The following is a 72,089-nucleotide window of genomic DNA, read 5'->3' on the forward strand; positions in this document are numbered from 1 at the left end:
GCATCCCTTGTACACCTGCTGAAATCGAGCAATGAAAATCCAAAAATGTGATTAAGAAAAGAACAAAAGCAGGAAATTTGTATTTAGAAATACCAATTTACACCTATTAGGCTTCGTGAAAAGATGGCAGGCGGTTCTAGGTAGTCACCGTCAACAGGATTTCATCTGCTATTCAGAACTCTTAACGTGCATTACATCGATTGTACTTCTTAAGGGTTATCTGGGTAAATGGCCCAGTTGTAGCTGAGAATGAGCATGAGAGTGACAGTGGGATGACGGAGAGAGAAAAACACGTGAAGGTAGAGGGAATGTATGTAGGTGGTAGGAGAAGGTAGAGGGACAGGGGAAAGGAGTTTAGATGAACAGCCAAACTAAGCTTTTAAAATGATATTAATGGCAGAACTCAAGATATGCATATTAACAAAGGGTACTTAGTTCCCCCTCCTTTTTTATCAACTGTGAAGGGTCCTCTATTCTTGTTGGTCTTTTTTTTTTAATATATTGAGAAAAAAATTTTTTTTGAATTTTATTTTATTTTATTATTTTATACAGCAGGTTCTTATTAGTTACCTATTTTATACATATTAGTGTATACATGTCAATCCCAATCTCCCAGTTTATCCCACCACCACCACCCCACCACACCCCTGCTTTCCCCCCTTGGTGTCCATACATTTGTTCTCTCCATCTCTGCCTCTATTTCTGCCTTGCAAACTGGTTCATCTGTACCATTTTTCTAGATTCCACATATATGCGTTAATATATGATATTTATTTTTCTCTTTCTAACTTACTTCACTCTGTATGACAGTCTCTAGGTCCATCCACCTCACTACAAATGACTCAATTTCATTCCTTTTTATGGCTGAGTAATATTCCATTGTGTATACGTACCACATCTTCTTCATCCATTTGTCTGTCAACGGGCATTTAGGTTGCTTCCATGTCCTGGCTATTGTAAATACAGCTGCAGTGAACATTATGGTACATGACTCTTCTTGAATTATGGCTTTCTCAGGGTATATGCCCAATAGTGGGATTGCTGGGTCATATGGTAATTCTATTTTTAGTTTTTTAAGGAACCTCCATACTGTTCTCCATAGTGGCTGTATCAATTTACATTCCCACCAGCAGTGCAAGAGGGTTCCCTTTTCTCCACACCCTCTCCAGCATTTATTGTTTGTAGGTTTTCTGATGATGGTCATTCTGACAGGTGTGAGGTGATACCTCATTGTAGTTTTGACTTGCATTTCTCTAATGATTAGTGATGGTCTATTCTTGCTTCTTTTTGTTGGGTTGCTCTGCTAAGAAGGGGTGAAGCCAGTGGGCAGCCAAGGAGCAAGGTGATCACACACGCTCTAAAACAGCTCTAAACTCTATATTTGTTTTCTATTGCTGTTGTAACAAATTACCACAAACTTAATTGCTTACAGCAATGCATTTATCTTGCAGTTCTGTAGGTCGAAAGTCCAACATGGGTCTCCCTGGGCTACAATCAAGGTGTCAAGCACTGTTGCCCCTTTCTGGAGGCTCCAGGGAGAATCCATGCTCTGTTTACTTAGGTTGTTGGAAGAATTCAGTTCCCTGAAGTTGTAGGACTGAGGTCCCTGTTTTCCTGACAGATATCAAGTGAAGTATGCTCCCTGGTTCTAGGAGCTGCCTACACTCCTTGACTCATGGTCCCCTTCCCCCATTTTGACAGCCAACAGTGGTGGGTCAAGCCCCTGTCACACTTCAGATCTCTCCTGCCTGTTCTTCCCATTGCGTCTGTCTTCCTCTGCCTGCCACATCCGCTGCTAAGGACCCCAGATACACTGGAATAAGCTCCTTATTTAAGATCTATAAACTTAATTCCATCTCAAACTTCCTATGACAAGTGCAACAACATATTAGGGGATGAGATATTAGGGGATGTACATCTTTGGAGACCCTTATTCTGCCAACCACACCTACCTTCACTAGACAGAGGCCACAGTGTATATCCAATAGGCCCCTCTTCTCTGCCTACTGGAAAGATATCAGCTAGGAAACAAAGCTTCAGACAAGACTAGGAGTGAATTTACTGGTATCTGTGTGCACATGCCATTAAAATGTCTCAGGCATTCACTCACACAGTCACTGAACAAAGGTTATTGAAAAACCACTGTGGACCGAAGGTCTCATGGTAAGTACGAAATAAAAGATGGCCAAGTGCTGGTCCCTGAACTGCAGAAGCTGGCAGTAAGGTGACAGACAAGAAAGTCAACCAACCACAATGCCATGTGGTGAGTGTGTAGTGAAGGTAGGTATGAGGGCAGGGAGGAAGAAGAAGCCACATGGAGAAGGGGGTTCTAAGGACGCTTCTAGAAGCGTCCTGAATAATGGGGATGATACACACAAAGGCTGTGAGATGTCAGGTGTGATGAAGTCTAGGGCACATCTGAGGACGTGATGGGAGATGAGCAGAAGAGGAAGGCAGGAGATGGTTCACCAACATCATGTGTGTGCATCGTAATAAAGAGTCTGGATGTGACCTCAAAGGCAAACAGAATCTATTAAAGGATGTTAAGCAGAGCTGGCAACAGATTTTCTTTCTGAAAATATCACTCATGAAGCAGATAGGGAAGAACTAAAACAGTAAACTTGAAAATAATTTCCAAGCCATTCACTCAGGGGTGAAAGAAAGCTCTATGTATAAAATTAAGCCATAGATGCTGGTATGAAGAACTGTTAAATGCTACTTCCTCTTTCAGTCTCAATTTGTGGATTCTTTGTGGTAACTGTATAGGGACAATCTGAAGGCACATTTTTTTCTCCATAGGGTGTTGTGGCAATGCTCCAGGGAGATCTGGAAACTGGCACAGCAGGTCTCAAAATAGTCCAATACCCAAGAGCACAAGATTTTCCCCCACACTATAGTCTTTACTTTATTCAAACCACAATCTCCCCTCCCATAGGCCCAATCAACTTCCTACAGAGCTAGACTCCTGGGAAACCATGTCACACTTTAAATCCAGCAAAACACATTTCTACTTAAAGAAATCCTATACTTCCTATAACATGTCTTCTGTGTACAAAAGTAATATGTTTCACAGTCAAAAATCTGGAAAAATAGAAAGAAGTTTTGATGTAAATTCTTTCATTTTTTTCTATAAGAAAGAGCCCTTCTAAAAATGTGGTTATACTCTAATGCTTTTTTGTTACCTCCTTTTTTAAAACAATACAGTAGGAGAATTATTTCGTCCTTAAATATTATTCTAAAACACTGTGTTTTTTTTGTTTGTTTTTTTTTTTGCGGTACGTGGGCCTCTCACTGTTGTGGCCTCTCCCGTTGCAGAGCATAGGCTCCGGACGCGCAGGCTCAGCGGCCATGGCTCACCGGCCCAGCCGCTCCGCGGCATGTGGGATCCTCCCGGATCGGGGCACGAACCCGTGTCCCCTGCATCGGCAGGCAGACTCTCAACCACTGCGCCACCAGGGAAGCCCTAAAACATTGTTTTAATGACTGCATAGAAGTCCACTGTATGAAAGTACTATAATTTTCTTAACATAGTTTATTAATCTTCTAGTATTGGTTCTTTCATTTTGCTTTTGTTTTTTTTTGATACCATAATTAATACTATAATAAAAAACATTTTAAGCATCTTCGATTTTCTGAGAATAAATGGACTCCTTTTGCATTTTTTTTTCTTTCTTATGTATCCAGAATATTTTTTAAAAGTTAGCCATGATCCTTTTTGGTGAAAGGATAGTCAGGACACAGTCAATGCCTAAAATCTTCAGGGAGAGAATATTTTAGAATTAGGGATTAGCAATACATAGAAAGATACAAATGTTTATTAAATACCTACCATGGAAAGCCATGCTAAGTGCTGGGAGTATAACCACAGCAAGATAGACAGCCTCACACTCCCTGAGTTCACAACCTAACCGGGTAGAAACAGTTAGAGAAATGACACTGGAGAATGATGTTAGTACCAACGCAGAAATTGCACCTATAAATAATTTTTTTTCAGGGCTACAGATTTTTAAGCCTTATTGTCTACTACTAATTCCTCATCTTTCACTAATGTTAATCAAAGTTACCCCCACATCTATACTGTTTCTTTCATTAGATCTTAGACCCTATATGCATCAGAGAACATTGTAATATCTTGTCTTGAATTTTGAAAAATGGCTCCTTCCTCTGATAGAAGGTCACTCAGCCATACCCCATTAGCCCTACCCTAGTGGTATTTTTAGATCCTGATTTGTAGATCAGTGTTTGAGGAACACAGAATTCTTAGTCCCCGAGTCAATATCTTCTAGGCAACCACAATCTTAGATTTGTCTTTTTTAAAGGTTCCCAAATTCATGTTTCTTAATGTAAGACAAACAAGTAATGAATTAGATCATCTGCTTAGCTTTTTAAGACTTAAGAAGACCTCCCTATTTGCACCAAGCTAGGCACTTTTTAACTCAAAGTTTCCAATAGAAAAGAATATCTGCAAAACAAAAGAGAAGGACAAATGGTGGGGGGAGGGGCGTAAACTTTTTCTGAAGACTGTGCTAAACTCTTTCACTATTTAATAGATAAGAATGAATACTGCTGTTTAACTAGATCCAGTCTCTGAAATATCTAATTAAAACTGATGTGCTTATTTAGTTTCCAATTCATCACAGGTGGGCCCACATTAATGTGAAAATGAGAGTAAATTACCAGCATTTGGCAATCTCACTGAATGTCATTCACATTATTTAGCTCAAACCTCAAAATGCATTTTAAAATGTGGTTCATAGGTAGGGCACTGCCTCTCCATGCAAATAAAAATCTTCACTGGTGGGCTGATGGAATGTCATTTTCGTGTAAGGGGGTCCCAGTGGCAAAGTCCACCTACTCCAAACACCTCACCCATGATCCAATGGAAGCTGCCTTTGTGGAGGGTGGTGGGAAGGGATGCTCCTTCTCTTTCCAGTCTTAACGTCTCCTGGGAATGACTCTTTAGTTTGGCCCAACTCTCTTCTACCTTGTTGACCAGAACTTCATATAAAATTCAGCTCATTTCACTTTCTGGAGGAGTTCTTTCCTAGCGGTCCTCAGGAAGGACAGCAGCTCCCATGTCACCCTAGCAGACAGCCACATCCCCGCTGCAAATGGGCCCTGAGCCCCTCAGCCTTTCTCTTTTCACATCTACAAAGTGTAAAGTCATCTTCCATCTAATTCATCGGAGGAAGGCTCCTTACATGGTGTGCTGAAATGCATTCTGGAACATCTCATAGATTACAATCTTCAACGACGGAGGACAACACTCAACTATGTTCCGTCTACACAACTTGGACAGTGACTGATCCCAAAACCACTTTCATTTTCCACTTTTTCTACAGCTTCCAAATCCACGTGGAAGATAATTCCTTTCACCATTAAAGCACCCACTGTTACAGGCTAATTTACAAGCAGGATAAATTATTTCAGGGCCATGGAAAGGAGGTCAAGAAACCTGTCACTTTATTGACTGACTGACTGAATGGCCATGGGATCTTAGTTCCCCGACCAGGGATGGAACCCGGGCCACAGCAGTGAAAGTGCTGGGTCCTAACCACTGGACCACCAGGGAATTCCCCAGAAAGCTGTCACTTTAAACATACACTCACACATTCATACCCCCTTTATCTGCTTTTAATGCCCAAAGTCTTAAATGGAAATGTATTCTTTTAGCTTAAAGTTCTGAACCCTTCAGATTGAAAATTCAGCTTTCTTGTATATGAATGACCAATAAATAGATGATTTGGTGCTTAATCTCACTAGAAGTCTGGGTAATACAAAGTAAAGCAATGAAGAAGTACCCATATTCACCTACCGCCTTGATAAAGTTTACAAAATTATGAACATGCTGTGCTGGTGTAAGAAAGTGGACAGACACCCCTTCTCATACATTGGTGGTGGAAGTGTCAATTGCTACAAATGTTTCATAAAAAATAATCTAGCAAATTTTACCTTATGTGTATTTTATCACAATTAACCATTTTAATAATAATAATAAATAACAATTTAGCAGTAGCTACTACAATTAAATATATCCAAAATCATTGGCTCATCTCCACCTCTCCACCTTTGGGAATCTAATCAATAGAAATCAATACACTGGTATATAAGAATATATGTAAAAAAAAAATTTTGTTTGCAGCATCATTAGTGACATGCAGGTGCAGGCGGAGTAGACAGCTGAACATACTGAGTATATTTATACTATGGCAAGTTATGTATTTTATAATGAATCATTAATTTATTAACCTGAAAAAAATCCATGAAACACATAGGCTAAGTGAGAAAAAAGTTGCAGACTACTATGAATAAAAGGCAATACGGTGCAGTGGTTCTGAGCATGGACTCGAGTTAAATTTTTCTTGGAGCCTATATTTTTAGCACTGTGACTCTAGGTAAGGTTCTTACTCTCTCCAAAGCTCAATTGACTCATCTATAAAATGGGTATGAAAAATTAATAGGGATGGTACCATCCATATCACAGGGTTTGAGTAAATATTAAATAAAAAGTGATACAAATAATATATTGAGGGGCTTCTCTGGTGGTGCAGTCGTTACGAGTTGGGCTGCCAGTGCAGGGGACGTGGGTTTGATCCCTGGTCCAGGAAGATCCCACATACCGTGGAGCAACTAAGCCTGTGTGCCACAGCTACTGAGCCTGCGCTCTACAGCCCACGAGCCACAACTACTGAAGCCCATGCACTTACAGCCCATGCTCCGCAACAAGAGAAGCCACCACAATGAGAAGCCCGCGCACCACAACGAAGAGTAGCCCCCGCTTGCCGCAACTTGAGAAACCCTGCACACAGCCACGAAGACCCAACGCAGCCAAAAATAAATAAAGAGATAAATTTTTTTAAATAGTATATTGAAAGCCACAAAGTATGCATTCAATTAATGTTAATTCCCTTCTCCCTATGCCTCTAAAATGAATCAGTTTTAAAGCACTGCTTGAGCCCCACTCACAAATGCCTTCCAGTGTGAGGCGGAAGCCCAGCTCTGGGTCTGGATTGGAGCTGGAGAGTCCCAAGCACTTGTCTCCTCAGTAGATGCCAATCGGCCCCGCCGCCGCTCTGCACTGCAGGACAGGGGAGACCGGGATTATAGGACCCGGCAAAAGAATCCACCTTGGGCTGAGGGGAGAAGGCCTTCAGCCTCTGCGCAAATCTTCAAGGACCTCCTCCTCCTCTCCACTCCACCTCCTCAGTACAGGCTGTTGCCGCCCACTCACCCAATCAAAGTAGAGGTCCAAGGTCACTGCTTGGACCTAGGACCTGTGGCCATGGAGTAGGCCACCACTCGGCCTTCGGTAAAGAACCACACAGTGACCAGCCATGTGGCTGATAGGGTCCTGGTGTTCCAGCTGGGTGTCAGGCCTCAGCCTCTGAGGTGGGAGAACCGAGCCCAGGACATTGGACCACCAGAGAACTCCAAGCCCCACATAATATCAGTCGGCGAGAGCTCTCCCAGAGATCTCCATCTCAATGCTAAGACCCAGCTCCACTCAACAACCAGCAAGCTACACAGCTGGACACCCTATGCCAAACAACTAGCAAGACAGGAACACAACCCCACCCATTAGTAGCCAGGATGCCTAAAATCATTATAAGTTCACAGACACCCCAAAACACACCATGAGATGCAGTCCTGCCCACCAGAAAGACAACATCCAGCCTCATCCACCAGAACACAGGCACCAGTCCCCTCCACCAGGAAGGCTATACAAGCCACTGAAGCAACCTTAACCACTGGGAGGAGACACCAAAAACAATGGGAACTAAGAACCCACAGCCTGTAAAAGGAGACCCCAAACACAGTAAGTTAAGCAAAATGAGAAGACAGAGAAATACACAGCAGACTAAGGAGCAAAGTGAAAACCCACCAGACCAAACAAATGAAGAGGAAATAGGCAGTCTACCGGAAAAAGAATTCAGAGTAATGATAGTAAAGATGATCCAAAATCTTGGAAATAGAATGGAGAAAATACAAGAAACATTTAACAAGGACCTAGAAGACCTAAAGAGCAAACAAACAATGATGAACAACACAATAAATGAAATAAAAAATCTCTAGAAGGAATCAATAGCAGAATAACTGAGGCAGAAGAATGGATAGGTGACCTGAGATAAAATAGTGGAAATAACTACTGCAGAGCACAATAAAGAAAAAAGAATGAAAGAATTCAGGACTGTCTCAGAGACCCCTAGGACAACATTAAAGGCACCAACATTTGAATTATAGGGGTCCCAGAAGAAGAAGAGAAAAAGAAAGGGACTAAGAAAATACTTGAAGAGATTATAGTTGAAAACTTCCCTAATATGGGAAAGGAAATAGTCAAGTCCACGAAGCAAAGAGAGTCCCATACACGATAAATCCAAGGAGGAACATGCCAAGACATATTAATTAAACTACCAAAAATTAAATACAAAGAGAAAATATTAAAAGCAACAACTAACATATAAGGGAATCCCCATAAGGTTAACGCTGATCTTTCAGCAGAAACTCTGCAAGCCAGAAGGGAGTGGCAAGACATACTTAAAGTGATGAAAGAGAAAAACCTACAACCGAGATTACTCTACCCAGCGAGGATCTCATTCAGATTCGACAGAGAAATTAAAATCTTTACAGACAAGCAAAAGCTAAGAGAATTCACCACCACCAAACCAGCTTTACAACAAATGCTAAAGGAACTTTTCTAGGCAGGAAACACAAGAGAAGGAAAAGACCTACAATAACAAACCCCAAACACTTAAGACAATGGTATTAGGAACATACATATTGATAATTACCTTAAATGTAAATGGATTAAATACTCCAACCAAAACACATAGACTGGCTGAATGGATACAAAAAAGAGACCCATATGTATGCTGTCTACAAGAGACCCACGTCAGACCTAGGGACACATACAGACTGAAAGTGAGGAGATGGAAAAAGATGACCCATACAAATGGAAGTGAAAAGAAAGCTGGAGTAGCAATTCTCATATCAGACAACATAGACTTTAAAATAAAGACTCTTACAAGAGACAGAGAAGGACGCTACATAATGATCAAGGGATCAATCCAAGAAGATATAACAATTATAAATATTTGTGCACCCAACACAGGAGCACCTCAATACATAAGGCAAATGCTAACAGCCATAAAAGGGGAAATCGACGGTAACACAATTATAGTAGGAGACTTTAACATCCCACTTTCACCAATGGACATATTATCCAAAATTAAAATAAATAAGGAAACACAAGCTTTAAATGACACATTAAACAAGATGGACTTAATTGATATTTATAGGAGATCCATCCAAAAACAAGAGAATACATTTTCTTCTCAGGTGCTCATGGAACATTCTCCAAGATAGATCATACCTTGGGTCACAAATCAAGTCTTGGTAAATATAAGAAAATTGAAATCGTATCAAGTATCTTTTCCGACCACAATGTTATAAGACTAGGAATCAATTATAGGAAAAAATCTTAAAAAATACAAACACATGGAGGCTAAACAATACACTAATAAATAACCAAGAGATCACTGAAGAAATCAAAGAGGAAATCAAAAAATACTGAGAAGCAAATGACAATGAAAACAGGACTACTCAAAACCTATGGGATGCAGCAAAAGCAGTTCTAAGAGGGAAGTTTATAGCAATACAATCCTACCTCAAGAAACAAGAAACATCTCAAACAACCTAACCTTATACCTAAAGCAATTAGAGAAAGAAGAACCAAAAAAACCCAAAGTTAGCAGAAGGAAAGAAATCAAAAAAATCAGATCAGAAATAAATGAATAAGGGGCTTCCCTGGTGGCTCAGTGGTTAAGAATCCGCCTGCCAATGCAGGGGACACGGGTTCGAGCCCTGGTCTGAGAGAATACCACATGCCGCAGAGCAACTACGCCCGTGAGCCACAACTACTGAACCCGTGAGCCACAACTACTGAGCCCGCGTGCCACAACTACTGAGGCCCGCGCGCCTGGAGCCCTTGCTCCGCAACAGGAGAAGCCACCGCAATGAGAAGTCTGCGCACCGCAACAAAGAGTAGCCCCCACTCGCTGCAATTAGAGAAGGCCTGTGCTCAACAGCGAAGACCCAATGCAGCCAAAAATAAATAAAATAAATTTTTTAAAAAAGAAATAAATGAATAAAAAATGAAGGAAACAATAGCTTAGATCAATAAAACTAAAAACGGGTTCTTTGAGAAGATAAACCATTAGCCAGACTCATCAAGAAAAAAAGGGAGAAGACTCAAATCAACAGAATTAGGAATGAAAAAGGAGAAGTAACAACTGACATTGCAGAAATACAAACGATCATGAGAGATTACTACAAAAAACTATATGCCAATAAAATGAACAAACTGGAAGAAATAGAAAATATAAACAGACCAATCACAAGCACTGACATTGAGACTGTGATTAAAAATTTTCCAACAAATAAAAGCCAGGACCAGATGGCTTCACAGGCGAATTCTATCAAACATTTAGAGAATAGTTAACACCTACCTTTGTCAAACTCTTCCAAAATATAGCACAGGGAAGAACACTCCCAAACTCATTCTACGAGGCCACCATCACCCTGATACCAAAATCAGACAAAGATGTCACAAAAAAAGAAAACTACAGGCCAATATCACTGATGAACATAGATGCAAAAATCCTCAACAAAATACTAGCAAACAGAATGCAACAGCACATTAAAAGGATCATACACCGTGATCAAGTGGGGTTTATCCCAGGAATTCAAGGATTCTTCAATATACGCAAATCAATCAATGTGATACACCATATTAACAAATTGTAGGAGAAAAACCATGTGATCATCTCAATAGATGCAGAAAAAGCTTTTGACATAATTCAATACCCATTTATGATAAAAACCCTCCAGAAAGTAGGCATAGATGGAACTTACCTCAGCATAATAAAGGCCATATATGACAAACCCAGAGCCAACATCATTCTCAATGGTGAAAAACTGAAACCATTTCCTCTAAAATCAGGAACAAGACAAGATGCCCACTCTCACCACTATTATTCAACATAGTTTTGGAAGTTTTAGCCATAGCAATCAGAGAATAAAAAGAAACAAAAGGAATCCAAATCAGAAAAGAAGAAGTAGCCCGGAGGAAGATGGCGGAAGAGTAAGACGCGGAGATCACCTTCCTCCCCACGGATACATCAGAAATTCATCTACACGTGGAACAACTCCTACAGAACACCTACTGAACGCTGACAGAAGACCTCAGACCCCCCAAAAGGCAAGAAGCTCCCCACATACCTGGGTAGGGCAAAAGAAAAAAAGAATAAACAGAGACAATAGGATAGGGACGGGACCTGCACCAGTGGGAGGGAGCCGTGAAGGGGGGAAGGTTTCTACACACTACAAGCCCCTTCACGGGCGGAGACTGCAGGTGGCGGAGGGGGAAAGCTTCGGAGTAGCGGAGGAGAGCACAGCAACAGGGGTGCGGAGGGCAAAGCGGAGAGATTCTGGCACAGAGGACCGGTGCCCTCAGGCACACACCAGCCCGAGAGGCTTGTCTGCTCGGCCGCCGTGGCGGGCGGGGCTGGGAGCTGAGGCTCGGGTATCGGCTTTCAGTCGGAGCGCAGGGAGAGGACTGGGGCTGGCGGCAGGAAGAGAGCCTGAAGGGGTTAGTGCACCACGGCTAGCCCGGAGGGAGTCCGGGGAAAGGGTCTGGAGCTGCTGAAGAGGCAAGAGACTTTTTTCCCTTTTGTTTCCTGGTGCGCGAGGAGAGGGCATTAAGAGGGCTGCTTGGGGAAGCGCCGGAGACAGGCACGAGCCGCGGGTAAGGCACGGACCTCGGAGACGGGCGTGGGCCGCCGCCGCCGCCGCCCGCCGCCGCGGCCCGCCGCCGCCGCCGCCGCCGCCGCGGCCCGCCGCCGCCGCCGCTGCCACCGCCGCCGCGGGGCCTGTGTGCGAGCGCGGGTCACTGTCCGCCCCGCCTTCCGGGGGGCCTGTGCACCCCGCCACTGCCGGGGTCCCCGAGACCCGGGGACGGCTTTCCCGGGAAAGCGCACGGAGCGCCACGGGCTGCTGCAACGTCACGCCGGCCTCTGCCGCCGCAGGCCCGCCCCACACTGCTCGCCCCTCCCTCCCCTCTGCCTGAGTGAGCCAGAGCCCCCGAATCAGCGGCTCCTTTAAACCCGTCCTGTCTGAGCGAAGAACAGACGCCCTCCGGCGACCTACGCGCAGAGGCGAGGCCAGGTCCAAGGCTGAGACCCGGGAGCTGTGAGAGCAGAGACAGGGAAATCCCTCTGTGCAGCCTCGGAGGCAGCGGATTAAAGCTCCACGGTCCATTTGATGTGCCCTGCGTCTGTGGAGTGCATGAATGGACAGCGAATCATCCCAAACTGAGGAAGTGGACTTTGAGGACAAGATTTAAGACTTTCCCCCCTTTTCCTCTTTTTACAACGAATTATTCCAAATTAAGGAGGTGGACTTAGAGAGCAAGATTTCAGACTTCTCGCCCTTTTCCTCTTTTTACAACGAATTATCCCAAATTGAGGAGGTGGACTTGGAGAGCAAGATTTTTGATTTTTCCCCCTGCTCTCTTTTGTGAAAGTGTATGTGTAATCTTCTGTGTAAGATTCTCTCTGTATAGCTTTGCTTCCACCATATGTCCCAGGGTTCTATCGGTCCGGTTTTTTTTTTTTTTTCAATAATTACTTTCTAATTTTAATAACGCTACTATATTTCATACTTTATTCTATTTTACTTTACCTGCTCTTTCTTTTTTTCCTACTCTCCCTTCCTCCCTCCCTCCGCTCCTCCTTTCCTTCTTTCTTTTTCTTTCCTCCCTCCCACCCTTCTTCTTTCCACTTTCTTTTTCTTTCCTTCCTCCCTCCCTCCTGTCTTTCTTCCTTTCCTTCCTCCCTCCCTCCCTCCTTTCTTTCCTTCTTTCTTTCCATCCTTCCCCCCTCCCTCCCTCCTTTCTTTCTTCCTTCCTTCCTTCCTTCCTTTCTTCCCTTCTTCCTTTCTTTCCCTCTCTCTTTCTTTCTTCTACTAATTCTTTCTTTCTACTTTTTCTCCCTGTTATTCTGAGCCGGGTGGATGAAAGGCTCTTGGTGCTGCAGCCAGGAGCCAGTGCTGTGCCTCTGAAGTGGGAGAGCCAACTTCAGGACACGGGTCCACAAGAGACCTCCCAGCTCCACATAATATCAAGCAGCGAAAATCTCCCAGAGATCTCCATCCCAACACCAGCACCCAGCTTCAGTCAATGACCAGCAAGCTACAGTGCGGGTCACCCTATGCCAAGCAACTAGCAAGGCAGGAACACAACCCCACCCATTAGCAGAGAGGCTACCTAAAAACATAATAAGGCCATAGGCACCCCAAAACACACCACCAGACGTGGACCTGTCCACCAGAAAGACAAGATCGAGCCCCAACCACCAGAGCACAGGAATTAGTCCCCCCCACCAGGAAGCCTACACAACCTACTGAAACAACCTTAGCCACTGGGGTCAGACACCAAAAACAACGGGAACTACGAATCTGCAGCCGGCAAAAAGGAGACCCCAAACACAGTAACATAAGCAAAATGAGAAGGCAGAAAAACACACAGCAGGTGAAGGAGCAAGATAAACACCTACCAGACCTAACAAATGAAGAGGTAATAGGCAGTCTACCTGAAAAAGAATTCAGAATAATGATAGTAAAGCTGATCCAAGATTCTATTTCCAAGATCCATAATCTTGGAAATAGAATAGACAACATGCAAGAAACAGTTAACAAGGACCTAGAAGAACTAAAGATGAATCAAGCATCGATTAAAAACACAATAAATGAAATGAAAAATACTCTAGATGGGATCAATAGCAGAATAACTGAGGCAGAAGAACAGATAAGTGAGGTGGAAGATAAAATAGTGGAAATAACTGATGCAGAGCAAAATAAAGAAAAAAGAATGAAAAGAACAGAGGACAGTCTCAGAGACCTCTGGGACAACATTAAACGCACCAACATTCGAATTATAGGGGTTCCAGAAGAAGAAGAGAAAAAGAAAGGGACTGAGAAAATATTTGAAGAGATTATAGTTGAAAACTTCCCCAATATGGGAAAGGAAATAGTTAATCAAGTCCAGGAGGCACAGAGAGTCCCATACAGAATAAATCCAAGGAGAAATACACCAAGACACATATTAATCAAACTGTCAAAAATTAAACACAAAGAAATCATATTAAAAGCAGCAAGGCAAAAACAACAAATAACACACAAGGGAATCCCCATAAGGTTAACAGCTGATCTCTCAGCAGAAACCCTACAAGCCAGAAGGGAGTGGCAGGACATAATTAAAGTGATGAAGGAGAGAAACCTGCAACCTAGATTACTCTACCCAGCAAGGATCTCATTCAGATTTGATGGAGAAATTAAAACCTTTACAGACAAGCAAAAGCTGAGAGAGTTCAGCACCACCAAACCAGCTTTACAACAAATGCTAAAGGAACTTCTCTAGGCAAGAAACACAACAGAAGGAATATACCTACAATAACGAACCCAAAGCAATTAAGGAAATGGGAATAGGAACATACATATCAATAATTACCTTAAATGTAAATGGACTAAATGCTCCCACCAAAAGACACAGATTGGCTGAATGGATACAAAAACAAGACCCATATATATGCTGTCTACAAGAGACACACTTCAGACCTAGAGACACATACAGATTGAAAGTAAAGGGATGGAAAAAGATATTCCATGCAAATGGAAATCAAAAGAAAGCTGGAGTAGCAATTCTTATATCAGACAAAATAGACTTTAAAATAAAGACTATTAGAAGAGACAAGGAAGGACACTACATAACGATAAAGGGATCGATCCAAGAAGAAGATATAACAATTGTAAATATTTATGCACCCAACATAGGAGCACCTCAATACATAAGGCAAATGCTAACAGCCATAAAAGGGGAAATCGACAGTAACACAATCATAGTAGGGGACTTTAACACCCCACTTTCACCAATGGACAGATCATCCAAAATGAAAATAAATAAGGAAACACAAGCTTTAAATGATACATTAAACGAGATGGACTTAGTTGATATTTATAGGACATTCCATCCAAAAACAACAGAATACACATTTTTCTCAAGTGCTCATGGAACATTCTCCAGGATAGATCATATCTTGGGTCACAAATCAAGCCTCGGTAATTTTAAGAAAATTGAAATTGTATCAAGTATCTTCTCCGACCACAATGCTATGAGACTAGACATCAATTACAGGAAAAGATGTGTAAAAAATACAAACACATGGAGGCTAAACAATACACTACTCAATAACGAAGTGATCACTGAAGAAATCAAAGAGGAAATTAAAAAATACCTAGAAACAAATGACAATGGAGACACGACGACCCAAAACCTATGGGACGCAGCAAAAGCAGTTCTAAGGGGGAAGTTTATAGCAATACAATCCCACCTTAAGAAACAGGAAGCATTTCGAGTAAACAACCTGACCCTGCACCTAAAGCAATTAGAGAAAGAAGAACAAAAATACCCCAAAGCTAGCAGAAGGAAAGAAATCATAAAGATCAGATCAGAAATAAATGAAAAAGAAATGAAGGAAACGATAGCAAAGATCAACCAAACTAAAAGCTGGTTCTTTGAGAAGATAAACAAAATTGACAAACCATTAGCCAGACTCATCAAGAAAAAAAGGGAGAAGACTCAAATCAATAGAATTAGAAATGAAAAAGGAGAAGTAACAACTGACACTGCAGAAATACAAAAGATTATGAGAGATTACTATAAGCAACTCTATTCCAATAAAATGGACAACCTGGAAGAAATGGACACATTCTTAGAAATGCACAACCTGCCAAGACTGACTCAGGAAGAAATAGAAAATATGAATAGACCAATCACAAGCACTGAAATTGAAACTGTGATTAAAAATCTTCCATCAAACAAAAGCCCAGGACCAGATGGCTTCACAGGTGAATTCTATCAAACATTTAGAGAAGAGCTAACACCTATCCTTCTCAAACTCTTCCAAAATATAGCAGAGGGAGGAACACTCCCAAACTCATTCTACGAGGCCGACATCACCTTGATACCAAAACCAGGCAAGGATGTCACAAAGAAAGAAAACTACAGGCCAATATCACTGATGAACATAGATGCAAAAATCCTCAACAAAATACTAGCAAACAGAATCCAACAGCACATTAAAAGGATCATACACCATGATCAAGTGGGGTTTATCCCAGGAATGCAAGGATTCTTCAATATACGCAAATCAATCAATGTAATACACCATATTAACAAGTTGAAGGAGAAAAACCATATGATCATCTCAATAGATGCAGAGAAAGCTTTCGACAAAATTCAACACCCATTTATGATAAAAACCCTGCAGAAAGTAGGTATAGAGGGATCTTTCCTCAACATAATAAAGGCCATATATGACAAACCCACAGCCAACATTGTCCTCAATGGTGAAAAACTGAAACCATTTCCACTAAGATCAGGAACAAGACAAGGCTGCCCACTCTCACCACTCTTATTCAACATAGTTTTGGAAGTTTTAGCCACAGCAATCAGAGAAGAAAAGGAAATAAAAGGAATCCAAATTGGAAAAGAAGAAGTAAAGCTGTCACTGTTTGCAGATGACATGATACTATACATAGAGAATCCTAAAGATGCTACCGAAAAACTACTAGAGCTAATCAATGAATTTGGTAAAGTAGCAGGATATAAAATTAATGTACAGAAATCTCTGGCATTCCTGTACACTAATGATGAAAAATCTGAAAATGAAATCAAGAAAACACTCCCATTTACCATCGCAACAAAAAGAATAAAATATCTAGGAATAAACCTACCTAAGGAGACAAAAGACCTGTATGCAGAAAACTATAAGACACTGATGAAAGAAATTAAAGATGATACAAATAGATGGAGAGATATACCATGCTCCTGGATTGGAAGAATCAATATTGTGAAAATGACTCTACTACCCAAAGCAATCTACAGATTCAATGCAATCCCTATCAAACTACCAATGGCATTTTTCACAGAACTAGAACAAAAAATTTCAAAATTTGTTTGGAAAAACAAAAGGCCCCGAATAGCTAAAGCAATCTTGAGAACGAAAAACGGAGCTGGAGGAATCAGGCTCCCTGACTTCAGACTATACTACAAAGCTACAGTAATTAAGACAGTCTGGTACTGGCATAAAAACAGAAAGATAGATCAGTGGATCAGGATAGAAAGCCCAGAGATAAACCCACGCACATATGGCCAACTTATCTTTGATAAAGGAGCCAGGAATGTACAGTGGAGAAAGGACAGCCTCTTCAATAAGTGGTGCTGGGAAAACTGGACAGGGACATGTAAAAGTTTGAGATTAGATCATTCCCTAGCACCATACACAAAAATAAGCTCAAAATGGATTAAAGACTTAAATGTAAGGCCAGAAACTATCAAACTCTTAGAGGAAAACATAGGTAGAACACTCTATGACATAAATCACAGCAAGATCCTTTTGGACCCACCTCCTAGAGAAATGGAAATAAAAACAAAGATAAACAAATGGGACCTAATGAAACTTCAAAGCTTTTGCACAGCAAAGGAAACCATAAAGAAGACCAAAAGACAACCCTCAGAATGGGAGAAAATATTTGCAAATGAAGCAACTGACAAAGGATTAATCTCCAAAATTTATAAACAGCTCATGCAGCTCAATAGCAAAAAAACAGACAACCCAATCCAAAAATGGGCAGAAGACTTAAATAGGCATTTCTCCAAAGAAGATATACAGACTGCCAACAAACACATGAAAGAATGCTCAACATCATTAATCATTAGAGAAATGCAAATCAAAACTACAATGAGATATCATCTCACACCAGTCAGAATGGCCATCATCAAGAAATCTAGAAACAATAAATGCTGGAGAGGGTGTGGAGAAAAGGGAACACTCTTGCACTGCTGGTGGGAATGTGAATTGGTACAGCCACTATGGAGAACGGTATGGAGGTTCCTTAAAAAACTACAAATAGAACTACCATATGACCCAGCAATCCCACTACTGGGCATATACCCTGAGAAAACCATAATTCAAAAAGAGACATGTACCAAAATGTTCATTGCAGCTCTATTCACAATAGCCCGGAGCTGGAAACAACCTAAGTGTCCATCATCGGATGAATGGATAAAGAAGATGTGGCACATATATACAATGGAATATTACTCAGCCATAAAAAGAAACGAAACTGAGCTATTTGTAATGAGGTGGATAGACCTAGAGTCTGTCATACAGAGTGAAGTTAGTCAGAAAGAGAAAGACAAATACCGTATGCTAACACATATATACGGAATTTAAAAAAAAAAATGTCATGAAGAACCTAGGGGCAAAACGGGAATAAAGACACAGACCTAGTTGAGAATGGACTTGAGGATATGGGGAGGGGGAAGGGTAAGCTGTGACAAAGCGAAAGAGAGGCATGGACATATATACACTACCAAACGTAAGGTAGATAGATAGTGGGAAGCAGCCGCAGAGCACAGGGAGATCAGCTCGGTGCTTTGTGACCGCCTGGAGGGGTGGGATGGGGAGGGTGGGAGGGAGGGAGATGCATGAGGGAAGGGATGTGGGAACAGATGTATATGTATGACTGATTCACTTTGTTATAAAGCAGAAACTAATTAAAAATAAATAAATAAAAAATAAAAATAAAAAATAAAAAAAAAAGAAAAGAAGAAGTAAAGCTGCCACTGTTTGCAGATGACATGATACTATACACAGAGAATCCTAAAGATGCTACCAGAAAACTACTAGAGCTAATCAATGAATCTGGTAAAGTAGCAGGATACAAAATTAATGCACAGAAATCTCTTGCATTCCTACACACTAAGGATGAAAAATCTGAAAGAGAAAATAAGGAAACACTTCCATTTACCATTGCAACAAAAAGAATAAAATACCTAGGAATAAACCTATGTAAGGAGACAAAAGACCTGTATGCAGAGAACTATAAGACACTGATGAAAGAAATTAAGGATGATACAAAGAGATGGAGAGATACACCATGTTCTTGGATTGGAAGCATCAACACTGTAAAAATGACTCTACTACCCAAATGAATCTACAGATTCAGTGCAATCCCTATCAAACTACCAATGACATTTTTCATAGAACTAGATGAAAAAATTTCACAATTTGTATGGAAACACAAAAGACCCCGAATAGCCAAAGCAGTCTTGAGAAAGAAAAACAGAGCTGGAGAAATCAGGCTCCCAGACTTCAGACTATACTACAAAGCTACAGTAATCAAGATAGTATGGTACTGGCACAAAAACAGAAATATAGATCAATGGAACAGGATAGAAAGCCCAGAGATAAACCCACTCACATATGGTCACCTTATCTTTGATAAAGGAGGCAAGAGTATACAATGGAGAAAAGACAGCCTCTTCAATAAGTGGTGCTGGGAAAATTGGACAGCTACATGTAAAAGAATTAAATTAGAACACTCCCTAACACCATACACAAAAATAATCTCAAAATGCATTAAAGACCTATAAGTAAAGCCAGACACTATAAAACTCTTAGAGGAAAACATAGGCCGAACACACTATGACATAAATCACAGCAAGATCCTTTTTGACCCATCTCCTAGAGAAATGGAAATAAAAACAAAAATAAACAAATGGGACCTAATGAGACTTAAAAGCTTTTGCACAGCAAAGGAAACCATAAACAAGACGAAAAGACAACCCTCAGAATGGGAGAAAATATTTGCAAATGAAGCAACTGACAAAGGATTAATCTCCAAAATTTACAATCAGCTCATGCAGCTCAATATCAAAAAAAAAAACAAACAACCCAATCCAAAATGGGCAGAAGACCTAAACAGATATTTCTCCAAAGAAGATATACAGGTTGCCAACAAACACATGAAAGGATGCTCAACATCACTAATCATTAGAGAAATGCAAATCAAAACTACCATGAGGTATCACCTCACACCTGTCAGAATGGCCATCATCCAAAAATCTACAAACAATAAATGCTGGAGGGGGTGTGGAGAAAAGGGAACCCTCTTGCACTGATGGTGGGAATGTAAATTGATACAGCCACTATGGAGAACAGTATGGAGGTTCTTTAAAAAACTAAAAATAGAACTACCATACGACCCAGCAATCCCACTACTGTGCATATACCCTGAGAAAACCATAATTCAAATAGAGTCGTGTACCACCATGTTCATTGCAGCTCTATTTACAATAGCCAGGAGAGGGAAGCAACCTAAGTGTCCATCGAAAGATGAATGGATAAAGAAGATGTGGCACATATATACATGGAATATTACTCAGACATAAAAATAAATGAAATTGAGTTATTTGCAGTGAGGTGAATGGACCCAGACTCTGTCATACAGAGTGAAATAAGTCAGAAAGAGAAAAGTAAATACCGTATGCTAACACATATATATGGAATCTGAAAATAAATAAATAAAAATGGTTCTGAATAACCTAGGGGCAGGATAGGAGTAAAGATGCAGACCTACTAGAGAATGGACTTGAGGACACAGGGAGGGGGAAGGGTAAGCTGGGACAAAGTGAGAGAGTGGCATGGACATATATACACTACCAAATGTAAAACAGATAGCTAGTGGGAAGCAGCCGCATAGCACAGGGAGATCAGCTCAGTGCTTTGTGACCACCTAGAGGGGTGGGATAGGGAGGGAGACACAAGAGGGAGGAGATATGAGGATATATGTATACGTAGCTGATTCACTTTGTTATAAAGCAGAAACTAACACACCATTGTAAAGCAATTATACTCTAATAAAGGTGTTAAAAAAAAAAGACTGCAATTTTCATGCCTCTTAAACTCCCACAATTCCAGGCAAACCAGGACAATTGTGCACCCCAAATAGAGGGCAATAGCCAGCTGGGTCTGTCTCACTGTTTTAAGGATCTTTCCCAAAGGTCCTACCCTAACAACTTCTGCTCAAACCTCATTGGCTAGAACTTAGTCACATGGTACCCATATGCAAGGAAGCCTGGGAAATGCACATGGCCACCTAACAAAACACTGTGTCCTGGTAAAGAAAAGAGGAACAAGCAGTCTCTTTCACACTTAGTGAGCCTGGAATGGCACAGTCCTTGGAACCCCACAGTGTTCCTTAACCCTAAAACTATACTCTGAGCCCAAGAGCATTCGTAGGGTTCAATTCTAAGTACCTGCCACAACAGAGGTGATAATGACTCAAGAATTTAGCAATTCAGAGCACCATTTAGATGAGAAAAGCTGGGGTGGGCTATTATAACTGTAACTGCTTGGAAGCTCCCTGTGGGCTCTGGATCCCAGGGTCCCGTGTAAAATGGGCCCAGCAAGGGGACAAGGACTGGGTTCCATTGACACCCTTCCAATGAGTGTGCATCTCCATCCTGTCTAAGCTCTAGCAAGCAGAAGAAGGAAGAAAGATCCACAGTCCTACCAGCTCTGACAGGGCCCTGGTTAGGGATTACGCTTTCTCCAATCCCGTCTCCACCCAACCACAGAGTGCCGTTTTGAAGAATCATTTGCGGTAAATGAAGAGAGAGGAGCTGTAAGGGCAAGAAATTGGTAGAAAATAATAGGAAAGAAGTGCTATCATTTGATGAGGGTAATAACCTCTGTAAACTAGTGTCCTACTGCATTAGATTTTCCATGAAATTATTTAAAACAGCAGGGAATCAAACATCCCCACATTATTAACCTCTAGTGGGTGCTTACTGAAGAAAATCCAAGGAATATTTATGCGTCTCATGCAGAGGTTGAACCTTAATGTCACAGACTGAAGCAATGAAGCTATGGAATCCTGCCTATATTGTCTTTTGTCAATAATAGGAATCACAGCTGTATTTCCTGCCTGGTGAACATGCAAAATTGTTCTTCAGCCTATCGTGATAAACAGAACATCAGTCATCAGTTTCTAGCTTATGGCAGCTTGTTATATAGAATAGGTCTTACTGCAGCTGGTCCTCACTTTTCAGGGAATCTTGGTTATGAGAAACACTAAAAGTTGATACACAAAGTAGTGTATTCTTTTCAGATTCTTTCCTAGGAGGAAACACAATGGTCTGAAAGCTTTGCCCCCACAGCCCTCTAATTGTTATAATAAACCATTACACTGCCTACACGAAGGAGAACATCCAGCCACCACTGATCACATTATTTGGGAGTAAATCTGTCACAACTGGAGTCACTGTAGAAGTGTTACGGTCAAACATGTTGAATTAGGGCCAGATTTCAGCATTAATTACAATAATTATATTATAACCGCCATTTCATCATAAAAACTAGTTTCATTATGACATTTCATTCTTTGTTCCAGGACTTCCAAAATCCCAAATTGCAAGAGGAGCTTAGAAATAATGTTGGATCAAGTTTACAAAATGTAAGTTTTTACAGATTTATGGTTTTTAAAAACAGCATTCAAATAAATGATAATTAATATACAGGAAAGCTTGCTAAAACTGATGGGATTGCATACTCCCTGTAAGTTAGAAGGATTTAATTTTTGCATTTTTTTGAAGAACTATGCATGTATAAATTATAGGTAGTTGTGAATTCCAAAGCTATAAATATACTGGAGGACCCTGGTGGTATCATACTGAACAGCTGTTTGCAGAGAATAAGCCTCTCCAGTACCCTGAGGAAGGCACGGAATATTGAAATGTTGGCTAAATGTTCAAACTGTTCAAAGAATGAATACCTCTGAAAACAAAAGGAAAATAGGAATGATGTCCTTGGGTTTGTAGCTCGGTCTGAGTAAGCTCTGTCAAAAGCCGTTTCCAGTCTTTTGTCTCCCTCCCTTTCCCTCCCCTGCCTTCCCTTCCTTTCCAGAGCAATTTAGCTTGAAAGCCATTAGCCAGAGCTGAGCAAGGTAGGTATCAGCAGAGGGGAAGAAGGGCCCAGGTCATGGTGGCCCAGAGTAGCATAGTAGAGCCCAAGCCAGGTGAGAATGGTAGCCAGGAGGAGGAAGGTGACCCAGCCCAGGGTGCTGGAGCCTGAGATGTCAGTGATGAGGGTACCGAGGTGGAGCTTGAGAGGCTTGACGAGGTCTCCACGCATGGAAGGGAAGGCAGCCGTGGCCGGCATAAGATGCCAGAGCCCCAGAAGGAAGAGGCAGGTATCCTGAAGAGGGCACCTGAGCCCAGGTGTCTGAGCCCAAGCTGGATGATGAGGATGTTTAGGAGAGGGTTCCATAATGGGGTGTCAGAGCCTCAGCAGGATGAGGAGTGTGCCCAAATTGGGAGGAGGGGGGCAATGAGCAGCCCAGCAGGGGTGTCGGGACTGAGCAGGGCTGAAGCATCCATATGAAAGGATGGCCTTGTACAGCATATCACAGCCCTAACGGGGAGAAGAGGGCATTTAGAGAGAAAGGGGACAGGAGACAGTGGTGGTGGCCATCATGGACTGTCAGAACTCAATGGGGTAAAGAGAGTGTCCAACATGGGGGCTGACCCAGAGCCAACTGTCTGAGTTCAAGCAGGGAGAGGAGATTGGATCCCAGGAGGGCATCCTAATGCCACCTGTCAGAACCTGAGCAGAGTGAAAGGGGGAGGGGGAGGGTTCATGGGGTGGGGGGCGATGATGGCAGCGGTACAGCATGGAATTTTGGAGCCCAAGTGGGATAAGGTGGTGTACTAGAGAAAGGTGACATCACGCTGGTATCCGAGCCGGGTAACATGTTGCCCAAACAGGGCATGAGGGGAAACCCAGCAAAGGGAGTCAGAGACAGAGCCGGGTGTCCACGAGGGATTGGAACGGAGGCGGCAGTGATAGGACTTTGGCTACAGTCAGGGATTGATCAAATAAGCGAATGTGTTAGGGACAAACGGGAGTCAGATTTCTCACTGTCAAAGAAAAGAACTGCAAACACAGAAAAGGAGAAAACAAGCATGAGCTGTGTGGTACTCGATTGGAATTCAAACTGTCAGTATGAATTCATGGTTCTGAACATATTTAGACACGTATAGAAATACACCCAGATACAAATGTGTGTGTGTGTGTGTGTGTGCAGACATACACACATGTTACCTGGGCCAGTCCAATGAGAAGGCCTGAAAGGAGTGTACCCCAACAGCAGTGAGCACACCTAGTGCCCTGATCTTCATTTGTAAATGCAATTTTTCAATTAAAAGAATCAGGACTCTTTGCAGAAATGGCAGATTCCAGAGCTGGGAGAGGGTATTACAGAACGAGCTGAAACTTTTTGGGTGTGCCGGAAAGGAACTGCTCAAAAGATGATACAGACATGTCAAAAGGACACAGCGCCAGCTTGAAGGGGCTCCTGCTGGCCAAACTTGAGACAATCTGAACATCAAGACAGTAGTAATGAATTTTTAACTCATTCAATAGTAACAGGAATCCATGAGTCTATACCCATGTACGTAAATAAACAACAAATAAATGTACAAGTAAAAAACTAAGAAGTTTAATGGGGGGGATAAATATGCCTGTTAACTAAAATGTGTAGAATAAAAATAGAGAGAATTGAACCCTAAAAGAAAAGAAAACATATTGAGATAGGATATAACCACTTTAAGAGTTTAAAGACTTCAAACCTGGTTGGGGTGTACTCCAGAGCACATATGAACTTTCCATGTGCATCAGAGAACCACAATTGGTAATTTTCAAAGAATTATAGAAGATGGGAAAGAGGCCAGAGATTGCACAAGGGAAAATACCCATTATCACCAAACAGGGAAAATGCTATCCCTGGCCCTTCCCATTAAATGTATTAATCCCCAATGGCCACATTCCTAAATGGATTGGTGAATGAGTTATTCTTTAGAAAAGACAAAGGTTTCACTAGGATTTAGCATAGATCCATTATGAACAAGTACATCAAACTATCTTATTTCCTATTTTCTTAGGGAACCAGACAGATTACAAGAGAAGCTGTCTGAAGTTGATAATGTATCTTTTTTTTAAGCAGGATATATTTTACAAACTCTTTACGATATCGTGGTTAAAAAGATAATGATCAACATAATGGACTGCTATTTATTGTGCTCTTATTATGTGACAGATGTGATGTCAAGTGTGTAATGCTCATGACCAGTCTAGGAGGTAAATATTGTTATTCCCTATAGCCATTTTTTCACATGAAGAAAATGGAGCTTTAAAAAATTAAATAACATGCCCTAAATCATGTAACTACTAACTGGAAGAGTGGAAATTCAAACTCAGAACTATCTACAAACCTCATCCTCTCAACTCTTATAATGAACACTACAGCTAAGTATAATCATAGCTAGTTGAATAATCATCCCCAAACAGCCCACATTAATTAATGTCTACTTGACTCTAATTATGGGCCAAATATACCTGGCGAAAATTTGAAAACATTGGTTGAACTTTTAAGTTATTTTTTAATTGCCCATACTGAGTAAGTTTAATAAAGAGTCTAAGTGAGAAACAATGAAGGCCTACACAAGGCTGAGGACTGCAAGGCTATAGTGAGGACAGACTAGGTACAAAGAGAAATAAGACACAGTCCCTGCCCTTCCAGAGCTTACAAACAGCAATTATAAAACCAAAATGCATATGCCAAAAGAAGCAGGGATACAGCAACAGAGGTTCCAAAGAGAGAGACTATCTAGTTAAAGACATCAGGGAAGCATCATTGGATAAGATAATTTTACAGGTGGGCAACCAGGGATGAGTGGTATTTTACAGATGCTCTGGAGAGCAAAATCCAGATGAACAAAAAACCTTGAGCAAAGCCAAAGAAGAGGGATGTGTGAGGCTTCTTTAGGGTAGAACAAGAATTCCAAGTTTATGGACGAACAGAATGCATAGAATAACACTGTAGCAGATAAAGGTAGAAATTAGATCACATTATAAATCACAGATGTAATTTTGTTTAGGAACCACTATCAAAGATGAGTTTTAAGAAGATAAAGCATTCAATAGTCCGCAATGAATGAATAATTGGCAACAATTTTGAGGAGACATTAGAAAGAGGAGAGAGTGGAGTTTGAGGAGGGTCAAGGTGAGGTACAGTATGGTGTCTGTTACTCATATCTCTCATTGATCCATGGCTCAAATTTGAATCATGGGAGAGAGTTTCTATAAAAAACCATTACAAACTACATGGGCTCTTACTGAAATTTCTATAAACTATTTGGAGCCCCAAACAGGTTGCTTTTTAAAATATATAATGATGTATATTAAAGTGGAGGCAAAGGATACCTCCAAAGTGCAGCTGCTATTGGTATGTCAGGAGAAGAGAACAGAGTCAGCAGCTGGAGCAATGGAGCCAACCAGCATATATCTAGGCTAAAGAAGAGTCAAAGAGAACACCACCTCAGATCTTGAAATCTGTTTTACAGATAGCTGGCCAATTGCAGCAATAACACACGAACATAGAAAGAACACTGGAGTAAGCCAGAGCAAGCCAGAGAAAAAGTTAGATGCTCTGCTGAAAACAAAATGAGTAGCTTATGAACCCACATGAGACACACTCTGGGAACCCTTTGAACTGAGAGGAACTTGATTTCACTATAACTGAGGAGTCATCATGATGTTGGTATTCTGTCCATGTATTTGTTCTGATGTTACTTTTATACCCAGCTATTTATAACACTTGCAATTAACTCTTCTAAGATACAACATAGTATAAAGTAACTGTAAGTAGACAGTGCATACACACACAGAAAATCACTCTGCCTGGTATGCATAATTTTCAGTCCTCTGAAGAATTAATCTGTATTAAAGACCTCTTTAACATAATTCATGTGCTGTATCTGTCACAAAATGCTTCCATTTTAAATTTCCATTTTGAAATAATTATAGATTCATAGGAAGCTGCAAAAACAATACCGAATCATCTCATGCATCCTTTACCCAATTTCCTCCAATGATTACCTCTTATATACCTGTGGTACAATATCAAAACCTGAAAATTGACACTGGTAAAATCTGTGTGTATAGTACTATTCCATTTTGTCACAAATAAATAAATGTACCAAAATTTGTTAACTATTTGCCTACTGCAGGACATTTTGGTTGTTTCCAACTTAGACTTTACAAATAAGTTCCCAGGACTTCCCTGGTGGTCTAGTGGTTAAGAATCTGCCTTCCAATGCAGGGGACATAGGGTCGATCCCTGGTCGGGGAACTAAGATCCCACATGCTGTGGGGCAACTGAGCCACAACTAGAGAGCCTGTGTGCTGCAACTACAGAGCTCACGTGCTCTGGAGCCTGCGCACCACAACTACAGAGCCCATGCACTCTGGAGCCCGTGCGCCACAACTAGAGACAAGCCCGCATGCCACAACTAGAGAGAAGCCCACGCGCTGCAGTGAAGAGCCTGCACACCACAGTGAAAAGATCCCTCATGCCACAACTAAGACCCGACGCAGCCAAAAATAATAAATTATTTAAAGAAAAAGAAATATAGTTCCCATAAACATTTGTGTATAGGAGGGGAAAAGGACCTTCCAATGAAGAAAAAAATATTTAATAAAGAACATTACTGGGGAAATTGAAAATTTTTAATATGGACTATAGGTCAGATGTTGGTTTTGTGTCAATGTGAACTCTCAATGTGAAATTTTGATAATTTTACTCTGATTATGTAAGACAGTGTTCTTGTTTTTAGGAAATGCACACTGAAATATTTAGGGACGAAGAACCATTTAATTTCAAATGGTTCTGGAGAGAGAGAAAGCAAATGAGGCAAAATTTAAACAATTTATAAACCTGGCTAAAGGTATACAACAGTTCGTAGTACTATCCTTAAAACTTTTCTGTACGTTTGAAAGTATATTAAAATTAAAGATTACAAAGAAAAGTACTATCAGAAGGACAATCCCCTTTGCATATTTTACTTAAAGATTCTTGAAAAGTTGAAAAGAATATTAGATGTGTGTCCAGTATAGATATCCTTTATTTATCCTAAATCTAAACAAGTAAAATGTAGTACTAGCTTTCTCTTTCTTGCCCTCCATTTTTTTGAGGTACTACTACCAAGATAAAGATCTGATCAAAGAGATTTTTTAAATGATGTTAAAAATAAAAGATTAGTATAGGATCAGCCAACTTTATCTTTGACAACAACATCCTCACAAAGACCATGTGGCACAGAGGCTTGGGGGTCTGACCTCTGGACCCATGAGGCTTGGGTTTGAATCCTAGCTCCACCGCTTCTAGTTGTGTGACCTTAGGCAAGTTGGTTGACCTCCCTGTGCTTCAGATTCTGTGAGAGAAAGAGAGGAAGGAAGGAAGGAAGGAAGGAAGGGAGGGAGGGAGAAAGGAAGCAGAGGAGGAGATGGGGAGGGAGGGAGGAATAGAGGCAGGGATGAAGGGGGAAAGAAAAAGAGAAAGAAAAAATAATAAAACAATATCTACTTCTAAGGGATTTCTTGAGTTTAACATATGTTTATATCTAAAATGGTTAGAAGAGTGCCTAGCATATATTGAGTTTTATACAGGACTTTATGGTTATTAAATGAGAGAATTAAAAACAAGTCCCTGGACAGATACAAAAACTGAATGCTCCTTTTTTTCTAGGCATTTTTTCTTTGCCTCATAAACCCCTTCAAATTTGTATTAAACTTCATATACTTTTACCACTTACATCAGTGGATAGATCATCCAGAAAGAAAATCAATAAGGGAACACTGTCTTAAATGACACATTAGACCAACTGACTTAATAGATATATGCAGAACATTTCACCTCAAAACAGCAGAATATACATTCTTTTCAGGTGTACATGTTATGTTCTCCAAGCATGATCATATGCCAGGCCACAAAACAAATCTCAATAAATTTAAGAAGATTAAAATCATACCAAGTATCTTTTCTGACCACAACAGTATAGAACTAGAAATCAATTACAGGAATAAAACTGGGGAAAAACACACACACACACACACACACACACACACACACACACACACAGCATGGAGACTAAATAACATGCTACTAAAAAACCAAGAGGTCAGTAAAGAAATCTAAGGGGAAATCAAAAAATACCTTGATATGAATAAAAAATAGAAACACAACTTTCCAAAATCTATGGGATGCAGCAAAAGCAGTTCTAAGGGGAAAGTTCATAGATACTCAGGCCTACCTCAAGAAAATAAATCTCAAATAAACAACCTACCTTTACACCTAAAGGAATCAGAAAAAGAAAAACAAAAGCCTAAAGTTATAGGAGAAAGAAAATAATAAAGATCAGAGCAGAAATAGATGAAATAGAGACCAAAAAAAACAACAGAAAAGATCAATGAAACTAAGAGCTGATTCTTTAAAAGATAAACAAAATCAAAAAACCTTTAGCCATGCTCCAAGAAAAAAAGAGGGCCAAAATAAATAAAATTAGAAATGAAAGTGAAGTTACTACTGATATCACAGAAATACACTTTGTTATACAGCAGAAACTAACACACCATTGTAAAGCAATTATATACTCCAATAAGGATGTTAAAAAAAATAAAGAAAAAAAAATCATAAGAGACTATTATAATTACACTCCAAAAAATTGGACAATCTAGAAGAAATGGATAAATTCCTAAAATATACAGTCTTCCAAGACTGAATCAGGAATCAATAGAAAATATTAACAGATAGATGACTAGTGAAAAAAAAAATCAGTAATCAAAAAACTCTCAACAAACATAACTCCAGGACCAGATGGCTTCACAGGAGAATTCTACCAAACATTTAAGAAGAGTTAATACCTACACTTCACAAACTGTTCCAAAAAAACAAAACTGAAGAGGAAGAAATACTTCCAAACTCATTCTTTAAGGCCAGCATTGTCTTGATATCAAAACTAGACAAAGACACTGCAAAAAAAAAAAAAAGGAGAGAGAAAAGAAAAAAAAATTACAGGCCAATATCCCTGATGAACAGAGATGCAAAAGTCCTCAACAAATTCAACAATACATTAAAAGGATCATACATCATGATCAAGTGGGATTTATCTCAGGGATAAAAGGATGCTACAATATTCACAAATCAATCTACATGATACATCGCATCAACAAAATGAAGGATAAAAATCACATGATCATCTCAATAGATGAAGAAAAGGCATTTGACAAAATCCAACATCTATTCATGACAAAAATTCTCAACAAAATGGGTAGGGGGGAACATATCTCAATATAATAAAGGCCATATACCACAAACCTACATCTAGCATCGTACTCAATGGTGAGAACTTGAAAGCTTTTCCTGTAAAATCAGGAACAAGACAGGATGCCCACTCTTGCCACTTTTATTCAACACAGTATTGGAAGTCCTAGCCATAGAAATCAGATAAGAAAAATAAATGAAAGGCATCCAAATTGAAAGGAAATAAATAAAACTGTCACTATTTACAGATACCATGATATCACATATAGAAAACCATAAAGATTTCACCAAAAAACTTTTTGAACAACTGAATTCAGTAAAGTTGCTGAATATAAAATTAACATACAAAAATCTGTCGCATGTCTGTACATTAATAACAAACCACCAGAAAGAGAAATTAAGAAAAAAAATCCCATTTACAACTGCATCGAAAAGAATAAAATACCTAGGAATAAATTTAACCAAGGAGGTGAAAGACTTCTAATCTAAAAACTATAAGACACTGATGAAGGAAATTAAAGAAGACAGAAATAAATGGAAAGGTATCCCCTGTTCATGGATCGGAAGAATTAATATTGTTAAACTATCCATACTACCAAAAGCAATCTACAGATTCAATAAAATCCCTATCAAAATGCCCATGGCATTTTTCACTGAACTAGAACAAACAACTCTAAAATTTGTATAGAACCACAAAAGACTCTTAATAGCCAAAGCAGTATTAAGAATGAAGAACAGCTGGAGGTATCATGCTGACTTCAAATTATACTATTATAGTAATCAAAACAGTATGGTACTGGCAAGGATGTGGAGAAAAGGCAGCCCTCCTGCAGTGCTGTATGTAAATTGATATAGCCGCTATGGAAAACAGTATGGAGGTTTCTCAAAAAATTAAAAACAGAACTACCACAGTATCCAGCAATTCCCCTTCTGGGTATTTATCTGAAGAAAACGAAAACACTAATTCAAAAAGATATATACACTCCATGTTCATTGCAGCATTATTTACGATAGCCAAGATATGGAAGCAACCTAAATGTCCATTGAAAGATGAATGAATAAAGAAGATGTGGTATATTATATATATATATATATATATATATATATATATATATAATGAAATATTATTCAGCCATAAAAAAGAATGAAATCTTGCCATTGGCAACAACATGGACGGACCTAGAGGGTATTATGCTAAGTTAAATAAGTCAGACAGAGGAGGACAAATACTGTATGTTTTCACTTATACATATGTAAAATCTAAAAAAAAAAACAATTATAACAAAACAGACACAGACTTGTAGATACAGAGAACTAGTGGTTCCTAGAGGGGTGGGAGATGGGGGGAATGTGAAATATGTAAAGGGGATTAAGAGGTACAAACTACCAGTTATAAAATAAATAAGTCACAGAGATATAATGTACAGCACAGGAAACATAGTTGATAATATTGTAATAACTTTGTATGGTGTATAATGTATAAAAAATATAAAATCACTATGCTATACAACTGAAACTAATATAATATTGTAAGTCAACTATACTTCAATTAAAAAAAGAAAAAACTTCATCTTCTTTTAGGGTATTTTTATTTTCCTGCTCTTTGACAAAATGTTTCTTAATCTTCAGCAGTAATATATCAATATGGAGTGACAGTTTGACAATATGGTTCTCACTTTTCATAGTATAAATTCAAAGACAAATTGTGAACGAGTCAAGTGAAACTTGTAATTCACAGCTGTGAGGTCACACTAGTGAATTATAAGCTTTTCATTATGTCAGAACTGTGAATTATGAAGACGTTTTTTCTGTATTTCCTGTCAAATAATTTATTAGTTACCCTGCTATCACAGGATTTTGCAGCATGCCAGAACCAGAGAACACAGGGACTGTATTGTGGCAATTCCAGAAGAACAATAAGAATTCGTATATGTACAAGAAGAATGTTAAAAAGGAAACAGCGATGATTTTAAACTGCACTCTTCACAAGTTCAGAGTCATCCCTTAGGAGCCATTAGTTTTCTCTAAATTGAAGCCACTGCCTTCCCAAATTGAGGGAAGTTATCTTTTTATTGTTAGCACCACCAACTATCATTTCTCAAAAGCCACAAAGGGTGTAATTCTATACTGTTTAAAAAAATTAAAAGATACTCTTGTTAACATTAACCTCACTATTATTACTGCTTTCATGAAACTCCCGGTGACTCTTCATAATCTGCATAGCCCTTTCTTATTTATTATTCACATTGACCCAATGAGGTACTATATGATATGAGTATATATCCTATATAATTAGGTATATACAGAAAGGTACTATATCCCCATTCACTTATGAGGAGACTGAGGTATAGAAAGCCTCCAAGAAATGATAGAGGCTTATCCAAAGTCATGCCACGACTGAAGGTCAAAAGCAGGAATCATATATTCAGGTTCCAAGCCCAGAGGTTATTTCCCACTTTCCACTAAACCTCCTTCTCTCAAGAAGCAAGCAACTCAAATAAATCTTGGTGCTTCATACAGCCCAGTCTCTCTTCAGTGTCACATTTGAAGAAGAGTCCAGTATTCTAAAGTAATTTTTTAAAGTATTCCAACATCTGCACCTGCAAATCTTAAAGGAGATTTACTCAGTTTCAGTTTACACTCTACAGCCACACCAACTCCTGTTTTCTCTTGTGCCCTCAAGACTCTTCCTGCTCAGAGTCAGTACAGTTGTTGCCACCTGTCCCCTTTCCCCTTTCTTTTGGTCCTTCTAATCCTGTCCCTCTCTCAGCAGCCCCCTAATTCTATACCCCTAAGAGTCCAAGAACCAAGCACACACAACCAAATGCTCCTTGAAGTCCAGGGAAGTAGACAGACAAAGGAGACAAAAATAAAATTAGTTTTTCATATATAAATACTGGTTGGGATACTGGAAGTTTGTAATACTCACTCAGTAAATCCTATCCCGATTTTTGTAGTTTCTGACCTTGCTAGCTTGAAGATTATAGTACTGATGACAATACTGTTGTATATGCATGTAAGTGTGATGGGAAAACCAACACTTGGCCACCATCCCTTCCCATGCCTCAAATAGTCCAACATTTGTGCAATCCCCTAAATGTATCATGCTCTTTCTAGCTTCTAGATCAGCACTTTCCACCTTTGACCCACCATGAAACATTGAGATAAACAGCAGAAGTTGCTGCAGGGACCAGGAGGCATCAGTATCTGCACTGAGATGACCTATTCAAGGCACTCCAGTGTACTGAGGCTCACTAATAGGGCCCTCAGTTCTGTGCCTTTGAACATGCTGTTTTTCTACCTAGAATAATCTTCCTTTCCCCTCCCTCTCATTTCTTTGTTGAGTCAGCTCTACCTATCCTTCAAGACACGACTTAGGTGATACATCTCCCAGAATGTCTCCCCGTGGCTTTTCCAAGGCCAATGGAGGTGATGGGCCCACAGAATTTCCGGGCTTATCCTCATTTTAGTGCCCCATACTGACTTGGTATTTAGCTCCATGTCCCACTAGACTGTAAGCATCTTGCGAATGAGCACTTCATTCAATATATATTCTATATATATTCATTTTGATATTTTTTAGGGTACCTAGAAAATGGTTGGCGCTCAATCACTGCTATTTAATGAATGAATGATCTAGTGAACTCTTCCTAGATATATGGTTCTAGATGTCACTGGTGGGGCTTGCAACCCTACTCCTAAAAAAGAACTCACCTCTGAGAGTCCTGGCAGTGTCTTCCCAACATAATCACTCATTACTCCTACTACATAACTTATTTTTTAGACAAATAGAACAACTTCTGTACTTTCATTCTTCCAACATTCTCGGTTATGAATGGGTGAAGGCAAACCACTCATTCCACGGTTATTTACTGAGCACCAGCTGTGTGCCAGGCACTGTGCTAAACAAAACCAATCAGGTCCTTTACTACACAAAGCTCAATAGATATGCAATAAAGACGGACGTTAAAACAGTCATTAAATCAATAATTCATTGTTGCCTTTGTGATATGTGCTGCAAGTTTCTCAAATTGCTGTGAGGACAGACAATGACAGATCTAACTGGGCTGTGACAGCCAGTTAACGTCCTACCTCCTCATCTCTCTTGTCAGTTACAGCTGCTTCCAAAGGGCCTTATTGATAGGACCATGAGCCTCTGGGAAAGAGCTGAAGGGAAAATAATGTTTTCCTTCAAGGAACTCGTCTACCAGAGGCCCATGTATAGGGAATGGTTCCAGTCTAAGAATATCTAGCCAAGAATCGAAGTCACTCCAGGAACCTGGTGGTTTTTTCACTTTCATTGAATATGTGCTTATTTCATTTTTGAAATATCCTTTTTTCCACTTAACAAATACTTAACTAGTAGACCGCATGTCTTTCATGTACTGGAAAGCCTTCCTCTAAACTCTGTGTGCCTCCATCATTTAACTTGATACCACCTCATGCAGCAAGTCTCCCCAGTTTCCCCCAACCCAGGTGTGTCATCGGACCTCCCATAGTACTTACCTGTACCTCTCATGTCATCTACCATTTTCTGTGTATTATCTGTATATTATCTTTAGAGATATCCCAACTTTTGAGAAAGACAGAGGGAGGAAAGGAAACTGGGAAAGAAAGAGAGTTACTGACATGTGATGGCCTGGAGGACGGCCAGTCCAATCACTAAAGCTGATTAGTATCCCCTAAGGAGTCACTATTATCATAAGCAGGATGGGGAACACAAAGAACATTTAAGATTTAGTCACTATCTCCAGTAGGCTTCCCAAGAGAGAGGGAAAAAATAGTACTGTAATCTTTTTAGACATGATTTGTAAAAAATGTAAGAACACCAAGATAACTGAGCCACCTCTAAAATGGAAAGTCGGTGCACATACCTGATTCACAGAAGATTTGATATGGTTAAATATATGTTATGGTATATGGTCCAACTTAGTGTTTTTAAATTGGATAATATTGACTTTAAAGCATCTTTCTCCTAGTTTTCAAAATAGTCAATGCTGAAATAGCACCCGTCAAATGTGTCCCTTGACTGTTATAACAAGCTTGTCCTAGATACAAGAAAACTAATTACAGAGTCTGTTTTTCTCCCTTTTCTATAAATACATTCTAAACAAAGGGTTATGATCATAATTAAATACACAATATATTTCTTGAAAAAAATAAATATTTTCATAAGATTTCATTCTCTTGGCAGCATCTCCACAGTAGCCAGAGCAATAAAAAATTTAATCTTGCCCAAAATATGAATTTTAGTGACACTGGGACTTCTGGAAAGCAGTCATTACACACCAGCATGTTGAAGGAATATATTTTACCCATGAACTTGACTGAGTCTTCTCATGAAAAAGTTATACATAGTTATGTTTGTATAGTTAGTGGTAAACTGATCTTTTACCTGCCTAAATTACAGTCATTTCTTTTCTAAATCTTGAGATTAACCAACCTTTAAGAAAACTGAGGGGATGTGGGGATATATGTATGCATATGGCTGATTCACTATGTTGTACAACAGAAACTAACACAGCATTGTGAAGCAATTATACTCCAATAAAGATGTATAAAAAAAAAGCAAACTGCAAAAGTTTAATTAGAATCACAGAACAAACTCCATTACAAAGGCAAATAATTTTGAGCCAGCTAGAAGTGTACTTGGAGTTCTAAATCTGAATATTTTATCATTAGATCTGCTTGTCACTTTAGAGGTGAAATTAGATAAAAGAAATCAATTTTCTTTTTTTCTCTTTTCTAAGATCCTCACCATATTTTGACAACTAGTGGAAATTATATAAGGTAGTCTATGATTAGCAGTTAAGAGCATGGATTCTGGAGTCACACCAACATGAGTTCAAGCCCTAGCCTTGCCACTCACTGGTTGTGTGACCTTGAGAGAGTTCATCTTTCCAAGGCTCAGTTTCTTACCTATCAAATAGATGTAATAACTGAACTATATCATAATAATGTTGTAAAGATTAAGTGAAGATGTGTAGACTACACATGTGTAGACTACATGGCTGGCATGTAGTAAGTATTTTGTACATCTTAGCTATTTATTTCATTATCATTATTTATTATAATATATACTATATACTATTCTAGTATCATCCATTGTCCATGATCTAGGCTACCTTTTTTATCCACCTCCTCCCTACCCTCCTCCCCCCCAACTTTGTGAAATACTTGAGCCAATAAAAGATCCATGTGGATGAAGTTCAGGTGCGGTTATAGTAGTGGAGAGCCTACACTTCCCCCATTACCAGGTTGTCACAGGATGTCCCAACATCCCCTCTGAAGTAGTGTCAAAAAAAAGTCAAGTGGGGGGCTTCCCTGGTGGCACAGTGGTTAAGAGTCCGCCTGCCAATGCAGGGGTCATGGGTTCAAACCCTGGTCTGGGAGGATCCCACATGCTGTGGAGCAACTAAGCCCGTGCGCCACAACTACTGAAGCCCACGTGCCATGACTGCTGAAGCCCGCGCGCCTAGAGCCTGTGCTCCGTGGCAGGAGAAGCCATCACAATGAGAAGCCCACGCACAACGGGGAGTGGCCCCCACTCGCCGCAGCTAGAGAGGGCCCGTGCGCAGCAGCGAGGACCCAATGCAGCCAAAAATAATAAATAAATGAGATAAATAAAAAAAGTCAAGTGGGAAACTGGAACTTTTATTCCTGATGGGCAATAATAGCCCTCCCTCTCCAACAGTGGGGACCACATAGGAAGCTTGGATTTCCACCCCACCTGGCAGTAATGAGGTGACCCATTCTTGCATCCCCCACTCCAAGAAGATATAGCAATCTTAAATATGTATGCACCAAATCACACAACTACAAAGCACATTAAGCAAGCTAAGATAACTGAAAGGAGAAATAAACAAATCCACATTTATAGTTGGAGACTATAATTCAACATCCCTCTCTCAACAATTGATACAAGACAATTGAACAAGACAGAAAATCAGCAAGGATATAGAATTCAACGGCACCACCAGCCAACAGAATCTAATATTTATAGAATGCTCAGCCCAACAACAGAAATTATATTTATTTCAAGTTCCCACAGAAAATATATTAAAAATAAACCATATCCTGAGCCATAAAACAAAATTCCATAAGGAATTTAAATCATACAGTGCATTCTCCCACCAAAATGGACTCAAACTAGAAATCAGTAATAGAAAGATGACAGGAAAATCTTCAAATGTTTGGAAGCTAAACAACACACATATATAATCCATGGATCAAAGAAGAAATCTCCAGGGAAATTTTCTTTCAATGCACTAAACTGAATGAAAATGAAAATATAGCATACCAAAATTTGCTACATTTTGATGGTATATATCAATAGCTAAAGCAGTGCTGACATTAGAAATGCATACATTAGAAAATAGGGTTAGTCTCAAATCAATACTCCAAACTTCTAACTCAGTAAGTTAGAAAAAGTAGGTAAAAGTAAACCCAAAGTAAGTAGGAGGAGGGAAATAAAGAGCAGAAATCAATGAAATTAAAAACAGAAAAACAACAGTGACAATCAAAAACAAAAAGCTGGGGCTTCCCTGGTGGCACAGTGGTTGAGAGTCCGCCTGCCGATGCAAGGAACACGGGTTCGTGCCCTGGTCCAGGAAGATCCCACATGCCGCGGAGCGGCTAGGCCCGTGAGCCATGGCCGCTGAGCCTGCGCGTCCGGAGCCTGTGCTCCGCAACGGGAGAGGCCACGACAGTGAGAGGCCCGCGTACCGCAAAAAAAAAAAAAGCTGGGTCTTTGCAAAGATCAGCAAAGTGACAAATCTTTAGCAAGAATGACCAAAAAAAAAAAAAAAAAAAAGAAAGAAAGAAAAGAAAGAACATATAAAAACTACTAACATCAGGAATAAAACAGAAGCTATCATACAGACCCTACATACAGCAAATGGATAAAAAAAAGAACACTATTACCAACTCTACACACATAAATTTGACAACTTAGATGAATTGGACCAATTTCTAGAAATGCAAAAACTACTGCAACTAACCCAATATAAAACTGATTATTTGAATAGCCTTATTATAACTGTTAAGGAAATTGAATTTATAATTTTAAAACTCCCAAAAAACAAATCTCTAGGCCCAAATGGTTTCACTGGAGAGTTCTACAAAACATTTAAAGAATTAAAACCAACCCTACAAAATCTCTTCCAAAAAAATTTAAAAAGAGTGAATACTTCTATATTAGTCAGAATTCTCAAGAGAAAGAGAACCAATGGCATATATATATATATATATATATATATATACACATGATGACTATTGTTAGGGTTTGGAAACCTGTGCAGAACCACTGGCTTCATGGGGTAAGGGACAGCCAAGAGAACAGACCAATGATTTCTTAGACTATTGGTGTGTACGTATTTCAAATACTTTAGGTGTAACATTATGTATTGCCTTGAAGTCAGTTTTTATTTTCCTGAGACACTGTTGCATTTGCTTCATACTGTTGATCTGCATGCAACAAGGAGTTCCTGCAATGAACATACTCCAACTTGGGCAACCACTAAGCCATCTAAGGTTAAGCGGTTATCTACTAGCATATGGGCAAGAGACTCTTGGCTCTGAGTTAGGGGTGTAGGGCTCGGGAGTCTCGGCCCTTGGACGAGGAGAGGGCCACGACCACGGGCTGGTTGGCACTAATGACTTGATTGCTGTGCCTCGTGTTGTGCCTGCAGCGCCCGGTATGGTGGTGACCCCATGAACAAGGGAATCAGGAAAGGCACTTTACTCGGTGGGACGTCAGATTTGAGGGGCGTCTGTACAAACTTAAGAATAAGCCCCGAGTCACCAGTGTACGCTGACAGGGGTAAAGGACTATGGGAAAGGAAGCAAGATGTATACAGTCTAGTATAGATGCCCCCCCCCACTTTGGATGGCAATAGACCCCATCACATTACTACAGGGGGCTAAGAGCACACAGTTCCCTGGCCGAAGGTCACTTAGTATCAGGGAGAGTTGAGCATGAGACAGACAACTCGCTTGTCAGGGCGGCAGCAACATGAGATGTGATATTGCTTCCCCGTCTTGTGACGGGTGCAGGTCAGGGGGGAGTACAATTGGGCTGCGCCAGGAGAGCACGGGACAGAGAGAGAGGCGTAGGATAGGATACTTGGTCCCTTCTGACCAAGGACTGGGTGGTTGGCAGACCGGGCAATATCTCGGTGGTGTAGGCCTGCAGCGGGGGTCTTCAGGTGGGGGCTTGTAGGGCACGCCCAGCAGTTGCAGGCGTGCAGCGCCTGGGTGGTAATTTCTGTGAGATGGACATACACGAGAGGTGTTGGTTAAAGCTCAGAGATCTGGCAAGAAAAGGGGAACCGTCCGGTTGGTATGGGAGGCTCCAGATGTCCCCTTGTATTGGTCGGGTACCAGGTCATCATGCAGCTGGAGACCGGAGTTGGGGTTGGAATGGAAGTAGCTGGACCCAACCAAAAGCAATTCCCCTCTGTGTTTAGGACTCAGAGGACTGAGACAGCCTCTCAGTGGCCGTTTAAGCAGGGGTGGGGACCTCCAGAGAAGGGTGAGGAGCTATGAGGCAAGCAGTGTTTTGGGCCCAGTGCACCACTAGATGGCTCGAGGTGGTGTCAATCCTCATGTGGTTTTTTCACCCACAGTTTGGCAGAAGGCCTGCATGCGAGAGAAAGATGGGTTTGAAGTTAGACATACTATATTGCAAATTCCAGGAAAAGAAAAAGTCCAGGGTATCAAACTGGTAGAATCACAGGCGGTCGGGGCCCAGGGCAGCTGGCAGTGTGGCACTCAGCAGCTGGTGACTGGCTGGGGCCGTGGGAACAGGAGGCAGGCTGAGTGTCTGATCATGATGCCACGGGGTGAAAGGGATGGTACTTCATCAGTGCTATCAGTGAAGCACAACAACTCTCTAGACCCAAGCGGCTGCCTGCCTGCAAGGGACAGTGGCAATGGAGGTGCCACTGGCATTCACTCATCATCAAGGAGCAAGGGGCTGATTACAGGGGAGGCCACTTTCTCCTGCAACTTAGAAAGGCACCCTTGATCAAGTTCAGTCCTCCTCTGAAGGTACCATTTCCGTTTCAACAGAGAGGATTCAGTAGCTGGGTCAAGCTGCTGGGGGAGGTTTCATGAAGCTAGGGCATGGGGGATACTTGGGTTCTGAGCTCCACTGTCTAAAAGCCTAGACCTCTAACAATGCCCAATAAGCCACAAAAAATTGCCACTCCAAAGGCATACAGCAGGAGACTGAGAGATGGGGGCATTTGGCCCAGCACCCCATGGCAGTCAGCAAGCATCGTGCTTGATCCATAAGCTCCAAAAGGTGTGTTCCTCAGTGTCCTGTGTCCAGTGTCAACTCAGAGGTTGGTACTGGGTGGCACTAGAGGAAGGGCCTGCTGTGTGGCCAGTTGCACCAGTTCCAGGGCACATTTCTATTGGGGTCCCCAGGTGAAGTTGGTGGGCTTTCTTATAAGTGGCCTCATAAACTGGCCAAAAGAACAAGAGATGTGGTATGTGCTATGGGCAGAACCCAAAGAGGCCCAATAGGTGTTAGACCTTTTTGAGTGTCTGGGAGTTTTTAAGAAAAGAAGCTGTTGTTTGACTGCATCATGAATTTGACTGCTGTTAGAGGAGCAGACAATACCCAGGAATTTAACTGAAGTGGCAGGACCATGAACCTTCTGTGGGACAACAGCCCCACCTCCACTTTAAAGGCCAGTAATCAGCATGATCGAGTCTTTTAAGAGTGTATGGTGGAGCCAGATCTGAGGTAGCCACACCATCACCACAGAGATGAAACACTGTCAGTTTTCTTGGAGGAATTTGGTAGATTAGCCCAATGAGGGCTGCAAGTAAATAATAAGGCTTTGAGGAATCCCAATTATTTATTTGGATATTGGAACCCAGGTCAGCACTTTAAAAGGAACTTCTGTAGTAAGACACTAAATCATGGGGGCTGTGATGGCAGGGAGGTTTTTGTTTTTTCTTCCTGTCTTGTTTGCTGTGTATCCTTTGTACCTGGCACAGAGTAGGTACTCAATAATTATTTACTAAATAAATAAATTCACAGCTTCCAACACATATGAATCACTGGCATTTAGTTACTATCAGATTAACTATCATACTAAAATTTAGCATTACTGGAGGTTTCTAACATGCAGGTTCAATTAACACCTGATGAAAAATTGTTCCTTGGCCACATGCTTCTGCATTTAGACAGACCATTCCACTGTCACTGATGAAGAACCACAGGTCTTCCAGGAACTTTGACACGAAAAGACCTTGGTCCCACCCTCATTCTACCCAGAGGTACAAGTATAAACAGAACTCCCTTCTGCAAGCATGACCTTCTGTGCTGTAGTTAAGCCTGTCTTCTCCCTCCTCCATTTCCCACCTTCTTTTTATCTGGGAGATACGTATAAAACTCTCACTGTTGCAGCCTCGTGAAAGAGCCAAAGCCAGGAGACCACAGCTAAGCCATGCCCAGACTCCCAACCTCCAGAAACTGTGAGTTAATAAATGTCATTCTTTTAAGACATGAAGTTTGGAGTAATTGGGGTAATTCTGATTTCAAAATTAACTTACAGATCCAAGAAGTTCAGTGAACTTCAAGCAAGATAAATACAAAGAAAACCACACCTGGTCACATCAGAATCAAAATGCTGAAAACCAAAGGTAAAGAGAAAAATAACATACCACATATGGGATGAGAACAATAATAATGACTAACTTCTCAATGAAATCAGTGGAGACCAGTGGCAATAAAATGTCGAAGAGAGCAATGGTCAACTCCAGTGAAGACCCTTCAAGTTTAGAACAAAATAAAGACACTTTCAGAAAACAAAAGCTGAGGAAAAAAACTTCAACAGTAGACCTGCACTACAGGAAACTCCAGAACAGCAAGCAAGCAAACAAATACATAAATAAATAAATCTCCAGGTTCAAGGGAATAACATCAGATGGAAACTTGGATCTATATGAAGGCATAAGATGTACTACATATGGTAAATATATGGGTAAATATAAAGATCTACATTTTTTAAAATTTTTCTTAAAGGATAACATACTGCTTAAAACAAAATAATAACAATAACGTAGGGGCTTACAACATATGTAAAGCAAAATATATGGCAACAACAGCACAAAAAAATGAAAGAGGCTTAGGTGGATTTCTGTAATGTCGAAGGTTCTCACATTTTACGTGAAGAGATTCACTCTTAATTCTAAGTAGACTATCATATGTTAAGAATATATATTGTAATTCTTGGAGCAGCCACCAATAAATAAATAAACTAAAAAGCCAATATAAAATATAAAAATAAAATGAAATACAAAAAAATACTTGATTAAACAGAAACAACGGAGGAAAACAGGTACTAGAAATAGATGGGACAAATAGAAAATGAATAGTAAGATGGCTGAGGTAAACTAAACCATATCATTAAGTATCAATACATTCCATGCAAACAGATTAAACTCTTCAACTAAGAGGAAAAGACTCAGAATGATTAGAAAACAAGATCTAACTGTATGTTGTATACAAGGTACACACTTTAAATATAAAGTTACAAATTGGTTGAGTTTTTTAAAAAAAATAAAAAGCGACAATGCACACAATAAGCTGATATGACTAGACTAATACCAAAGTGAACTTCAAAACAATAAGTATTTCCAGGAACAGGTAGAGGTATTTCATGAAGGAAAAAGGGTCAATTCATCAGAAAGACATTACAGTCTCAAGTGTGTATGCACCTAAAAATATAGAGTAAATATTTATAAAACTAAAAGGAGAAAGACACAAATCCATACTCATGATTAAATATTTTATCATTCCTCTCTCAGTAATTGATAAGACAAAGAGATAAAAAAATTAATAAGGATACAGAAGATCTGAACAATATTATCAGCAATTTGACTTAAATCTACCAATAACCAAGAAATTTAGAATTCACATTCTTTTTAAATGCACATAGAATTTTATTCATGAAGTAGACTATATGTTGAGTACCAAAATAATTCTCAATATATTTCAAAATGTTGAATGTTAAAGTATGTTCTCAGAATAAGAAAAATTAAATTAAAAATAACAACAGGACATCTTTTAAAAATTCCCAAAAGTTGGAAACCAAATAATATACTTCTAAACAACCCATGGTCCAAAGAAAGATGACATGGAAAATTAGAAAATACTTCTAACTGAATGATAATGAAAATACAACATACCAAAATTTCTAGGATGCCACAAAACCAGGGCTCGAAAGGAAATTTATTATTTTAAATGCTTTTATTAGGAAAAAGTTCACTGAGAAAAAGATTATAATAAAAGCTAATAAATTGAAAGATATAACAGATCATGATCTGGAAGAGTTAGTATTATTAAAATATTATTCTTCCCCTAGTTGATCTAAAGATTCAGTATAATCCAAATTAAATCTGAGCAGTTATTTTGAAATTGGCAAGCTGATTTTAAAATTTATATGGAAATGCAAATTACCAGGAGTAGCCAAAACAATTTTGAAAAACAAGAATAATGTTGAATAACTTAAACTACTTGATATCAATACTAACTACAAAGCTATAGTGATCAAGACAATGTAATATTGGTGTCAATATAGAAAAATAGATAACAGAACACGATAGAGTTCCCCAGTATATAGTCAACTGATTTTGAAAAAGGCACCAAGTATCAATGGAGAAATGATCAGGGTTTGTTTTTTGTTTTTCAACAAATGGTGTTGGAACTATATATCCACATGAGGAAAAAAAATTCACCTCAACTCCTATCTCACCAACACATAAACTGATTCAAAATGAACTACAGACCTAAACATAAAAAAATTAAAACTCTAACACTTCTAGAAGAAAACTAAAGAATATCTTTTTGACCTGGAGGTAAGCACAGATTTCTTAGACAGGACACAAAAAAATATTAACCATAAAAGAAAAAAAAAAAAGGTTAATTAGACTTTATCAAAATTAAAACTTCTACTCAACAAAAGACATGATAAAAAGAAGAAAAAGGATCCTAAGGCTGTTAGAATGTCCCTAAGAATTGAGCATCATTGCCCAAGCAGTGACTACTCACCAGCATCTCCCTGTATGGGCTTCACTTTTTCCTAGTTCCTCACTCCTGCTCCCTGGGGTCAAATTCCAAAATACCCACACACAGTCTTTCACCTCAGTCTCTGCTTCCATGGGATTCCAGGCTAAAACAATATTCTAGTCAAGAAATTACAGGTGAAGTCTCTTTGGCTAGGAAGAAAGGGAAACTAACACTTCCTGAGCACCCAGTATATGCCAGGCGCTCCACATTTGCTATTGCACTTGACACTCACCAGAGCTACGAACAGGGAAACTGGGGTCCAAGTTATTCAAAGTCACACAGCTTTTCCAGGGCTACAAAATACAGGTTTCTCTAACTTCAGTTTATACTCTCTTATTCTCCATGCTGCTCCGCGATACCTGTCTTTGACTACGGTCTTAGATGTATTTTTGGAAGTGAACTGTCATGATAAATAATAACAATAGTAGCTATTATGCATTGAGTGACTATTTATGCCAGACAATTAGCTGAGCACTTACAATTAATCCTCACTGTAATTCTATAAACTGTTACTATCCCCATTTCATTCAATTGAAAATGGAGGATTGCTGGGGTTAACTTTCCCAAGGTCCCCTGCTAGCAAAATAATAGCTAATATTTGTGTTTACCACGTGCCCCTAACATCTATAATTTCATTTAATCCTCACATCCACTCATGAAATAGGTTCCTTATGATCATCACATTACAGAGCCAGCTACTCCAAAGTCCATGGGTATCTTTTTCTCTCCCACGCTGCCTCTCATTACAAGAAAGGGGAAAAAGGAGGAATGCATAACCAGGAAAAAATATATAGTCTACAATGATCACTTTCTATATCAGCTGTGTTGATAAAAGACTTGGACAAAGTGCTCTGAACAGAGCAACACTCTCACCAATCAGTGCCTACTAAAAATACGACTGGCGTATGGCTATTTTAAGGAAGAGTTTCTTAACTTCACCACTATTTTGAGCAGGATAATTTTTTGTGGTAGGAGATTATCCTGTACATCATTAGGTGTTCAGCATCATGCCTGGCCTCTGACCACTAGATGCCAATAGCACCTGCCCCTCAAGACAACCAAAAATGTCTTCATACTTTGCCAAAATCGTGCCTAGTTTAGAACCACTGGTGTATGATCCAAATCCTTTTAATTCTAAAACTGAACAAAGCATATCAGGACAATGGTTCTCAGGAGAATTCTACTCTGGGGGGAATTGAATTGTGGATATATGAACAGACTCACAACATCTCCAGCCCTACTCTTACTTCCTTCCTCCTACTCTTTTGTCCCCAACTCCCAGGGATGCCACCCACCCACTAACAACAGACCAAAGCACTGGAAGAGACCTTGTTCCTGGGCCATGAGGGTCCTCCTATTTCTCATCAGATATTTCTCCTCTGATTCAAGTTTTTTGTCTAGCCCCGATTTGCATACTGTCATAATCAGACTAAGAACAAAACCTATGTAATTGGCTCTGCCCCTAAACGACAAGCATACCATGTTAAGAACACTGTTTCTATATTTACAAACCCAAGACATGATTGAAAGCATCACACTTTCACCATAGGAACCATATTCCCATAATCAAACATCCAAAGCAAACTGTATGATTATTTGTATTTTCCAGGATTTCAAGGCTCTGTTTCAGGGCAGAGAAGCCAAGTAGAAATACGCCAACTTATTCAGTAACCCCCTTTCTCCTTCATACACAAATAGAACTATTGTTTACATTATTTTGTCCAAAGTTTTGACATGAATTCCCCTAAACATTCTAAATTTATGAGTTATAAATAAATGTTACTGAGTCAAATCTATAAGTAAGAGATATGACTAGCCTAAAAAGACCATAGAAGGTTTTAAAATAGTTTTCTAAACTATCCATTCTTTCTGGTATAAGTCATGAAACAGTACAATCTATGTGTGTGTGTATGTGTGAGATACAAGGTGGCAAACACTATGAGTGTATACTCTCTTAGTAATCTGGCCAAATAAAATGTCCTTCTACAAAGCTATTCTGTAAATAACTTCTATAAAGTTCTAATGATGTCTTTTAAATAAATCTCTACAGGTGTAGTTAAAATGGTAAACTTAAAGACAACATCAAAATGAATCCAATCATGAAATTTATCCTTACAAAGAATATTTTACATTTAAATATAGAGGCATTGTTTTCTACTTCTAAAATATGTATTTGAAAGGTTGAGAGCCACACAGCAGACATCTGGGCCCTCCCTAATAGAATAGGTTTTATTAGAGTCACAACCCAGTGAAACCAGAGAAAAAAATGTACTTTCAATTTACAAGATCTTTATATACGTGTGATCTAGTCCAAGCATTCAAAAGAAGAGATAATTGCATAAGTTAAAGAACTGTGACTTAATAAAAGTTAAAAAGTAATTGGTATCAAAGTTAATTAAACTTTGGATCTTCATTCTTTTGTTCCAATCCCATTTTAAAACTTAGTGCCAAAGTAAAAATGATTTCCATTAGGCAAATAATTACAATGGAGACTCCCTTTATGAATGTAGCAATGTGCATAGACCAATGTACATCAAATAAATAAATATCTATACAAATTTTCATTCTAAATGAAAATTTAAATTAGATTTTGCTTTAAATGAAAATCTGTTTCTTACAGAGTCGTTGTGAGAAACAAGATTATACATGTAAATATACTATAAATCTTGATATGTTATGTAAAATGTGGCATTTGTTCAATTTTCACACAAGTTTCCCCAGGTATTAGCTTAGTGAAATATTTCCAATGATACATACCATCTTCCTCCTATCCGCCTCCTTGCCTTCCCCACTAAAATCGGGATAAATACCTTACCATAAAGTCATGTTCCATTAAGAAGTTAGAAAACAGAAATTATACCCCTTCAAATCAGTGAGCAAATCACAAGTAAACACTAAACCCTTTTGACTCACCTGCCTTGGCATTTTGTTCCATTTCCTGAGTTAAAAGTTGCTCTTTTGGCATGACCCAGCATATGTACCCAGCTCCTCAGCTTTCCTTGGATTCCTCTGCAGCTGCTAAGTCTTGAAAGCAGTAAGGAGGCCTCCTCCTCTGGGCCCCCAGAGCCCATCTCTTCTCTATTCTCTGGTTACTTGGTCAATGATTGCTAAGTGTTCTACTTTCTGGGAAACTGCACACGGGTGGTATCTGATTCAGCCTAGCCCACTCTATGTCAGAGGGCATGATTTTAATACATCCAGAAACTCTTCTGATGCTGTCAATGCCAGGGAGAAAGGAGCTGTAACTCCTTCTTTTATTGTTTTCTTTTTAGCCTAAACGTTTTTTTCTCTTCTCTATCAGATCTCCAAAGGTCTCTTGAGATACATGAGGCATACGTGGATTGAATGAAAGCCATGAGACAAAAAGTTAGACTTAGGCAATTACTTCAGGATATACAATTTTTGAGGAGAAAAATACAGAAAGGTGTCAGCCAGATCCAGAGTTTCTTACTTTCCCCCAAACTACAGAATTGTTAAACCTCATTACAGAGGTCTCCAGTATACTGTTTTCCTCTGCATTATGTTGAGTTGTAAATATTATTGAAAATTCCAGCCATATAAAATTTCCTAGGGCTTCCCTGGTGGTGCAGTGGTTAAGAATCTGCCTGCCAATGCAGGGGACATGTGTTTGAGCCCTGGTCCGGGAAGATCCCACATGCCGCGGAGCAGCTAAGCCCGTGCGCCACTACTACTGAGCCTGCACTCTAGAGCCCGCGAGCCACAACTACTGAGCCCACGCGCCACAACTACTGAAGCCTGCGTGCCTATAGGCCGTCCTCCACAAGAGAAGCCACTGCAATGAGAAGCCCACGCGCCACAACCAAGAGTAGCCCCCGCTCGCCGCAACTAGAGAAAGCCCGTGCGCAGCAAAGAAGACCCAACGCAGCCAAAATTAAATAAATAAATAAATATATATATTTTTTAATTCCTAAATTCTACAGTGTCTTCTCTTGATCTCCTGAAAATTTTCGGCTAGCTCCATTCACATCAAAATACCCTCAAACAAAAGCAACAGTAGATCGCAGAGGAGGAAATAAATTCTCCATTAAAAGACAAAAGGCTCAACCACAAAGGCCCATATTGAATAATAACCAAATGTTGGGCTTCCCTGGTGGCGCAGTGGTTGAGAGTCTGCCTGCCGATGCAGGGGACACGGGTTCGTGCCCCGGTCCGGGAAGATCCCACATGCCGCGGAGCGGCTGGGCCCATGAGCCATGGCCGCTGAGCCTGCGCGTCCGGAGCCTGTGCTCCGCAACGGGAGAGGCCGCAGCAGTGAGAGGCCCACGTACCGCAAAAAAAAAAATAAAATAAATAACCAAATGTTGCAAGCAAAGCTCAGTTCCCAAAGGCTAAGAAGGCTCCATGGTGGATTGTCTCCCAATGCTAAGTGTACATCTCTATTTCCAGGAGTACAATTTTGCTAATCTAACAATACATGGGCACATTGAATACAAAGTACTTAGAAATGGTAAGTCCACATTTGTGACATTTGATGACTGGCAAAATTAATAATGAGGCCATATAAAACTTAGGGTAGGTGATGACCCTCTAGCTAAACATTGCTACTATTCTGAACTTTTTTAGCAAATTACCTAAGCACTCAGCATTGCATCCCCTGTTCTCCATTAATGCACATCTTCTAGTCTTCAAAACTAACTAAAAACTTACTTTCTCCAAAAAATCTTCCCTGAATAGCCATCACTGTCTCTGTTTATTTCTTCCTAACACCCCTTCAATTTACGTTTAACCTGCACTCTATTCATGTACAAGGCTGACCTGGTGTTAAGTATGTGTCTCTCTCAGCCTGCAAATGGTCTCGTTGTAAATTAACAGAAGGAATATGCTTCATCCCCTAGGTCACTTGCAGTGGAAATTACTGAACGCTTGCTTTGCACTTTGTGTCTGTTAATTCATTAGTTCCTCACACTAATAACTGAGGCGGTAGACCAGCTGCAGTTCCCAAAAATGTCTCTCAAACCCACCCCTTATGTTCTCTCTCTGCCACCATTATAGTACCTAATAGCGGGCTGTGCCCAGTGAGAAGACAAAAAGTATTATTTCAACTTAATTCAACCAACATTTATTGAGAGTCCAAAGAAAATAATTGTGATAGACCCTGTAGAGCAGTGAATCTCAACCAAGGATGATGCTTTCCCCAGGGGACATCTGGCAATGTCTAGAGACATTTTTGGTCATCACAACTGGGGAGAAGGTGCTACTGGCATCAAATGGGTAGAGGCCAGTGATACTAAGCACCCTACACCATGTGAAGCGAGGGGACCGATCTGAGGAAAACCCTGGCTGGCTGAGGAGCAGTCCAGTTGGGGTGGGATACAGGGTATAAACAGGAAAGCAATGAGAAATAAACTTGGAAAGGTAGTGGGGCTTGTAGTTGCAACATATCATGAAGACCCAGGTAAGGAATTTACACTGAATTTCATACCTAGTGAGGAGCTGGCTCCAGCTAAACTTAGCTATGAAAGCAGTGTCAGAAGGAACTGGAGTGGGAAGAAATAAGAGGCAGGCAGATTTGTTGGAAGCCTTGTTTTACAATTGTGCAGTTGAGATGCAATGAGGAAGCACTAGGAGTTGGGTTTACAAAATATGTGGAATATAAAATCCACATTTCTTGCCAAGTAACTATATGGAATCAATACATATGGAGTGAATAAGCCAAAAATGATTGCCTAGTTTTGATTCTGCATAGAAAGAGGAAACGCAGTTTGAAAGGTTTGGGGATGGAAGGATTAATAATTATTTTCGGACATAATGGGGTGCAAATGAGAGACGTGAGACCACGGTGGCACATTTTGGAGCACAGGATTCTGGAGCACAGAATAAAAATGAAGGCTAAAAAGGGAGATGTGCAAGAAAGTAGATGTTAACAATGGTGCCTGTGGACATGAAACACGGAAAGAGACAAGTGACAGGCCCGCGGTCAGAATTTTGAGAAACTCCTCCATTAGTTGACAAGAGGAAGAAGGGAAGCAAACAAACAAAAAACGGAATGGAAGGGAGTTGGGAAGAGAATCAAAACGGTGCTACGTTAGATAGGACAAGAAAAGAGAAGATGGTCGGGCCCGTGAAATGCTACAGAGAAGCTGGGAAAGATGAGGTGTGAGAACAAATCACTGACCTCAACAATTAAGAGACAGTCGATGGCTCTGAGTGGGCAGTTTATGTAACGTGGTCAGGACATAAGACAAGTTACAGGGGTGCAGAGTAGTTGTTGAGAAAGTGGTACAGCTTATCATGATGGAAATATTAAGATAACTCTGTAATGTACAACTCTTAACCTTTCTTCTCTTTGGAGCTACTGCTCCATAGCATCTGTATGGCAACTCTTGAATGTGACCAATTATCACAAGAGATAATTCACTGGGGAAAATATAGATTACCTAAAGAACGAATTACTTTTAAAAGGTTATCTTTCAATTATGAAGTTATATGACACTTAAAAATTCTTTCCTGTGGAAAAAAGTTTTCAAAAATGATTAGATTTCTAGACCTAGATAGTCCTCCAAACTTAAGTCATAATGAACTAAAAATATTTCAAGTATATCTAGAACATTATTTAGAATATTATTTTTTAAGAAAGAATAATTTATTTATTTATTTATTTATTTATTTATTTATTCCCTCTCATGCTAATTACTGCAATATCAATTTTGGAGGTTGAGAATGGTACTTTGAGGACATCAATAGCTTTGACATTAGAGAAATCAGCTCTCTACATTGGTATAAGGGAAAATATTTTACTATATTTCCCTAAGAGGGTAACTCTATAGGCCAGTCCCCTCCCAGCAAATGGGGCCACAAAAGACCCCAGTTATGAATCACAAAGATCTCCCCTTTCCCAACGCTGCTCCTCCCTGGTTTATGTTGTCAGTTATAAATTATAGCTATAAGTTGGGAAGGCTTATATTACACACAATCACCCTCATAAGGGTATTAATTTATTCAATAAATATTTATTAAGGTGAAGGTGACCTTGTCCTGAAGGCTGGCTGACCAGAAAAGGAGTTGGCCTTTTATCAATACAAAGTTTAATGGCTACTGGTCATAGCCCAGCACGCAAGACAAGGATCCCTGGTCAAACACAAGGCTTGGACCACCACCCTCAGTGATGCCACAGGAAGGAGTCTTGCATTCCAGATCCTGAAGGCTTACGTGGCAAATCACACCACTGCCTGTCACAGCATAGAGCTACAACTATGAAAACTGAGTTGCAGCTCCCTTATCTGAGCAAGAAAGAGCTGGTGTAACCCATACACAAAAAGAGCTTTCAGCACAGGACTGGAGCCGAGGTCCTGCCATTGTGAAATGCTTTTGGATTCAGGGAAGTGGATGATGCTCATCTAATCATGCAGCTTAAAAGGCCCATAGCCTAAGGGTCAGGGACCCTCCAGTCTAACATCTGTACTTGCTAGATCTCTTTGCAATGCCCGGGAATGTGAGGAGAAACAGGGGGCCTGTTACAGCCCCTGTCTCCATGAGTTTTCCCCATAAACGCTGCTCCAGCAGGCCCCTTGCATGTGCTGCTTGGCCATTTGCCCTTGATGTACAAGTACCGACAATAAATCAGACACTGGAGACACAGAAGTAAACAAAACAGAAAGTCCCTGCCCGCAAGCTTACACTCCCCTGGGAAGAGAGAAAGCCAACAAACAAATCAGTAGATAATGTACCAGGTGGTGATAAGTGATATGAGGAATAATAAAGCAGTGGAAAGAGAACGATCATGGAGGATCAAGGAGGTATCTGAGCAGTCACCTAAAGGAAGCAAGGGATTGAACCACATGTCTGTGCAGAGAAAAGCATTCTTGGCAAAGAAAACTCAGTTCAAAGATCTTGAGGCAGGAGACTATTCTGTATGTTGAGAAAGAGCAAAGAGGCTTTTGCTGTTCCAGGAGATCAGGAGTAGAGAAGAGTGGGAGGAGATGAGGTCCTTCAGACCATGGTAGAGGCTCTGGATTTTACTTTGATCCAGGTGGAAGGCCATTGGAAGAAGCTGACTCGAACTTCAGAAAGATCCCTCGGGTTTCCTGTGGAGAAGAGGCAGGGTCTGGAGAAGTATCCAGTGACACGTAGAAGCAGGGAAGTGATTAGGGACTGACTGTAATAATCTTGGCAAGAGACGTGGTAGCTCGGAGTGGGATGAGTGGTAATAGAGACCATGAGAAGAGGTTGGATTTGGGAAATATTTCCAAAATTGAGCTGACAGGATTTTCTAGGGAATTCGTAAGAGAAAAGTTAAGAATGACACACTTTTGTGGGCGGTTTTGGCCCAAGCAACTGGAAGCCATTGACTGACAAAGGGAACTGTAGGATGATCACATCTGTGGAGGCAAACTGAGTTCAAGCTGGGACACGTTAAGTTTGAACGGCCTCTTAGACCAAGAAGAGATACTAAAATTGCATATATATCTCCTGCCATTCAGGAGGGAGTCATAGGGCCAAGATATAATCTTTGGGAGCCACGAGCACAGAGGGAGCATTTAAGCACACAGGCAAGGTCACCTAGGAAAGCCATGAACTACGATGTGGTCGGGGACCTCTGCAGATCCCCAAGATTCTTTCAGGAGGTCCACGTGGTCAACATATCTTCATAATATACTGAAATAACATTTGCTTTTTCCATTCTCATTCTCTCACAAGTGTGCAGCGGAATTTTCTAGGGACCACATGAGCTGTGTTACGGATTAAATGCAGAGGCAGATATGAAAATCCAGCTGTCTTCTATTAACCCACGCATTAAAGAGATCAGCAAAATGTAAAGCTATGCCACTCGCTGCTAAATTGTTGTGTTTTGGAAAATATAGTTATTCTTCATAAAAATATGTTATTTGGAATTCCCTGGCAGTCCAGTGGTTAAGACTCCATGCTCCCACTGCAGGGGGGTGCAGGTTTGATCCCTGGCTGGAGAACTAAGATCCTACATGCCTCGCGGTGCGGCCAAAAAAAAAAAAAAATGTTATTTATGTTAATATGTAATGGGTTTTGTCAGGGAGGAAGAAATTTTACTCTACACTTCCAGGTTCTTCTGGCTGATCTAAGAATTAAGTTGACATGAGAAAGATTAACAAGAGAAAATCAAACAAAAGTTTAATAACATGGGAAAATCCCAGAAAAACCTGAATAACTTTCCAAAATGGCCAAAACTCTCACCTTAAATACCATCTTCAGCTAAAGACAAAAGAGAATGTTGAGGTAGTAGTGGTTTTGGACTTCAAAGGGGAGGAAAGCAAATGACATGGAGATGGAAAAGCAAATGTTTGTTAAACAAATGCTTGCTGGGCCAGGAATGGACAGTGGGACACAGAGTGGACTCTGATCTGTAGGCCCTGCCCAGTGTCCCCCACCTCACTTAGCCCATATCCTTTGCAGATTTCTCTGGCCACAGCTCTATTCCAGGCACAGACCCTCTAAGTTTTTTTAGGCAGTTAAGGGGAAGGTCAAAGTTTCTCCCTGAGTCTTTTGGACCTTGATGGTTTTTAGCTTGAAATAATCCACATGCCAAAGAGATATCTGGGGGCAGCAAGGCTTTCTCCCCTACAGTTTGTTACTGTTGTTTTTAAACAAGTTAATGAATTTTTTACATTTCTTGGTTTCAATTGCTAATATAATAATTGTCAATAGAAATAACCCACATAAGCCAAAGCTCTTTGGGATCCTCAGTAATTCTTAAGAGCTTAAAGAGGTCTGAGACCAAAGAGTCTGAGAACCGCTGACCTGGGAGTAAGTATGGAGGGGAAGGAAAGGAAGTCTAAGAAAGGAGGTAAGACGGACGAGGAGAAACCTGGAGGGAGAATGAGAAGAAGTCACCAGTGAGTGTGAAGGAAAACCACGAGAGAGTATCCAGAGGGCAAGTGAGAAAAGTTTTTCAAGAAGGGAGCAATCATAATCATTCTCCTATTTTATGGTATTTGGATTAGTTCCAATCCTAAATAACTGTAAAGAATGTTGCAATGAGGGACTTCCCTGGTGGTCCAGTGGTTAAGGTTTCACCTTCCAATGCAGGGAGTGCAGGTTCAATCCCTGGTCGAGGAGCTAAGATCCCACATGCCTCTCGGCCAAAACACCAAAACATAAAACAGAAGCAATATTGTAACAAATTCAATAAAGACTTTAAAAATGGTCCACATCCAAAAAAAAAAAAAAGAATGTTGCAATGAATACCTTTGCAATTAGAGCTTTTCCTATATTTTTTTGCTTGTTCATTCAGATAGGATCCAAATATTGAAGTCAAACAGTATACATTTTTAAGACTCTGGGTAGAATTGTCTAATGACTTTTCAAAGAGATCTTGGCAGTGTATGTAACAACCAAAAATGTATGAGAGTGACTTTTTCCCACAAAACTACCTCATCTTTGCTGATTTTCATAATACTTGCTGAAATAGTGAAACATCCTATCTCATTTCATTGCATTTTTATTATTACTGTGTTTCTACAACTTACCATGTGCTTGTTATTTCTATATGTCTCATGATACATGATCACACACACATTTCCTTTATTTTATACATTCTACTATTGGTGTTATTTTTTTTCTTATCCAACTGTTCAAACTCTACATATACTAATGGTAATAATCTGATGATAATACCTAATGTGTTCTGCTTAATGAAAATATTTTACTGTATATTTACCTTTTAATTCTAGTAGGCATTTCTAACCTCACGTGATCTTAAAATTCAAAAAGGAAAATAAACATATGTCTATAACATGAAGTAGCAAAATGAAAAAAAAAAGGAGGCAATCAACTGCATCACATGCCACAGAAAGACCAAATCAAATGAGAACTGACTCTTAGATTTGACAAGGCAGAAGTCCACAGTGACCTTGATAAGAGTATTTTTTCAGAGTGGTAAAGGCAAAAGTCTGATGAAAGGGAATTCAAGAAATAATGGGAAGACAGGAAATGGAGAGGGAACCATGATCAACACTTAATGAACTTAGTTTAAAAAGAAAGTGGACACATAGGGTGGTGTCCAGAGTGGGTATGACACCAAGAGAGAATGTTATTGTCTTTTTCAGATAAGGGTGTTCTAAAAGATAGTGTATTAATGGAAATGGTGAGGTATAGTAAGACCATCAGATAAGAAGACAATTGCCATTGAAAAGATGGTTTGTTGTATACTCACAGATCCTGAGAGAGAGTACACATCATGCCACGGGGGGTCACACTGAGAAGCACCATGGTCAGTTGTGAGGTTAATGAGAGGAGGGGAACTTTATCGTGGTTTCTGTGGGAAGGAATGAGGAAGGCAGGGCAAGCAGGCTTAGGATTGGCTGGTTTGAATAGTTTCTGTGGGCTCTGGGGCAAAGGAGCTGTCCCTTGTTGTCTGGTACCTGGCCCTGGGGTAGGTAGGGCAGGTATATAGGGACCCAAAGTGAGAGTCTGATAAAGGAGATAGTTGGGGGTGTAGATTCTAGATTGGTTGGTTTGTATTTGATTGATCAGTTGATTGATTGATGCCCCAAAAGGGAGATGGGTAATAAATGAGGAAGGCAGGAGGCCAAGGCAAGGTGACTCAGGCATATCACGAGGTTGTCCAGAACAAGGCATGTCTGGCATATGCATGTAGGGCAGATGTTAAAGCATCAAGTTTATAGAAGCTAGAAACATGATTAATACAGAAGACTGTAATAGTGTGTTTATGTGATGATGAGAATTATCCAGGAGTTAGGGGGGAAATTAGCCATTTAAGAAAGGAGACACACTATAAAGATGACTCAAAGACTTTTGAGTGGGCAAGAGGGGATGGGATCCTGTGCCTTAAAGAAGTATGGATAATTCTTTTATTGTTATAGGTCAGAAGGAAGAAGATGTGGGTACAAATCTAAGTATGTTGGTAGATTTGGTAATGGGAGCGTACAGAAGCTCTCTGCAGATTACTTCCATTTTCTCAATGATGGAAGGTCATCAGGGGAAAGTAATGAAAGGACAGGTGATATTGGAGATTTGTTGGAGAGAAGAAGGTATGAAATAATCACATAAGAGAGCAAGAAAATGAATTGACTAGAGAAATGTAGCAGGATTCACTTGAGCTTAGTGGTCGTAAATTTAAAGCAAGGCTAGTTAGCAGAGTTGTGTGTTTTCATCCGGCCACAACCAACTAGAATATTCAACGATGACCACACATCTTAAAATCCTTCTCAGCCCTGAATTGAGCTCTGAGGTTTGGGATAATTTTTTGGCCTATTTTGGCATGTTTCATGATTTCTTTCTTTCTTCTTTTGTATCCTTTAAAGCAACCAACATTCAGCCCTAGATAAGTGATGACCACATTTAAGTTTAATCATACAAGCTATGTCTCCTCCTGAACAATTGGCTTAATAAGGAAAAGAACCTAAGTACTATTAACAGGTACTCAGCAAATTCTGAATAGGATAAAATGTTAATGTCCTTATTTAACTAGGATAACACCCACCATCACCACCAAATTAAACCAGTATAAACACAATGTCATCAATACGGCTGTCACTTGTTCTGTCTTCTGGGTGTTATGCACAGCAGTGATGACAATTACAACCACAAAGTTCCTATCTCTATTCTCTCAGTTTCTAGTTATCCAGTTTATTACCATAATTGACAGTTTTCGCCAGAATCACATTTGTTAAGAGCAATCTAAATGCTGTAAGGCCCAGGTTGAAGAAAGAAAATGTATCTAATCTTTCCTCATCTCCCCATTGCTAACTATAATTAGCTCTTTGAGATTTTTTTCATAATCGTCTGGAATCCAGACCTAATAAAGATCATGGTACCAGAGGTAATCGGGAATTCTCTCAACTTAAAACACAAACGTAATCTGAAAATCTCCTGTAAGAGAAGACGGTATGATCCCTATACACCGGCCCTGTCAGAAATGTGAAATATTCTCTATAAGCCCTAGTAGGCGAGATTGTGGTACTGTTTCTAGAAAAAAAATTCTCTCTGTTCAAAACTAGCAAGGGCAACTACTGTGTGCTGCGTATGACCTACTATTCAGAGGTCTTTCACTATGACTCCTCAAGACTTGGTCCCTGAGACTCTGCACTTCTAGGCTTCTGTACACTCAATTTTATAATTATCATTAAGAATACCAAGAACTCAACATGAGTTATTATCTGTAATCAGTTCAGTGGAAACCACCACTTATCTGGTGGTTAATGCACACTCGTCATCTTTCTACCTGCCCAACATCTCCAGAACAAGCTCCCTATGTTTGAGGAATTCCCCCCACCATAATCAGCTTTGCCTTTCCAAGACAGAAACCAGAAAATGCGTTTTTCTTGCACCTAAGACACCAACACTTCAGGCTCCGCCATCAGACACACCCACAGGAGCCTTGAACTTGGAATGGAGCAACCTGAGGAAGACAGACTATGGCAGAGTCCACCTTCTGACTAGGGTGGCAAAGGAGGCATCTGGCTTTTGTGTAAAATAATGGCGGAGCTTCTGGTATTTGGTGTCCCACATCAAGGATACAATCCCAGATGGCGGAAACACTGACTCACTCAAAAGGAACCACGGTGTGTCTCTGCTGTCGTGACTGGCTGTGTTACTTCCCACCTAACTCAGCAATCCCAGAAATTCCAGAGCTGATCACTTTTAATATGGTGCTTTTTAAACTGTTGTTCACAACCTATTAGTAAGATGTAAAATCAATTTAGAGTATCACAACCAGCGCTTTTTTTCAATGAAATAGAAGAGGAAAAATGTTTAAATCTCATAAAAGAAGTATTGCTCCATTCCAATTTTTTCATTTGTATTATAAACACGTATGGATACATGAAAACCACAATGTAAAATGGACTTCTTACTGAGAGTACCAGTCAAAAATTCTTTTCATGAGTTCTTTTTCTGTTTCAGCCAGCTAGAGTAAAGGTTCTGTTGTTTGCAGCTCAGAACCCACTGATACTGTCTGATATGAACAGACCAGGGGTGCATGTCATTCTCATCTCTTTCCACTGTTCTCTAAGCCCTGCTGATTCACCATCCAGTGCCTGTCAGTTAACCCCTAACTCATGCCCGACAGAAAGTCAGGTCCTCCCTAAGACACATGTCACAGTTAGTCTACGTGAAGGGCAACCAGGAAGAAATTCTGCATAAAACTAAAATTCTATAGTTTATGTAGATATTAATGTTTGTGATGTTAGTTATACTTGCCTTAAAATTTTCTCAAATGAGCCTGTTTTGTGAAGTTGAAACTGGAGGCTGTGATCAGCACTTATTTATGCAATTTTTTTTAATGAGAATCTCCATCAGTCCCAAGTGTACTCTTGACTCCCCTGAGTGGAGTTAGGACAACTGAACCAGGCACACCTCCTTTCTCAAAAGGAGACGTCAAAGACAACAATTCTACCCAGCTTGATGTTGATAAGAAATGTGTTTCTGGTTTTCATCTACAGCATACAGTTTGTGGTTTTCATCTGTTACCCGAACATGCTGCCAAATGCAGTATCTATCCAAAGTTGTGCACCTTTTGGATGCCTAAAGAGTATGTAGCCCCCAAATTCCTCTAGATACAGTACAAGTCACTCTTGCACTAAGCCAGAGGAGCAGAATTGCATCCCTAGAATGTATAGATTCGTCCCCTTATTGAATTACTTTGTAGATGATGGGGTCCTCTCCACATCAGGAGTGCACGGGCCTTGCTGTTTCATTACCCCTTGCTCATTTTTATATTTTCCCTCATGAACTCTTTTGTATGACTCTGCCGTACTTCATAGATTCCTGCAAATAGACTACCTTCAAGTCTTCTTTGGAACGGGACAAGGTACAAACAAACACACAAGGTCCCTTTCTTTTCCTACCCATACCCCACACACAGAAGGCCCAATTCGACTCCTCAGTTCCTGTGAAAACCTTCTGGCTGGTTTCCCTGCCTCTGCTTTCTCCTCTCACAAGACTGGATTCCTCTTCCTCAACACCGTTCTCATCACTTCAGCCAGCTGCTCACGATCGCGGTTACCTGGTAAGATCACTGCTGTAGATGTCGTCTTCAGGCGTGCATTCAGAGCCCTCCATCACGTGCCCACACTCTTCCAATTTTATCTCTCATGCTCACTGACAGGGACCCCTGCTCCGGGTCATTCAAAATGATGCCATCCTCGCCTTACCACTCGCAGACCTGAGAGCCCAACTCCTGCAACTACTATCTGTATCACCTTTGGAAAACCATCTAAACTGCAGCTTTCAGAAAAAAGAATGTCTATATGTGTATAACTGAGTCACTGTGCAGTACAGCAGAGATTAGCACAATACTGTAAATCAACTATACTTCAATTAAAAAAAAAGAAAATGGGAGATGGACCTAGAGAATATTATCCTTAGTGAAATAAGTCAGACCGATAAAGACAAATACTGTATGATATCACTTATATGTGGAATCTAAAAAATAATACAAATGAATGTATATGCAAAACAGAAACAGACTCACAGATATAGAGAACAAATGAGTGGCTACCAGAGGAGAGAGGGAAGGAGGGAGGGACAAATTATGGGTATGGGATTCACAGACAAAAACTATGTACAAATGGATAAGCAACAAGGATATATAGCACAGGGAATTATAGTCAGTCTTGTAATAACTTACAATGGAGTATAATCTGCAAAAAAATACTGAATCACCATGCTCTGCACCTGAAATTAATACTGTAAGTCAACCATACTTGACTTTTTAAATTTTTTTATTTAAAAAAAGGAAAAGGGAATAATACTTTGCATGTTTTTTTGTGAAAAGGGATAGCATATGAAAGTGCCTAGATTAACTAAACACATAATGAATAAAAATATCTATCTTCCAAAGTGCCTGGCACACAGTTGGCATCCAGTATAAAGTGTTTCTGGATATACTAGTTTTTGCTTCTGCTCATGCTATTGGTACAACCCTGAAAAGCTCTATTCCCTCAGTCATTAGTCCCTAAAGAGTAGGCAATGGGTACACAGCCTGTGGAGCCAGGCAAAGGGGGCTTTGAATCCTGGCCCACTCCCCTTCTACTGCATCATCTTGGGTGGGTAGCATCAGCATCCTTCTGTGGGGCTCTTCCCTGGCTCTGCTGAAGAAGTGGACCCAGGAGCACAGGGAAGGATGTCCAAGACACGACTGATACAGTCATGGGAACATCATCAGTACTGTAACTTCTACTGCTGTTTCCTCCATATTAAAAACTGATAAATGTCTAGCTTGGTTCGGTTTGTGATAAGGTGGTTGAGGTGTTCCTTTCACCCACAGCACCCAGGAAGGGTTACAGTTGAGGTAGAACAATTAACAAATAGACTCTAAGGGTAAGATTTCATTTTCTGGCTACTAGTAAGCTGAGAACAAGCCTGGCAGTAACTGTATCACCTCCTCAAAGGGCCCCAGGCTAAGAAATAAGAAGTGGTAATAAATGGGACTTGTGATGAAATAAGAACTTCAATTAACCATAATACTTGATTCCCAAGCCACTCAGGTTATGTATCTTATCTCATGTTACTTTTATATATCCAAAATACAGAGCTTGGCAATGAGCAGGTGCTTTGTATTTACTTTTGACTGAACACGGGCTTTGTCGCCTGTAAAAGTACACGACACAAATCACAAAGTCACTTTCCTTCTGTGACACAGCATCCTCACAAAGAGTAAGAACTCCCATTCATCAGACCCAAAGACAATCCATGGTGCCCATGAATTTTGTCTTGGCACAGCCTCCCTTTATAAGTCCTGCTAATTCTAACAGTGTGCCCTTCTGTAGTTGCCAGTATCTCTAGGTATTAAATTACCGCCTGTAGTTGGTACTGCCAAACCCCAAAGCAGCACCCGCATCACCTACCCCACCTTACCTTATCCCGGTTCCTAACCAACTTTCAACCTATTGTGGAAGGGAGTGACAGAATTCAACTTCCTCTAGGTCCATTCCCTAATGCCCCTTCAGTCTACTCTGATTTACCTTACACTGTGTGTTAGGGGTGGAATAATGTTTCCCCCCACCCCCCCAAAAAAGACATGTTGAAATTCTAACCCCAGCACCTCAGAATGTGACCTTACTTGGAAATGGGGTCGTTGCAGATGTAACTGGCTAAGATGAGGTCATACTGGAGTAGGTGGGCTCTTAATCCAATATGACCATGGCCTTATAAGAAAAAGAGAGAAACACAAAAGGAGGAGCCGTGTGAAGACACAGAGACACAGGGAACTCACACACTGTGAGTCTTGCTTCTTTCCCAGACTCACTTAGAGCATGAACTCCTCTCCGTACACAGCCCTAGACAAAAGGTGTGTCAGCCTTCCCTGAGCCCTTCTGCGTTGCCCTGAGTTCCTTCTTCCTGAAATTGAATAGTGTAGATACCAATGGATTCATGGGTGCCTTTTCTTTAAAGTCTTTGCACTTTTTTTCCCCAGCAGCAAAGAAGTGTCAGGGCAGTGCAATGACATTGAAAGAGGAGGCCCTTCCAATTCAACAGTTAAAAGCGCAAACAATGTGCACATGAACTACCATAAATACCACTCCCACTGTTTCTAGGCATCACGTACTTCGAGCAGCTCAGGGTAACACTCTCTACACTGACTCCAGAGGGCTGAGCTCTCCTCACCCGGTCGTGCTAACTTCAAGAAAAAATGGCAGCACTGGTCAACTGTACCACCTGCAAAACGGAAGCGAGGATTGCAAATGCAACCAAGGTCTTGTCTGATGTCAGGTGGGGTGAGAGTCCCAGGAATGGAAACTGTTTAGCTGATTTCTCCCATTTTTCATTGTTTATGTTTTTACTTATACTTATGTTTTTACTTATTGTTTAAGTTTTTACTTACTTATTGTTAAGTTTTTACTTATCCCAATTCAATGAAACACTCCAAGTGTAGGACACAGGTTTGACTTTTAAAAACCAGATGCCTCATGCTTTGGGTCCTCCTTTTAAATTAACACACAGGCAAATGACGTCACCTCCGTGTTAACAAAGGAAACCATCTCCCCACCCTTTGTGTCCTCCTGGCACACCTGCTCAGGACAGAACCGGGACCAGTCCAGCCAGTTCCTTTATGGGAAATGACATTCGGCAGCCGGGCCTGGATCTCCCGTAAGCCTCACATACTGTGGAGGTGGCTTGGAGGCCACGCTCTGCTCAGTCAGGCGGTGCCCACAGCTGCTGTGAACTGCTCTGACCTCCCGCGCACCATTTTCCCGGGGCTCTCCTGGAGACTCCCCTCCATCCCGTCTCTCTACGCCCCTGTCCACAGTGAGGAGATGCTCCCGGGGGACCCACGAGTCCTTGGCAGGACGATTAATAATAATAATAACAACAATAATAATATACTTTGGGGGAGGAGACTAATAGGAAGGGAGATGGAGTATACTTTGTAGTTTTTCTTGGGAGGTAGGATTTGTTTTCTCTCCCTTTAATAAAAATGTGAGCATTCTGCTCTTCTGAAAGCGCAGGCTCCGGTTCTACGCTTAGCACCCGGAGCCAGAGAGGTTCCATCAGGGCGAATCTTTGATTTCAAGGCAGCTTTGGCTCCTGTTTCTCAAACCTGGGAAGCAGGCGCAGAGAAGGCTCGGGCACAGCTTAGAAAAGCCATTCAGTAGGTGCTGCACAGACTTCAGAGCAAGCGAGCAAGCGCGCAGTTTACAATTTCCCCTTGTAAGAAGTGTGGCTAGCAACCTAGGTGGGGAGAGATATGTGGGTGGGGTGAACTTATACATAGTTATTTTATACTGTGCCATCTTGCAGCAGATTTTCTGAGAACTTTGTGTGGGTTTGTTAGGGAAGTAAAAATTGGGTCAGAATAGTTTCACACTCTACTACAACATGCCTTGCGTTTTTTTTTTTATAGCCTCAATTTAGGCAAATCATATTCATGTATCATTGCTAATTTTCAAAACAATGACACAAGAAGACTTTGGCTAAAAAGGAATAACATATTCTAACTTACTCTTGTTTTTCCCTAATCTATCATTTCAACATTACAACAAAGGACTCAAAACTGATCTGTAAATATCATTCCTATTTTGCCAGGAAGATGGTTACCATATTTTGTGTCGAAAAGGTGTATTAAACCTGAATTTTTTTTCAAAAAAGAAAAATGTTTTTAAATGGACACAGGATTTTCCATTTTTATTTAGTGATACAATTATCAAATTTATGACTGAAAGGAAATTGAGAGTACCATAAAATATGCTGAATGACAGAATCAGGATTCAAAAATTATTTCAATGCAGCAAAATTACCGGAAAGTCTGACATGATTATATAGCACGACTATAACATTTGTTATAAATGTAAATCCTGGCACTTGGGGCTCAAAAATAACAATTATATAAGGAAGGATGACGTGGCTACAGTTAAACAGCAACCTTTGGGGAATGACCAAATAAATTTTGTTGAGCACAAACTCAGTGTTAAGTGACCTGCCAAGCAAGTTAACATCGTAGACAGCCTTTTAATGCCAAAACGAACTCAGACAAGACTCCAGCTCTTCTAATCACAGTCCAAGCCTCGCCTGGCATCTGGAACCTTCTTTGCTTCTAGGTAGTGCTCATTAAAAGGAGCCCACACAATCCAGACCAGTTCTGAAAATTTGAAGATTCCTAAACGCTTTAAAAATCTGATGACAGTTACAGACTTTCTGTGCAGAAAGATGCATATATATATATATGTATTTTTTATATTCCCTTTCCAGTTGTTCACAGATTCCTTAGAAGATCTAAGAGCGACAGTTACCCATGGATCCCTGATTAGGAACTCCTGATATAGAACACAGCCAGAGCAACCAGAATCAGCAGTGCTCTGGAACTGAGGCTCATCTTGACTCTCATATTGAAGGGTCTGCTTTGTTCGTACCTGCTGAAACCCAAGACTGAGTTGGGCGGCTCAGAGCAGGAGTTGGTGACTTTCACCAGAATATGCTGGTTTTCTACCATCACAAAACCATGCAGTGCAGTAAGTTCAATCATCTCAGCAAATATCAGTCAACTATCTGAAATCCTTCCTTACATGAATAGACATGCAACTAAATCACGTTCTAAGATTTATTAAGCACTCACCACATGCCAGCCGCCATGCCAAGCCGGTGTGAACGTTCTCAGCAGAGCCTCACAACAGTCCTGTACGGTGTGGACCACTGCTCTCCCCGGTTCAGGTGAGGACACTGGAGCAGGAGAAGGTGGGTGACTTAGCAGTGCTCACGCCCACACTACCTGTCCGCTCCTAACCTCAGCACCATGCTGCGTTGCCTCCTGGGGTGATGAACAGAGCGAGCTTTCTTCCTTCAGGAAGCAGTGGTGGGCGTCCCTTAGCTGAGCTCTGCTTACCAGGCCACATTCACCTGCAAAGGCAGAGAAGAGTACTCTTTTACTCCCAGGGTTAGAGGCTTTGCTGAGTTGCTACCCTTTTAAGTTTTCAATCTTAATTTTCATTTTGCATCTGCCTTAAGGCTTGTGAAAGAAGGACCCTCACCTTTGGTCCCCTTGTGTTTACCTGCTACAGGACCTGTCCTCTTCCAGCAACCTTGAGTTATGAACCTTTGATGTTCGGGCTTATATTCTAAACACGTGACTCTTCAGAGTTGTCTTTTTGTTGCTATTCAGTATCATGGCCCTGACCTGAACCCAACACTTTTCATAAATGGGTATGAACAAATCTGGGAGAACTTCCTAGGTCTGGCTCCAGAGATTGAGTTAATACAGCTTACCCTGTGGAATACCAGCTTCCACGGGAACTTGAGGTTGTATAATCTCTTTTTCTTGTAGGGATTCAGTGACGGAAGGCAAGATGTAAACTAGACATGCACGTGTCCAGCCCTCCTCTGCCATCTCCCTGTAACTATTTTCTGATGTGCAACCTTGAGCTTGACAATGTCCTCCTCCTCCCACTTCTCCCACCACCTCCCTTTTCTCTTATGCCCCTAGGCCTTCAGATCCCACGAGTTACCCTCTTTGTCCTCTCTGAATTTCTGGACCAGAGAATGCTGGCTATCCATAGGAGAGCTCCATTTTGTGCTCATCAGACCAAAGAAAGCAGATAAATTACTACGAGTCATTGTAAGTTAACAGAATATAAAACATTCACATCATACAGTATGGTCTCCTCTGACGTGAGTCTTGTGCCATGGAACTCTGAGCTTGTCTTAAAGAATATGAGAACCCCCAACTTAAACAGTGGCAGGAAGGAAGGGAGGAGATGCCCCCCCGCCCCGATCTCACTGGCAGCCCATTGCCAGCGCACTTGCCCACAGCTCGGGTTCCTGCATGATTGTGCCTCACAAAGAATCTCACTGCACATCAGGTTGGGAAATGAACACTGGCAGAGTCCTGCTAAATTCTCTTAAACTGGCCCCTGGCGGGAGCAAATCATCCCCAAATGCATCTGTTATATATCAGGGTCGTATTTCTAAAGATTGTCCTTAGTATGCATTAACAAAAAATCTCCTAATAAACATATCTGATAAATCATGATGATGGCCTCCATATTTCTTTGTTTAATTCTCAGTTTCCTTCTAAGACCTTCTTGAAGTTTGGTTGTAACGGATCATTACATCCATAATGTGCTCAATGTTGGAGTGAATTTTGAACAGTTTTTAGGCTGCATACTGTTTTCTTCCAGATAATTTACTGGATTAAAATTAGCAGTGTGAAAAGCTGTAGAGAAATCTAAATGCCTGCCAAATCAAAGAAATAATCACATTTTTATGAATATTTAATATCATAGTCATGGCAAATAAGGCAAGTAATTAGTACTTACCATAAATTTGCAAAGTATTATTTTATGTAAATGTTACATTCTACTAGTTTGATATGAATTATTCATTGTATAACCAGGCACTGACACAAACCAGTAAACATTTAAATCTATGTGCTATTAGTTTACCTACCTTCGATGATTTTGTGCAGAATATATATATTTTTTTTTCTGTGGATCCAAGTTTTCCCTCTTGCCCCCCAAAGGGACAAAAGACAATGAGAAGAATGTCATTTAAAGCCATCTATGATGTATTCAATAGTAAAGAAACCTAAGATGCAAATGTGAAATATGTTGTCTCCTCATGTGTACCAAAGGAGAGCCCCCATCTCTGCTTCTGCCTCCCCACCCATCATGTGGATTTTTTAAATGAAGAACAGCTATGAGTGATGTTATGAAAACGAACGTGGAGAAAAATAATTGTATGTTACAAACTGTACAGTTAGGACTTAACTCTATCCAAAAGAGAGGTCTGGTCTTTGTCCTTAGCTGCTGAGAGGTGATTTCCAGGCTCCTGGAAGGTCATGCCTAACAGCAATGTCATTGTTTGCCTGGGGCTTTGGCCACCAGACAGTCTAACAATTTGATTTATCTTAAGCCATGTGGCATCAGCTGCTCTCTGGAGGAACTGGAGACTAAAGGTATCAACCCATCTCTGGAAGGGCTGGAGACTGAAGAACAGCCATATGGGCAATTTGTGATGGAGCCCCAGTAGAAACTCTGGACATCTAGGCTCAGATGAGCTTCCCTAGCAGGAAATGCTCTGTGTGTGTTGTCACATGTGGATGCCAGCAGCTGGAATGCTGTCCACATCTCCATGGGGAGAGGACAACAGGAAGCTGGGCATTTGGACCCCTCACGGACTCTGCCCTGTGCATCTCTTCCCCTGAGGACAGTAATCCGTACCCTTGCCCTGTTATAAACCATAACAGTGAGTGTAACAGATTTCAGGAAGTTCTTTGAGTCCTTCTAGCACATTACTGAAACTGAGGATGGTTTGGGGAACCCCCCCGAAATTTGCACTTGGCATCAGAAGTGAGGACAGTACTGTGTGAAGCCCCCTCTATCCTCGCAGTTGGTTAAATTTTGCATAAACAGACAATGCAAGGAGACACTGGATTCTGTACATGAGAACTGAAACAGAACAGCATCTCCTTAGGGGCTGGCCCTCTAAGCCCACCACCAGGCTGCTGTGACAGGTTTTTCCTTCCCATCATTTTTTTCCTGAGAGTCCCACTGCCTCTGCCCTAACTTTGAGAGGTCAGCTGAGCTCTAATCTGATCCCAGAGGTGCAATATCGGGGAGGACCAAGCCACAGGAGTCTCCCAAGCAGCGACTCTCTTAAAATTAAGTCAGGGTGTTTCCAGAACCTTCACCATTCTCTGCATGGCTCACTTCCTGCCCTCCTTCCAGTCTGCTCAAACATCACCTTCCCATTAAGGCCTCCTTAATGTTCTTACTGGAAATTAAACCACTTCCCCCTACCCCAGCTTCTCTATCTCCCCTTCCTGCTTTATTTTTCTTCACAGCACATACCTCTAACACACTATGTATGTTACTAATTTGTCTTATTTTCTGTCTCCACCCATGATAATGTAAGCTACCATTAAGGCAGGGATTTTGTCTCGTTTTGTTCACTGTTATCCCAGTGCCTGGAAGAGTGATTGGGCATAGTGGGTGCTCAACAAATACTTGCTGAACAAATGAAGAATAAAGCATTCTATACAGGAAATGCCTAGGGGAGACAGTGTGTCCATAGGAGGTCTGGGGAGTTTGTCCTGAATCTGACACACTGTTTTCACTTGGATTACATTTAACATAACAGTAAAAAGGCATAGTTTCCTAGAGATTTTATGAATTCACCCTGATCATAAGATTCATAAGATACTGAGGAGAAAAAGAAGTTTAAAATTTTCAGTGTCAGGGCAGAAAGGGGGTAAATCCCACCATTATCAGGAAAGCCTATCTTAGACTAATTTAAGGTCATTCTCATTTCAGGAAATTCCTAAGAAGTCATAGTAGCTCTAGAGCAAAGGTGCTCAAAATGACGAAAGGGATGAGTGGAAGGGAAAGGGTGTTGGTAAAACCTGGAAAACATCTTAAATCCTGGGTGGGAGGTGGGGAAAGGCAGAGTAGTTTGCTTAGTTCTAACTGAAGGCAAAAGCCACAGGAATCAGCATCCCCACATCTGCTCCATATTCACATTGCCCAAAGTTTTCCACCCACATGTCCTTTGGAAATATATAAAAGTCTCTTGGTCGATTGTTTCACTGGGATTCCTGAAACTCACACAACCAGCCAGCAAGATTCTTAACACTACTGGTAAAGAATCACTGCAAGGGCTTCCCTGGTGGCGCAGTGGTTGAGAGTCTGCCTGCTGATGCAGGAGACACGGGTTCGTGTCCCGGTCCAGGAAGGTCCCACATGCCGCGGAGCAGCTGGACCCGTGAGCCATGGCCGCTGAGCCTGCGTGTCCAGAGCACATGGAGAGGCCACAGCAGTGAAAGGCCCGCGTACCACAAAAAAAAAAAAAAGAATCACTGCAAAAGAAGGACTTCCCTGGCAGTCCAGTGGTTAAGATGCCACGCTTCCACTGCAGGGGGCACAGGTTTAATCCCTGGTCAGGGAAAGAAGATCCCACCTGGGGCCAAAAAAAAAAAAAAAAAAAAAAGACACATCGACAAAGATATAACCTGAACTAAACATGTGTCTTCCAGGAGGGGACACAGGCTAAGTCAAAGCCATTACACTCATGGGACTGTGATGAAACAGGAGAGTCACTAATGTGTACTAGGTATTGGTCCACTTGTTTTCCATCTGGTCAGTTTCAGACTTGGCCTTTCCCTTTATTTAGGGAGCCAAAAAAACATGGTTACTACCCGGCCCATCCTGGCTCTATAAATATCAATCTAAGAAAAGAAGTCCTTGAATTTCAAGAAAATAGAAATCAGACCAGTGAGGGAGTAGCAATGACAAATGGCCCTTAACAGTATTCACTGAAAGAAATGTACTAAATGGAAGTCTCTTAAAGGTTGATGAAAGCGACAAAGAAAGTTTATAGAAGACCCTTTAGCACCATTCTTATACTGAATAAAACTTGCTTCTTTGGCAGGGGAGAGAGAAAAATGGGAAGGTGATGCTCAGTTTCAGCTCTGCAAAATAAATAAGTTCTGGAGTTCTACATAGCATGGAGTATATAGCTAAGAATACTTCACTGTATACTGAAAATTTGCTAAGGGAGTAGATCTTATGTTGAGTGTTGTTACTACTACTACTACTAATAATAATAATAATAAAAGGAGCTGGAGGAAACTTTGGGAGGTGATATATCTATGGCACTGATGGTGGCGATGGTTTCACAGATGCATGCTTATCCCCAAACCCATCAAGTTGTATACATTTAATATGCACAGCTTTCTACATATCAATCATACCTCAATACAGTGCTTTTAAAAAAACTTGCCAAGGGACTTCCCTGGTGGCGCAGTGGTTAAGAATCCGCCTGCCAATGCTGGAGACTCAGGTTCAAGCCCTGGTCCAGGAAGATCCCACATGCCACGGAGCAAATAAGCCCATGCACCACAACTACTGAGCCCACGCGCCTAGAACCCGTGCTCTGCAACAAGAGAAGCCACCGCAATGAGAAGCACGCACACCACAACGAAGAGTAGCCCCCGCTCACCACAACTAGAGAAAGCCTGCGCGCAGCAAAGAAGACCCAACGCAGCCATAAATAAATAAATAAATAAATAAATTTTTTAAACTTGCCAAATTGGTGCGACCACTACAGAAAACAGTATGGAGGTTCTTCAAAAAGTTAAAAACAGGGCTTCCCTGGTGGCGCAGTGGTTGAGAGTCCTCCTGCTGATGCAGGGGACACGGGTTCGTGCCCCGGTCCGGGAGGATCCCACATGCCGCGGAGCGGCTGGGCCCGTGAGCCATGGCTGCTGAGCCTGCGCATCCGAGCCTGTGCTCCGCAACGGGAGAGGCCACAACAGTGAGAGGCCCGCGTACCGCAAAAAAAAAAAAAAAAAAAGTTAAAAACAGACCTACTATATGATCCAGCAATCTCACTTCTGGGTATTTATCTGAAGAAAATGGAAACACTAATTCAAAGAGCTATATGCACCCTCACGTTCATTGCAGCATTATTTACAATAGCCAAAACATGGAAACAACCTAAGTGTCCACTGAAGGATGAATAAAGAAAATGTGGTATAGATACAGTGAAATATTATTCAGCCATAAAAAAGAATGAAATCTTGCCATTTGTGACAACATGGATAGACCTTGAGGGCACTGTGCTAAGTAAAGTAAGTCAGACAGAGAAAGACAAATACCATATGATCTCACTTATACGTGGAATCCAAAACAAAGAGCAAAACAAACCCAAAAAACAAGCTCACAGATACAGAGAACAGATTGGTTGTTGCCAGAAGTGGGAGTTGCATGTAAGCAAAATGGGTGAAGGTAGTCGAAAGATATAAATTTCCAGTTATAAAATAAATAAGTTGGGGCTTCCCTGGTGGCGCAGTGGTTGAGAGTCCACCTGCCGATGCAGGGGACGCAGGTTCGTGCCCCGGTCCAGGAAGATCCCACATGCCGCGGAGCGGCTGGGCCCGTGAGCCATGGCCGCTGAGACTGCGCATCCGGAGCCTGTGCTCCGCAGTAGGAGAGGCCACAACAGTGAGAGGCCCGCGTACTGCAAAAAAAATTAATAATAATAATAATACTGGACTGCATATTTGAAAGTTGCTAAGAAAGCAGATCTTAAAAGTTCTCACCACACACTCAAAATGTTATAACGATATACGGTGATGGATGTAAACTAGACTTATTGTGGGGATCATTTCACAATATATACAAAGACTGAATCATTACACTGTATACCTGAAACTAGCATGCTGTATGTCAATTATACCTCAACAACAACAACAAAAACCTTGCCCTTTGCCCTGATGCAACCATGCTCACAGAAACAGACCATTTCAGCAGGCAATATTATTCAAAATAAATAAATGAAATGGAATGGCTGAACTAAGTAAAGTCAAGGGATTGAGACAGTGTATAAAACTCTAGAAAGCCTTGTTTTACAGGAAATTTCTTTTCAAAATTCTGATCACTCAATTCAATCTTTCTAAGAAAATCAACTATGAAGTTAGATTTCCTGGATTAAAATCTAACCTTCATCACATAAAATCTATATGACCTGGAGTTGCTGAAACTTCATCAAATTAGAATAACAACGTCACCTCACATATGACTGTTGTGAGGGTCCAACGGCCAATCTCCATAAAGCACGTAACATAATGTCTGGGACAGTATGAGTGGTCCGGTAAGTGCTAGCTGTTTAGTTATTGTTTTCGCTGTTAATCTCACTCTTCCATTTTGAATACCATTCCACTTTGCTGATGAAAAAGATATTGTCTAGTTAGAAACCAGCAATAGAACTTTTCTACTTTGGGGAGATTTTGTTTCCCCTGTGAGCTCTTCATTCAAATGCACATGTAATTAATTAAAGAGGAAGCAGAAGAGAAACTTTAAATATTATGTTGTTCAGTGGAGGATGCATAGATATTCACATATCCATATGAACATAATGCCTCGATTTTTTTTGTTGTTGTTGTTGTTTTTTTGGCGGTACGCGGGCCTCTCACTGTTGTGGCCTCTCCCGTTGCGGAGCACAGGCTCCGGACGCGCAGGCTCAGCGGCCATGGCTCACGGGCCCAGCTGCTCTGCGGCATGTGAGATCTTCCTGGACCAGGGCACGAACCCGTGTCCCCTGCATTCGCAGGCGGACTCTCAAGCACTGCGCCACCAGGGAAGCCCCCAATGCCTCGATTTTTAAACTCAAACACTGATTTATGTAACCAGATGTTAAATAAACCACCTCGACTTTAATTTCAGCAGAGGCTCCAAGACAATCAATATCACATTTCAAAGTGAGATGCAAGGCCATCAGTCAGAACGTGCACAGGACTTGCTTAAGAACTGGGATTTAATGCTTTGCCGACTCCCCATCCTCAGCCTACAAAAGATTAGGAGTACTCAAAAAAAGAGTCAGAGATTATAAAAGGACTTTGTGGAGAGCTTCTGTGTGCGGTGAGTGGCAGCCCTCCCCAAGATTAAGGGACTGGGGTACAAGTCAATGCATGCCACTGTCCTCAAGTCTAAGGAAGGGA

Source organism: Mesoplodon bidens (assembly GCF_964165515.1).
Source record: "Mesoplodon bidens genome assembly, chromosome: 16".
Taxonomy (NCBI): Eukaryota; Metazoa; Chordata; class Mammalia; order Artiodactyla; family Ziphiidae; genus Mesoplodon; species Mesoplodon bidens.